Source organism: Rhinopithecus roxellana, chromosome 6, assembly GCF_007565055.1.
Source record: "Rhinopithecus roxellana isolate Shanxi Qingling chromosome 6, ASM756505v1, whole genome shotgun sequence".
NCBI classification, from domain to species: Eukaryota; Metazoa; Chordata; class Mammalia; order Primates; family Cercopithecidae; genus Rhinopithecus; species Rhinopithecus roxellana.
Window position 1 is genome coordinate 64,642,927 of NC_044554.1, and position 64,613 is coordinate 64,707,539.

Here is a 64,613-nt window from a genome sequence, read left to right on the forward strand (position 1 = left end):
ATGTGTAGTTCTCAGAGTGTTCTCTTGCTTGCGGTGTCCACCAACCCTTCCTTATGATGAATTGCTTCCTTGTCTAGTTTTGTTTCTTCTCAGCTGAACCTGTGGCTAGAATCACCCCAAAAGCAGGAATTCCACAAGGGAGTGCCCCAAACTGTTCTGAAACGGGGCTGGTTGAGATTCCAAAAACACCAAGCGGTAAACATCAGGGGATTGGTCCAAAGCATTTATTAGAGGAATGTACATACGAAGTGAGCTGCTGTGGATCCTCAAGGCAGAGAAAACATATAGGGAAAAACATTTCAGCTGGCTGGGTCACAGAGCACTTAAAGCATTCTGTATCTCTCTGGACAGAAGGAAAAGCAGGGAAAGTTTATAATATTTAATATTATACACATCCATAATTTTTATTGTGAGCTCTTCTTCAGCACATTTTGGGTTTTTGTAATTTTTTTTTTTTTTTTTTTTTTTTGAGGCGGAGTCTCGCTCTGTCGCCCAGGCTGGAGTGCAGTGGCCTGATCTCGGCTCACTGCAAGCTCCGCCTCCCGGGTTCACGCCATTCTCCTGCCTCAGCCTCCTGAGTAGCTGGGACTACAGGCGCCCGCCACCTCGCCCGGCTAGTTTTTTGTATTTTTAGTAGAGACGGGGTTTCACCATGTTAGCCAGGATGGTCTCGATCTCCTGACCTCGTGATCCGCCCGTCTCGGCCTCCCAAAGTGCTGGGATTACAGGCTTGAGCCACCGTGCCCGGCCGGGTTTTTGTAATTTTGTTGGGTTGGTTGGTTGGCTGGTTTTGGTGGGAGTCCTATATGCCCTGGTTATATGAAAATAGTCTTATAGAACTCTTTTTGCTTCTGTGTGGCTGTGTGGTATTCCTAAGGATTTCAAGGGTCATAAACCAAGTTTATATTTAATTTCTTGCTTGGATTCAGCACCATGAAAACATAAATCCAGATACAATACTTGGTCAGACTTAGAACATCAATTTCCCAGGGTTGACTTGTATTTCCACCCCTTTTCTCTGCTTCCTTGATGGTTTTTAGTCCACTTTTCTTTTCTTTTTCTTTCTTTTCAGAGACAGGGTCTGGCTGTGTTGCCCAGGCTGCAGTGCGGTGATGTGATCATGGCTTATTGTGTCCTCAACCTCCCAGGTTCAAGTGATGCTCCCACCTCAGCCTCTGAAGTAGCTGGGACTGCAGTGCACACCACTACACCTGGCTAATTTTTTAAATTTATTTTTTGTAGAGAAGGGGTTTTGCTGTGTTGCCCAGGCTAGTATCAAACTCGTAGGCTCAAGTGAGCACCCCACCTCAGCCTCCCAAAATGTTGGGATAGCAGGTGTGAGCCACTGTGCTCAGCCTTTAATCTTTTCACGAACAAGATGGATCTTTTATATTCTGAGCTTTATGAAGGGGGTTCGGCTTTGGCTCCCTGCCTCTGGCAGGTGAGGCCACATATCCTACAGCTGGAAGCATTGAGACAGAGCTCCAGATCTTGGGTGTCTATCTTATCTGTGTGTGACATCAACAATAGGCCATTGTGACATCCTTCTCCCCCGGCCCCCATTTTTTTTTTGGCCTGCCCGCCCTTCCTTCCTTCCTTCCTTTGTTTCTTCTTTCTTTCTCTTTCTTTCTTTCCTTCCTTCCTTCCTTCCTTCCTTCCTCCCTCCCTCCCTCCCCCCTCCCCCCTCCCTCCTTCCTTCCTTCCTTCCTTCATTCCTTTCCTTCCTCCCTCCCTCCCTCCCTCCCTCCCTCCCTCCCTCCTCCTCCTTCCTTCCTTCCTTCCTCCCTCCCTCCCTCCCTCCCTCCCTCTCTCTCTCTCTCTCTCTCTTTCTTTCTTCTTTCTTTCTTTCGATGGAGTCCCGCTCTGTTACCCAGGCTGGAGTGCAATGGTGCCATCTTGGCTCACTGCAACCTCTGCCTCCTGGGTTCAAGCGATTCTCCTTCCTCAGCCTCGCAAGTAGCTGGGATTACAGATGCATACCACCATGCCCAGCTGATTTTTGTATTTTTAGTAGAGATTGGGTTTTGCCTTGTTTGTCATGCTGGTCTCGAACTCCTGACCTCAGGTGATCCACCCGCCTCGGCCTCCCAAAGTGCTGGGATTACAGGCATGAGCCACTGGCCCGGCTTTTTTTGTTTTTTGTTTTTTACATTCCTTCTTTAATCCTGATAGCTGATAATTTCCTTTATTAAAAAAAAAGTTGGGATTGTACCATTTTAATTTTTGAATTCCATTTTATCCAACATCCCTGTGTGTGTTTGGGGGCACTAGATGAAGGGATAGCTACCTTAGTCCAGTCTTTCATGTTGCCAGAAGTTCCCCTTTAGATTCTCCTTATCTGTAACATGATTCCTAGCAATCTCTACATCTCTAGGGTGCATTACAGTTTCTGATTTCATCCTCCCAACAACTCTGAGAAGTAAGTTTCGAGACTCAGAACTGTAACTGTCGTCCTAGCTTTTGGACTTTGAGTCCAGTGCATTTCATAGCTTGGGTTTTATGTTGAGAGCTTGCCTGATCCTGACCTCCAGCTCCGGCCCAGCCCGCTCCTTGTCCTGATCTCTCTGACAGGCTGTCTTTCTGCCAAATAAAATGCAGGCCAGCCAGATGCTCTGCCAGTTCCCTCCTGCTCAGTTTGGCCCCAGTGGAAATAATGGGGTAAGTATAGGTCATGGCAATGGGGTGACTGACTGCCAGCTTGTCCTCAGGGTCCTTTAGCCACACACGATGAGGCTATCTCTTTGCTTCCACCCTAGAAGGGGTAGGCGGTGTATATGTATGTGGCAGCGGAGAACGGACATAAAAAGCAGGGCTCGTCCGGGATTTGAACCCGGGACCTCTCGCACCCTAAGCGAGAATCATACCCCTAGACCAACGAGCCACGAGCAGTTAGCTCTTGCCAAATGTGCTCTCCCCGCCACATCAGCAGCAGCCACAGCAGCAGTCTGTAGTTCTTAGAATGGGCCTCTCTCCTCCCCCTTCCAGGCTGGCTCCAGGCCCAGGCCGCTGCGCTCCAGCAGGCGTTGCTCCTGAGTTCTCTCCTGCTCCTCCCTAGCTCGTTGCAGAGCCACACAGATGCTCCTCTGCCTGGGCCTACAGGCAGGGTCCATTCTTCCCCGTGACCTGCCAGTTACCCCGCCAGGACTCCCAAGCAGAGTTCATGGAGGTCCTGCTGGGGAAGAAGCCAGGCTCCAGCAACCACTACTTCCCTGAGGACCCTCAGGGCTGGTGAGCCCATCTGGGGTCTCTTGCACTCAGTTGAGAGCTACTCTTCTTTCTTACCTCATGATCAGACCACCAGAAAAGCATTCTCCAAACCCATTAGACTCCCAGGTGAGGACCCAGAAGATTGTCCCAGCTTGCTCTTGACTAGGTGATGTTTGCTAAAACCCGCAGTGTCTTCATCTGCTGGTTGGGGAAGGTAACACCTACCCTGTCTACCTTACAGGGTGAGGATCGCATGAGACAATGTATATGAAAGCACCTTGCGAACTGTAAAGCACTGTCAAAGGAAACAGGTTGTGATGGCAACACAAGGGGGAGAGAAATACATAGTAGGAAAGCTGTCATTGAATGCTAGTTGTGGGCCAGGCAGGGTGCTCTCTGCTTTACAGATCTTACTTAACCTTCCAGCAACCTTGTGAGAGCAGTATCACCTCAGTGTAAGATAAACAACTGCCTGAATTCAGCTTATACTTCATGTTTATCAGAATGCTTTAACTTGCCTAAATTCAGCTTATTTACATTTATCTGAATCCTAAGACTGTTTTAAATGCAGTACACACTGCTACCCAGACTTTCTAAAAAACCAGAAATGGGGACTATATCCTGTCAATACCCATACTCCCTCCCCCACAGTAGCCTGCCCTGCACATCCTACCCAGGGAAGCTGCCCAGGAAGGAGCTGCTGGCAGCCTAAGGGTGGCCTAGGTTGGGACGTTCCCAAAGAGAGTGAGGGGGGGTGATCACACCTCAGAAACTGGGGAGTCGTAGGAGACCCTGATGGGCTTGGTTGGGCTCTTTGTCTTTTGTGCTTCCACCATCCCTGTACACATCCATCGCATCCTGTACACCATCCCTGTACACATCCATCGCATCCTGGATTCTTGCTCACTTCCAGAGGGGGGTCTTTTGTGAGCTGAGAGCTCCACAGGGGCAGATACGTGTTCTATTGGTCTTTTGGGTCTCCCCCAGTGTCTGACCCTTGGCAGTACTGCTGACAATACAGGCTATTCCCAGGCATTTCTGTGTGCCCAGCCTTGTGTAAGCACTTTACCAGATTAATCCCACTTAATCCTCATAGCGCAACTGTTGTCACAGTCATCGCTTAGCACATGTCTGTGGAATGAACGAATGAGTGAAAAAAGAAAATCCTAGGAGTGTGCACAAAAAAATCACTAGTGGCAACAGATACGCAGGTGAGTCCTCACCACTTGGCTTGAAGTAGAAATGGTAACCCTGGATAAATCTTCCACACTCCATCCTTTTTTTTTTTTTTTTTTAAGACAAGAGTCTCACTCTGTCACCCAGGCTGGAGTGCAGTGGCACGATCTCAGCTCACTGAAACCTCTGCCTCCTGGGTTCAAGTGATTCTCCCACCTCAGCCTCCCAAGTAGCTAAGATTATGGGTGTGAGCCACTGTGCCCAGTCCACACTCCATCCTTTCAAGCAGGATTCCTACTGAACCAATCCCTCCCTTGGATAGGTGGGAAGAATGGCCCTCACTTTAGAGAATACACTGGCCAGCATTCTTTTGTACTCAGGGGATAAAGTTGCATGATTGCCATCAAAGTGTCTGAGCCAGACAACTGGCTCTGCTAACTAATCCAGCCAGAGAGGAAGGCAACAGCTCATCTATTCTCAAACCAAATAGACTTTTTTGGGTTGCTGTTCCCCAGCTTTAAACTGACTTATAAATAAAAGCGCACGCAACATGTCCTTCCATTACCTCAGCACACATTCCCCAAATTGTTCCTCTTGGTGAATGTGCCAGAGAGTGATGTTGCTCAAAGCTAGGGCTCCTAAGGGGACTTCGCTGAAGATGTTTCAGAGCTGAGACCAGGGTTGGGTCCTAGCCAGTGCTTCTCTCAGAGGTGCTGTTGGAATTTGGGGCAGGATCATTCTTCTTTGTGTGGCTGATCTGGAACTGCATCCTGTCCACTGAATACCAGTAATCCCTTCTCCACTGTTGTGATAGCCATGAAACACCCTGCACGCTTCCAAAAGCCTCCTAGATGGTGGAGTCGGCGGAGAGGAGCATGGCCCTGGTGGAAATCCACTGGCACATACCTTGAATTTGCTTCCAGGCTAAAATCACTGTGGCCTTCATCCTTGCAGCAGGACTTCAGGCCGTCAGTTGCTCCTTTGTCTCTTAGGGAGAATCATGGCCCTCCCTCCAGGAGCTTCCTCACTCTCCTCCTAGGTGTGAGGATGACTTTTAGGCAGATCCTGTGTCCCCATTTTCACAAGAGCATGTCAGTTCTTCCCTTATCACTTCTCTGGAGAGCCTTATGGGTCAGTATTTAACAGACAACGGTCACACACATCATCTCAATCACCGTCACTTCCTATATATATAAAGAACAGCAAGAAGCTACCACTGGTTGCCTCTGAGAAGGGTAACTGAGTAGTTGGGAGGCTGGGTGGGAAAGAAACTTCTTTTTCTCTGAATTCCTCTTTTTTTTTTTTTTTTTTTTTTTTTTTAGATAGAGTCTCACTCTGTCTGCCAGGCTGCAGTGCAGTGGCAAGATCTCAGCTCACTGCAAACTCTGTCTCCCAGGCTCAAGCAATTCTCCTGCCTCAGCCTCTCAGTAGCTGGGATTATAGGCATGTGTCATCACACCTGGCTAATTTTTGTATTTTTAGTAGAGATGGGGTTTCACTACGTTGGCCAGGCTGGTCTTGAATTCCTGACTTCAGGTAATCCACCTGCCTCAGCCTCCCAAAGTGCTGGGATTACAGGCGTGAGCCACCACGCCTGGCCATATGTATATAATTTTTTTTTTTTTTTTTTTTGAGGAGTGTTTTGCTGTTTCCCAAGCTGGAGTACAGTGGCACAATCTCAGCTCACTGCCACCTCTGCTGGGTTCAAGTGATTCTTATGACTTAGCCTCCCCAATAGCTGGGATTATAGGTGCATGCCACCACACCCAGCTAATTTTTGTATTTTTAGGGGAGACAGGGTTTCGCCGTGTTGGCCAGGCTGGTCTCGAACTCCTGACCTCAAGTGATCTGCCTGCATCAGCCTCCTGAAGTGCTGGGATCACAGGTGTGAGCTACCATGCCCGGCCTGTATATTCTTTTGTACTTTTTGAATTTTGAGCTCAATGCATATGCATATGTATGTACACATACTCCATTCAAACCAGAAATTAAATTATTAAAAACTGAACAGAGAGAAGCAATAAGTAGGATAGGGAGAAATGCATTTTGAGCCTCCAGAGAGCCAAAATTTCCTCTAGATCAGAGCAGCCCAGCAGTACTTGGACCTCGCCCTAATGGTTTCGAATTGTCCTTTGTGCTGTGTTGAATCCATACTGAGGGATCAGTACTAGACCCAATCCTGTGCAACTGGTTGTCCTGTCTACTCAAAGATGTTGTTGAGGACAATGTTTCCTTTGTGAAGTCCCCAGGGAGGCATTCTTGTCTGTCATAACTCCAAGAACAGTTGGTTTGCATTTTTTCTCTGGACAATTATGTAAATGAGTGGCTGCTAGAAAGCATGAGGCTGAGTGTGTCGCCCATCGGTAGCAAGTTCACAGGGTCATTAAATGTCAGTATAATTCCTGACTCTTTAACTCCCCACTGTTGTTTCTCTTTCTTCTGCTTCTACATTTGATTCATTACTTCTTGTTGTGTCCTATATATTCTTGCAAGTCTCCCTTAAACTACTTTAGGAAAACAAAGGTGTATAAATAAATACACTTCTAATAAGAATAAAAATTTTAAAACCCCTAGCTGGGTACAATGGCTCACACCTGTAATCCCAGCATAGGAGGCTGAGCAGGGAGGATTGCTTGAGGCTGGGAGTTGAAGACCAGCCTGGGCAACGTAGTGAGATCTTGTCAGAAGGGAGAAAGGAAGGAGAAGGGAAGGAAGGAAGGAGAAGGGAAGGAAGGAAAGAAGGAAGGAAGGAAAGAAGGAAGGAAGGAAGGAAAGAAGGAAGGAAGGAAGGAAGGAAAAGAGACAGAAAGAGAAAGAGAGAAAGAAAGAAAAAGGAAAGAGAGAAAGAAAAAGAAAGAGAGAAAGGAAAAAAGAAAGAAAGGAAAGAAGGAAGTAAGGAAGAAAGAAAAGAAAGAAAAGAAGAAAGAAAGAAAGAAAGAAAGAAAAGAAAAGAAAAGAAAAGAAAAGAAAGAAAGAAAGAAAGAGAAAGAAAGAAGGGAAGGAAGGGCAGGCATGGTGGCTCACGCCTGTAATCCCAGCACTTTGGGAGGCCGAGGTGGGCAGATCACGAGGTCAGGAGATCGAGACCATCCTGGCTAACACAGTGAAACCCCATCTCTACTAAACAATACAAAAAATTAGCCGGGTGTGGTGGCACACGCCTGTAGTCCCAGCTACTTGGGAGGCTGAGGCAGGAGAATGGGGTGAACCCAGGAGGCGGAGCTTGCAGTGAGCTGAGATCGCACCACTGCACTCCAGCCCGGGTGACAGAGCAAAACTCTGTCTCAGAAAAAAAAAAAGAAAAAAAAGAAAGGAAAGGGAGAGAAAGAAAGAAAGAAGGAGAGAGGAAGGAAGGAAGGAAGGAGGAAAGAGAAAGGGAGGGAGGGAAAGAAACAGAGGGAGAGAGGGAGGGAGGGAGGGAGGGAAAGAAAGAAAGAACAAAAGAAAGAAAGACCTCCTGAAACTATTCAGAAAATATCCACTTTGGTAGGACTCTCCTTTTTCTGGACAATCGTAACAAATGGAAAAACAGATTTTCACTTGATTGTATTATATTGGGTTCTGAACATTTGTAAGTCTAAATCTAAATCAATGGTTGAATCTCAGCTGGAGGGGAAGGGAATGAGGAAGGAAGGGTTTTGTCTCTCATTTGGCAATGTCAGGAGACATTTTTGGTTATCATGACTGGGCTGGTAGTCTTAATTTTGGCATCTAGAGGAGAGGGATGCTGTTCAACATCCTACAATGCACAGGACAGCCCCCACGACAAAGAATTATCTGCGATGTCAGTAGTGCCGATGTTGAGAAATACTGGTCTAAGTGTATTTCACGTGATCTTCTGTAAAGCCTTAGTGTATTAACATGTTCTAAATTGATAAGGTGATTTTCAGCCTGGGAAGAGCACTGTATATACTAAATGCACCTAAAACACCTCTAGTTTTTATTTTTTATTTTATTTTGGTGTTTTGTGTTGAAACACGGTCTTGCTCTGTTGCCCAGGCTGGAGGGCAGTGGCGCGATCTCAGCTCACAGCAACCTCTGCCTCCTGGGTTCGAGCAATTCTCCTACCTCAGCCTCCCAAGTAGCTGGGACTATGCAACAGCGTGCCACCTTGCCCAGCAAATTTTTGTATTTTTTGGTAGAGACGGGGTTTCACCATGTTGGCCAGGTTGGTGAACTCCTGACCTCAAGTGATCCGCCCACCTTGGCCTCCCAAAGTGCTGGGATTACAGGCGTGAGCCACCGTGCCCAGCCTGCCTCCAGTTTTTATATTTCCTCTTCGTCCTTTACCCCATGCCCCTTCCTCAGAAGCTTGCCTCCTTCTACTCCATAGCTTCCATGACTTGGGAGAATTTTTGTCCGTGGCTTGAGCACCGGTAAGACTTTGTGCTTGGGTGAGGCTCTTTTTGGTCTGAGCTCCTTGGGGATTGGGTTGCCTCCAGCTTGGGCCCATTGTCTCCCTCTGCTGTTGGGGGAACAGGGTGGGAGGCACTGTCTGGGAAGGTGTGAGGACAGTATTAGGCAGGGCCAAAGACGTGGCCACCTAGCCTTGTACACTGGGTGAAAAAGGGCCCGGGGTGTCTTGCACCCTCACCATTTAGCCTCCCTTCAGAAACGTTTGCAGAGGTGGGTACCTCAGCAGAGCCCAGCAGACAGTGGAGGCTGGTTTGTTCCACTCAGGCCAGGCTCACACACAATCCATATGCCCTGCTCAGGGATAGGCACCTTAGTCCTGAAGTCCTGCCCAGGGTAAGGGATGAGCAGCTCTGCTCATCCTGGCTCTGCTGAGGTGCCCACCTCTGCAAACGTTTCTGATGGGAGGCTAAATGGCAAGGGTGCAAGATACCCCGGACCCTTTTACACCCAGTGTACAAGGCTAGGTAGCTACATCTTTGGCCCCTCCTAATACTCTCCTCACATCTTCCCAGACAGTGCCCTCCCACCCTGTTCCCCCCAAAACTCTGTCTCAAAAAAAAAAAAAAAAGAAATGAAGCCTCCATAAAACCCCAAAAAAGAACAAGGTTCAGGGAGCTTCTGGATAGCTGAACACATGGAAGTTCCTGGAAGCTGACACCTGGAGAGGGCACGGAATCTTCATGCTCCTTCCCACATGCATGCCTCTCCTTATGCATCTCTTCATCTGTATCCTTTATAATACCTGTTAGAATAAACTGGTAAGTGTTAAGTGTTTCCCTGAGTTCTGTGAGCTACTTTAGCAAATTAATTGAACCCACGGAGGGTGTTGTGAGATCCCCTATTTGTAGTCATTCGGTTGGAAGCATAGGTAACAAAACCCAGGGGCTTGTGATTGGAAGCTGAAGGTGAGAGGTGGGAGTGGAGTCGCGGGGAGGGGTGGGTGGCCGAGCAATGGCAGTCTTGGGGACTGAGCCCTCAACCTGCAAGATCTGATGCTATCTCCAGGTAGTGCCAGAATAGAACTAAATTACAGGACACCCAGCTGGTGTCTGCTGCAGAACTGATTGCTTGCTTGTTGGTGAGAAATCCCCACACATGTGGTCACAGAAGTCTTCTGTGTTGCTGATCGCTGTGGTGTGACAGCAGAGGAAAATCAGTCTGGGTATTTTCCTAACTCAGCTTGCCTCTCTTGTGCTATCTGGGAATCTTCAAAATGATGATACTGAGCAAGTTCCTATCATGAGGGGGTTGGAAAATCCATAACTATTGGCTCAGATCCTACTGAGGAGATGCTGGAGACAGGAGAGAACTATGTTGTTTTGTGTCAGGTTTCATTGATTTTTCTCCATTCTTTATTCATTTTAAATTTCATTGTTTTATGCTCTGCTTTTTAGTATCTCCCCCTATTTATTTTAGATTTGATTCACTCTTTCAGCTTCTCAAGGCGAAAGTTTAAATTTTAAACATTTATTTTCTAGTATAAATACTTAAAGCTATAAATTTTTCTCTAAGTACTGCTTTAGCTGCCTCCTTCAATTTCCAATACTTTCTTTTTATTGTTATTCAGCTCAAATTCTTTCAAATTTTCCTTATGATTTCTCTTTTGACTCACAAGGTATTTAGATGTATATTGCTTATTCATAAGCATTTGGGGATTTTCCAGGTATCTTTTTGTTATTGATCTATCTGTAAGTTCACTGATCCTTTCTTCTGCTGTCCAATCTGCTGTTCAGCCATCCAGTGAATTCTTCATTGGACATGTTGTAGTTTTCAGTTCTGGAATTTCCATTTGGTTATTTTTATTTTTCCCATTCTTCTGTTGAGATCCATTAACTCATGATGATCATCTTTTTCCTTTCAGTTCTTGAATATATTTATATCGCTGTTTAAAGATTTTTTGGCTGGTGCCAATTTCTTGGGTCATCTCAGGTTCTGTTTCTACTGACTGCTTTTTCTTTTGGCTATGAGTCATATTTTCCTCTGGGTTTTTTTTTTTTTCTTTCACATGCCTTATAATTTTTCATTGTTGTGAACTTTAGAGAGTGGATTATCTTCCATTGAGGAGTGTTGATTTTTGTTCTAATAAGTAGTTAACTTACTAGTTGATCACCTTGAACCTGCTGAGGCTTGGTTTTATCTTTTGCTAGTATGAGTTAGCTTTGGCTTTGCCCTTACTCTCAGAACAAATATTTAGTCCTGGGATATAGATTTTAGCTCTATGGTGTGCCTTTTGGGAGTTTTAAGTGGAAAGCCCTAAGTGTTTACCCAGACCCTCTGACTTGGGATTCAAATTCAAACTCTACAGTCAAAATCTGTGTAGCTCTTTCAGACCTCCAGTGGTTGCCTTTTACTGGGCTCTTGGAAATTCCTCCATCCAGTTTAGCAGTCAGCCTGTGATTTGAGGGGAGTTTATATGCAGATTTAAAGACTTCGCCTTCTGTGGCTTCCTTCATTCCAGGAAATCCACCTTCAGGTGTTCTGGAGCCCCAAACTGTCTTCTGTCCTCTGACTCTAAAGTCAGAGGCTTTTGCTAAAGCCAAAAAAGGCTGGGGCTTTCTGCTCAAGTTCTAGCTATCCTGTGCCATTTATACTCGGGAGTACACTCAGGGAAAACAAAAACAAAAACAAAAAAACCCAAAAAACAATGTAGACATTTCTTTTCATTGAAGAGTTGAGTTCCTTTCAGTTTCTGCCTGCTTTGGATACTTTAGGTGTTTTCAAAAAGTTGTTTTCATATTGTGTCCAGTTAAAATGCCTAAGGGTGCATTCATCTAATAAACCTTTCTGCCATTACTGGACCATCCTTTCACTTTTTAACTTATTTATACCTAAAGTATGTCACTTTTAACTCATCTATATATTTATGATCTGCTGAGGTGGAAAAGATTCATTCATAAAGCCTAAAGTGTAGTGCCTAGTACAAGTGCAGGTGGAACTTGTCACTGGGGTGGGCTGCACAGAAGAGGTCTTTGTGAGGTAGACTGTGAGGGCTAGGTAAGACTTCAATGAACAGACAGGAGGAAGACTGGTGACTTGTTGAGCTGAGGGTAGGGGTAGGCATGAACATGGCGTGAGGACAATGAACAGACCCGCCCCCCTGGCTGGAGGTCTAAGTAGGAAAAGCACACTCTTTGAGTAGATTCAACACAAAGAAATGGAGGCAGCCTGGCTCAGGGATGCCCTAGACCTCTAGGCATTGTCAAGTTGCCTAAGTCCTGTTCCATCAAGGCTGTTTACTGATGTGCTTCCAGGGCACTCCCCACTCGAGCCCTTTCCTCCAGCCCAAGGCTGGTTCCCAGCCTCTCAGGAGAATTAAGATGGGCACCTTCCACAAAGGGGCAGATAAGCTGAGGAAAACTTAACCGATACCGTTGTGCCAGAAGCCAAAACAAGAGGCGTGCCCTTTCTATAGCCCCATTAAAAGAACAGCAAAAAGGTGGAAGCATCTTCAGTGAATATGGGTCAGCACCTCCCAGACCTCAGGGAGGTCACTTCTATTCATCTCAGCACCCAGCATTGCATATCCAGATTACTTGAGCCCAATCTTTTATCCTCTGAAGAACACAATCGGCTTTGGGGCCACAAAAGGTTTAGGTAGTGGTTTAGCTATTTCTAATCTCAAACTTTGTCCTTGGGAGGTTTAGGATTAGTATTGATCATTCACAGAGGCCAAGTGTTTTTAGAGGAGGGGTTTTCTGGGGTGGGAGGATCACCTATAAGAGGACTCAGAGGGGGGTGTGGGGCATCCATGAGAAAGATGTCAGAGGAAGAGGAGTTTTATCTGTTCAAAAATATCTCTTCAGTGGGGCCGTGGGATGGGCCTCAGTACCACATTGCCCCTGTCTGGGCCTTCTACCTCCAGGCAGCTTTCATGGGCACTGTCTTCCTTGTAGGGTTACCACTCAATGCCATGGTGCTGGTGGCCACAGTGCGCTACAAAAAGTTGCGGCAGCCCCTCAACTACATTCTGGTCAACGTGTCCTTGGGAGGCTTCCTCCTCTGCATCTTCTCTGTCTTCCCTGTCTTTGTCGCCAGCTGTAAAGGATACTTCGTCTTTGGTCGCCATGTTTGTGCTTTGGAGTCCTTCCTGGGCACTGTAGCAGGTACTGCAGGGGAAAAGGGGTTAGGGGAAGGCAAAGGTTGCTACTCCACTGGAGGGGGTCCTTAAGGAGGAGCCTGGGGGAAATGAGTCTGGTGCTTTTTAAAATACTGGGGTACAAAGCAACCCAGACTACAAGTTTGGCCAAAATAGGATGTTTGTGTCTTCACTCCAAATGTCAGTCCAGTCCTGTCTCTGTGCTTGCTCCACCCAATCTGTCTGCCACTGTGCCAGCCAGGCTGGGTGGGGCCCTGTCTACCCCATTATCCTCACATTTCACCACAGGTCTGGTGACAGGCTGGTCACTGGCCTTCCTGGCCTTTGAGCGCTACATTGTCATCTGTAAGCCCTTCGGCAACTTCCGCTTCAGCTCCAAGCATGCACTGACGGTGGTCCTGGCTACCTGGACCATTGGTATTGGCGTCTCCATCCCACCCTTCTTTGGCTGGAGCCGGTGAGAGTGCAGGGCAGCGGTGCTGACTTAATTAGCTCAGGTTGATGTGGGTGGAAAGAGAGCTTGGGTGTAACTATTTAATCTTTGACCTCTACTTTTTAAAGAGTTGCAGTACGAGGCCAAAGGGCAGTGGGAGACGAGTGCTAACATTTACTCTGCAGTTGGAATTGCTGTAGCTTCTCCCAGTCAGGACAGAAAACCCCCCTGCTTGAAGCCTTTGGGCAGTCTCTGGGTTCTAAGTGGAGAACGGCATCTCAGCTCCCACTGCACTAACTCTTGTGGAGAGTCCAGTGAGCAAGTGTTTGGTCCTTTGCAGGTTCATCCCTGAGGGCCTGCAGTGTTCCTGTGGCCCTGACTGGTACACCGTGGGCACCAAATACCGCAGCGAGTCCTATACGTGGTTCCTCTTCATCTTCTGCTTCATTGTGCCTCTCTCCCTCATCTGCTTCTCCTACACTCAGCTGCTGAGGGCCCTGAAAGCTGTGAGTGGCATTTGACAGTCAGGGAGGAATGGGTTCGGGGCTCCACATGAGAAGGAATAGTGCTCTGGAACATAAGACGCCTGGAAGTGTCCATAGCCAGAGAGGGTATCTAAAAGCAGCAAAGGAAGTGGGAGGAGGGAGAATGATGGAGATCCAAAGGAACTAGGCCAGGAGATGGGGCAGAAAAGAGGCATTCAGAGTGGACGCCCCCTCCCCCATCCCATAGAAAAGTATCCAGAGGCTGGGCACAGTGACTAATACCTATCATCCCAGCACTTTTGGAGGCCGAGGCAGGCGGATCACCTGAGGTCAATAGTTCCAGACCAGCCTGGCCTACATCGTAAAACGCCAAAATGCAAAAATTAGCTGGGCGTGGCGGCATGTGCTTGTAACCCCAGCTACTCAGGAGGCTCAGACAAAAGAATCACTCGAACCTGGGTGGTGGAGGTTCCGTGAGCCGAGATTGTACCACTGCAACTCCAGCCTGGACAACAGAGCGAGACGCCAGTCTCAAAAAAAAAAAAAAATTAATTAATTAATTAATTAAAAAATTAAAAAAAAAAAAAAAAAAAAAGCATCCAGAGGGCCAGGAAAAAGAGGGATGTGATGCTCTCTGTCTCCACCCCAGGTTGCAGCTCAGCAGCAGGAGTCAGCTACAACCCAGAAGGCTGAACGGGAGGTGAGCCGCATGGTGGTTGTGATGGTAGGATCCTTCTGTGTCTGCTACGTGCCCTATGCAGCCTTCGCCATGTACATGGTCAACAACCGTAACCATGGGCTGGATTTACGGCTTGTCACCATTCCTTCATTCTTCTCCAAGAGTTCTTGCATCTACAATCCCATCATCTACTGCTTCATGAATAAGCAGGTAAAGCTCTCTATTCACATTCCTATGGTCCAGAAGACCCTGGTTCTTCTTGACTTTTAACTCGGAGCACCCTGGACTCTACTCAGGTTTCTAGGAGTAGACGAGGGAAGCCACAAAACCCCCGAGGAGTTTGGGAAGCCCTTGGTAAGAACAGGGAGGAAGGCATGGTTATCAAGACGAGAAAATAGAACCCCGGAGGAAATAATCTGAGTCAGGAAAATGAAGTTGCTCCAAAGAACAGGATGAGCGAAAGCACTTTATTGAAAAACGCGTGCAGCAAACCACCATGGCACGTTTACCTATGTAACAAACCTGCACATCCTGCACATATATCCTAGAACTTAAAAAAAAAAGATTCCTCTGAATTTCCAGTCCTTTCATTTAATAAGTTCTTAATCATTTCCCTTCCAACTTTTAGCTTGCACGAGCATGTGTGAAGCACAGAAATCGTACCACATGCATAAATCTCTAAAATATCTTATCATCTGAAGGTACTGGGGGATTTCCTATCCCCTATCCTGAAATCTGAGCTAATAAACACCAAACCCTAAGTGGCAAAAACCCTACTTTCAGATGGTATTGTTTCCTCAATCACAGAGGTAGACTCAAAAATAATTCGGAAAAAATAAAAAATAAAAAAAATAATTTGAAACCTCCCTGGATAGAACAGAATTGGCAGTCCTTTCCAGCTGGGAGCACCTGCTAGTAACAGAGGGGCCTCTGTTGGCAGTGCTTTTATGAAGCAGGATGGTTTGTGAATTTACCAACAGTGAGGTCTCAGACTTGACCAGAATGTTTAGGATTACCCTAGACCCTGGAGTTGTTCAAGACTGGAATCTAGATAGTTTTCAGGATCGGGAAGATAAGATTCAGAACCACCTAAGGGCATTCTGGGTACAAAGCATCGTGCAAGGCTTTGGTGATACACAGAATGAGGTCTTTTTTCCCATACTTCCTCATCTGCCAAGGCTATCTCCAATTGTGCCTTTCTCTCCAGTTCCAAGCTTGCATCATGAAGATGGTGTGTGGGAAAGCCATGACAGACGAATCCGACATAAGCAGCTCCCAGAAAACAGAAGTTTCTACTGTCTCGTCTAGCCAAGTTGGCCCCAACTGAGGACCCAATATTGGCCTGTTTGCAACAACTAGAATTAAATTTTAAGTAAGTTTCTATTGTCTCCGTCAGAAACCACACTACTAAAAACACAAAAAAGATGGTAAGAGGAGTGATGGCAGTTTGGGGAGTCAATTTTTCATTTTCTTACTATTGCCTTCTTGCCCACAAAGCTACTGTTTCCACTGGGTCTATTTCAGACCACCCAAAGGCCATTTCAACAATCATCAGTTTCTACTCCTAAGTGGCACCATTCACAGCACTTGGAGAACTGATTTCTACATACAAGGCAACTAAAAAGGAATATGGCTTTAAGTTTTCAGTATATGGATACTTTCCTTTTTAGTAACTTTTTTTTTTTTTTTCCTGCTGGGGATCCATTCTGAGATGATATATGCTGAATTAGAACAAACTTAAGAAAACACCTTAGAAATGGGAAAGACATAAAGAAAACCCCCCCCCAAAAAAACCTTAGTGGTCCCAAATATGTTTGAAAGAACTTCTGGATAACTGCTACTGCTACAGCTTTGGCAGGAACAGCCATGTCCACAAGCCCCTGAGCAAGCACAAATTATTCCAGGTGCTTCCTCCCCATTGCATTTGGCTAAACCTTTGTATTTGTCTTAAACTGTGTGTTTACTGAAGTTAATAGTTTAATTCTCTTGAGGTTCTCAAAATGAATTTGCATGTCTTAGTACTATTTGTAAACAACACCATAATGTTAAATAAAATTGTTTTACCTTATGCTCTATACTCTCCCTCCAGGCCCCCCAAAAAGAGCCTTTTTGAAATAAAAATCAAGATAAACGTGTGTGTACATTCAGAATCGCTTGTGTTTGGTATCAGATAATTATATAATGAGCAGCAGGTCTCTCCAGTTATACGGCCTAATGGAAGTAAAGAAAGGTTATGGCTGTGGTGAGAAGGATGCTAGAAAATACCAGAAAATAGGGAGAAAAGAATAACCATTTAGAAGGCAGTGCTGTCTCTGAGTTTGGGAGAACTTCAAGGAGAGTTCCCATTCTGACATTTTACAGCATCCATACTCCTAAGCTAGAGTTCTATTTCTTAGAAAATGAAGGTCATACATACCCCATAATGAATGTAAACAGTTTTATTTAGAAACAGATAGGTACCTGTTCACATTGCAGAATATAAAACTTGGTTTACACTCTATAAAAAATAACCAATATCCAAATTCAAGAGAGCTAGCATTCACAGAACACACAATATGGGTGTGTAGCTACTGTTCACCAGCCTCAGGCTTGATTTAAACCAAAAAAAAAAAATCCAAAGGGATCATTCAAGATTACCATACAATGCCTGCTGCTGTCTTAGGAGATTAAGGTTTGCTTTTCAAGTGCGTGATTTTAACATAAGGTCTGGGCTCTCTGCACCTAGTGAGGTGTGAGGCTCTCTTGCCACACAGTTCACACTCTCACTTAACTAAGCCAGAGTTGGTGGATTATTAAATTATCACTGGTCTTCTTAACAGTAAAAATAGGGAATCCAAAGGGCAGGAAATTTCCATTACCCTATATTGGGGCTAAATTGAAAAGAGTATATCCATTATCAAGAGCTCAGTACAAAGGCTGGGGTGAAGTTACATGATACCTGGCTTTTTAACCAGACCAGGGAGCCCACCTCAACATGACTGTGGAAGACCAAAGGATATACCTAGGTTCAGATTATAATAAATCACCCAGCACCACCTGAATGTATTATCCACAAAGATATAGCAATAATAAAGGTTATATATACATATATTTATCTTGGTAACCTGAGGGCTAAAAACGTAGAATACGATAATTCTTCTCAAGAGGTCCATCTGTAAGAAAGGGACCCAAAAGGACAGTGTTTGTGTTGCATAAAATATGGGTGAAGTAGAGTCAGGAACAGAGGGTGGTTTCTTTAGCTCTTTCCACATCTCTCTCTCTGATAAGGACTGAAAACCTGTTGATTCATGATAAACTTTTCCTTTTTTTTTTTTTTGGCAGTGGGGAGAGGGAAAGAGGAGAAAATGGGGTATGATGGGTCAAAGGCAGGAAAGGTGAGCCATGGTCCTCAAACCAAAGAGCCCTCTCTGTAGGTCCTCTCATCTTTGAGTGTGAGCTCAAGCTCTCCAGCGGACACAGAAAGAGGCCTGGTAGTAAGTGGTTTGCATTGTGAGGTATGAGGATCCCTGGTAAATTCAGCAGCATGTGGTTTTTGGAAATCAGCCCACAAGATAAGAACACTGCAACCAAACTCATAACTAATACTGCTAATTTAACTATTGTCCAAAAGAGAAAGGGAAGAAGAAAAAAATCCCCACTATATTGGGAGGTTCTAGGCTTTCCTCTAAGTTATCCAAATAGTCTTTTTTTAATCTTAGGGTTTCGTAAGAGAATTCCCATTCAGTGACCACTTCTTTCGTTAAAGGCACTTTCAATTACATGATTGGAAAGGAGTGAATTTTAATTGTGGTGAAACCAAGATTAATTCCTTGGCACACCCGGGAAGAGGAGGAACTGGATTGGGGCATTTACAGTGATTTCAACAGGCAAATAATTAAGTCGTGAGCATTTCAACAGATGCACACTGAGAAAAAATGTTTGCCCTGAAAACACTTGTATTTTTCCTTTAGTTTTACAGCTGTTTCTATCTATAGCTCTGTAAAGAGATCACATCCACTACTTGATTGATTTTCAAGACACTGGCCCTAACTCTTCCCACCACAGCTGTGCTTGACAAAATTAGCCAACAGTCAGTATTACAAGGGGAAAAAGAAGAAAATCAATTTAGGCCAAGCCTTCTTAGAGCAAAGGGATCTTTCCTCGCCCAGGTAATGGCAGGTTCAGTTGCTGGACGTGTAGCAACTGAATGTAGTATGTGGCCCCTACTACCTATGAAATGTTGGACTTTTTGATAGGCAAAACTAAGTGTTCTCTCTCTAAATATAAATTGTGGAGTATATATTTTTTTCCTTTCCTCTCTTCTGCACATTTCTTATTGATCTCAGGCTTACAAAATTAGTTAAGTGAGAATTATTAAAATCATATAAGGGGTTGAGAAAGAGTAAAGAGCTAATGTTTGTCTACATGTGTGAGTTGAGGATCTTGATCCTTCATATCATACTCCCAACCAGAGAACAAATACAAAAATAAACACGCCATGTTATACATAATACAAAGTGTAAATCTACAAACACAAGTGTACTAATTAGAGTTGTTCCTCAGAAGCACGGCTTCCCTCCAGTCCCTCAGAGAGGAGGAGGAATGGGGACGGGATGGTTTTCATTACGCCTTTTCATGTCTTAAAAAGTTTGTAATAACAGTCTCAGTAGCGCAAACAATTTCATGTGAAACCAGAAGCTGTAAAAATAAATTACTTTTGAGGAAATGAGGGTTCCTCCGCAGCTCAGAACTCATCATGCCGTACTAAGGCCTCCCCAAAATCTGTGGCCTGGCTGCCAACAAATAAATCATACTTGTCAACGATCTCCTCCTTGGTAAGCTTGCCATCCTGAAATTAGAGATAGCAATGAATTGAAGCAGAACATATTTCCCATTAAAAATTCAGAAACACGGCCGGGCGAGGTGGCTCAAGCCTGTAATCCCAGCACTTTGGGAGGCCGAGAGGGGCGGATCACGAGGTCAGGAGATCGAGACCATCCTGGCTAACACGGTGAAACCCCGTCTCTACTAAAAAATACAAAAAACTAGCCGGGCGAGGTGGCGCGTGCCTGTAGTCCCAGCTACTCGGGAGGCTGAGGCAGGAGAATGGCGTAAACCCGGGAGGCGGAGCTTGCAGTGAGCTGAGATCCGGCCACTGCACTCCAGCCTGGGCGACAGAGCCAGACTCCGTCTCAAAAAAAAAAAAAAAAAAAAAAAAAAAAAATTCAGAAACACTGTTATAGAAGAATCGGGGTTAATCAGGAGTTTTTTTATTTTTATTTTTATTTTTTTTAATTTTTTTTATTTTTTTTTTATTTTTTTGAGACGGAGTCTCGCTCTGTCACCCAAGCTGGAGCGCACTGGCCAGATCTCAGCTCACTGCAAGCTCCGCCTCCCGGGTTCACGCCATTCTCCTGCCTCAGCCTCCCGAGTAGCTGGGACTACAGGCGCCCGCCACCTCGCCCGGCTAGTTTTTTGTATTTTTTAGTAGAGACGGGGTTTCACCGTGTTAGCCAGGATGGTCTTGATCTCCTGACCTTGTGATCTGCCCGCCTTGGCCTCCCAAAGTGCTGGGATTACAGGCTTGAGCCACCGCGCCCGGCCAATCAGGAGTTAAGATTCTTACTTCTACTAAATTAAGTGTGAACTCAGCCCTCATTCCCCCCACATACATACAAAGAGGGAAGAAAACAGCAATTACACATCCCCTTTTCTTTTTTTTGAGACTGAGTTTCGCTCTTGTTGCCTAGGCTGGAGTGCAATGGCGCAATCTCAGCTCACCGGAACCTCCGCCTTCCGCGTTCAAGTGATTTTCCTGCCTCAGCCTCCCGAGTAGCTGGGATTACAGGCGTGCGCCACCATGCCCAGCTAATTTTGTATTTTTAGTAGAGACGGGGTTTCTCCATGTTTGTCAGACTGGTCTCGAACTCCCAACCTCAGGTGATCCACCCGCTTCGGCCTCCCAAAGTGCTGGGATTACAGGCGTGGGCCATCGTGCCAGGCCCATTAAACATTTCTTTTATCAAGAAAGTTAAAAGTGGAAGGGTGGAAAGAATATAACACAACAACTCAATGCTAGAAATAAAGGCTTCATGAGGAGAAAACTCTCCCTTTAGAGGAAAATATGGAACCTCTCCTAGATGGGGATGACTACATGCATTTCCTTTTCTCATACATCTCAGGACACAACACCTGGCTACTAAAGTGACTTTGAGCAAGAACTTAAAGCAGATCAACACTTAAAAAGGCTCTAAGATAAAAAACTGAATTTGAAATTGAAGACTAGCCTAGACAAAAGTATACTCAGAACACTAAAAATCTCCATCTTTAGACTGATTTTCAGCTTACTCCAAGCAGGGCATTCAATTCTCTGACACAGGTGATTGGGCTTAGGGAAACAACAATACTTTGAACAAAATACCTCAGATAACTAATTGATCAAGGACAATTTGAACAGGCTCCAAAGAAAAGCTGATTTATAGCCTACACAAAGGACCCAATTTAAAAAAAGCATATTTTATTTAAGAAGGAAACAACCAGCTTTCAGTAGACAGAATGGGCCTGTGACAGGTAAAGGAACAAATGAAGTAACAAAGCAAAAAAAAAAAAAAAAAAATTCCTGGGGATCTAAAAATACGTGATGATGCATGCTGGGCACAGGCTACACACAAAGGCTCTTTTCTGAAGCCAAATTTCCTACAATGCTATCAGCACTGGGCAAAGGGATTTCTAAAATGAGATCAGATAGCTAGTGCTGCCCTGAAAGGTTTTAATCGCCAGATTCAGATACTTGGCTAACTCAGACTAATTAAGACCCTAAATGCTCTTTGCACCTTAACATAAACTGTTTAGGTGATCCCCTAGAAGCATACTTCAATCAAGGATAGATTGTGTGGGCCTGGCCGGACTTACCTTGTTTTGGTCCGATTCATAGACCAGGTGCCTGGCTTCTGCCTCTGCATGATCATAGTCTGAGGGAAGGATCCAGTCTTTGGTCTCTTCCTTGTCCATCTTTCCATCACGGTTCTTATCCCGAAACTCAACAAACTGCTCTCGCTCTGTCTTTACCCATTCTGGCTCATCAGTATTCCCATCATGGCTGTACATGTCACCTGGGCACACAGACATACATACAAAAGAAGGTTTGTCTTTTCCCAAAAACTGCCTCATGCTAATCTGGCCTAACCCTTTTTCTTCATCCATTTGTTTGGAACCCAACAGCAGCTGCGAGGGTATTTTAGGCCAGAGAGACCTTAGAAAGCAAGGTATTTTCCCGAGGCTTAATTACTTATCTTGCAACAAGAATATTTCCAGCTGCTGATTTTAAGTCACATGAGAGCAAGGAGTCCTTATACCTTAATAAATGCAGAAATAAGAGGAGAGAACTACCATCAAGAAAGATTTAGACTCGTTCCCTACATTTCATTTCACCCTAAGGTAGCTAATTAAACTGGACCACTTGTTTTAGAAAGGTGTAGCCCAATTACTACAAAGAGTCCATTATACCAGTGGCCTTCAGTTGGGACAAGCATGCCCCTGGGGAAACAGGAACACTGTCAAGGAGTACACTGAGAAAGGTCAGTCAAGAGAGAATCAAATTCCAGATACTCAGTTCCACATATAGTTTTTTCCAAAAATTGATCTTCATAAGAATGTACCTCTGGCCATCAAGGTTTTTTCCCCATCTCCCCCCTTTCACAACTGCCCTTGTCCCACTTTATAAAAGAAAGGCATATTTTCATCCATTTTGAAACTACAGTGTAAAAAGCTCCAAGATAATGAAAAAGAAACAAATAGAAATACTAGTGTCTTGCCGGGCATGATGGCTCACACCTGTAATCCCAGCATTTTGGGAGGCCGAGGCAGGTAGATCACCTGAGGTCAGGAGTTTGAGACCAGCCTGGCCAAAACGGCAAAAACCTCATCTCTACTAAAAATACAAAAATTAGCTGAGCATGGTGGTGCATGCCTGTAATCCCAGCTACTCGAGAGGCTGAGGCAGGAGAATCACTTGAACCCAGGAGGCAGAGGTTACAGAGAGTCAAGATCATATCACTGCATTCTAGCCTGGGCGACAGAGCAAGACTCCGTCTCAAAAAAAAAAAGAAAAGAAAAAGAAAAAGAAATACTAGTGTCAGTCTTGAGAATGTAAATGTCTGAAAAAAATAAATAAATTCTTCTGCATGTCAAAAGGTTTTAAATTATTTGCTAAAAAAAAAAACAAAACAAAAAAACCTTGAAAAATGGCCTGAGTTTTAGCTAAGGGATCATTAAACATAATTTTTGGGCCGGATGCAGTGGCTCACGCCTGTAATCCCAGCACTTCGGGAGGCTAAGGCAGGTGGATCACTTGAGATCAGGAGTTTGAGACCAGCATGGCCAACATGGTGAAACCCCATCCCTACTAAAAATAAAAAATAAAATTAGCTGGGTGTGGTGGCCCATGCCTGTAATCCCCAGCTACCGGGGAGGCTGAGGCAGGAGAATCGCTTGAACCTGGGAGGCAGAGGTTGCAGTGAGCCGAGATCATGCCTCTGCACTCCAGCCTGGGTGACAGAGCGAGACTCCACCGTAAAACAAAAAAAAAACCCATAATTTTTGATGATAGATTACATGATTTCTGGCATGTAACTCAAAAGGAGTTCCAAGAACTAAGCGACATTGCTGTGACAAAACTTCCATTTGCATCAACTTATTTACTAATGTAAACAAGGTCTGTTAGTACTTCCTCTAAAAATAAAAATTAGGAATTGGTGCTGAATCCCATTTCACTCTAGCGATAAGTAATTGTCACCCATGGATATGAAACTATTTGAAAAAAGAAGTGTGAAAGAAATGCATTTAAAAAATATGTAAACATAAAACGTTTGCAATACATGTTATTTTGTTCAATTGTGTATTAATAATTGTAATAGTAACTTAACCCAGAAGACTCTAAAAACACTTAACAGCCATATCTCAGAAAACCATTTTCCATATTTCAATTTACATACACAATACTCTTGCAAATAAGAATGTTAAAATGACTAAGGCTTTCAAGATAAAATATGTCAGAATATAATTCTGTTGAGGAAGTAAACTGCAAATGTATCTAACAGAAGGCTGACTCGTGAGCCTGAGATCAGCCTGGGCAACACGGCAAAACACCTACAAGAAATACAAAAATTAGCCAGGCATGGCAGCACACACCTACAGTCCCAGCTACTCAGGAGGCTGAGGCAGGAGGATGGCTTGAGCCTGGGAGGTCGAGGCTGCAGTGAACCATGATCACGCCACTGCACTCCAGCTTAGGCGACAGAGCAAGACCCTGTCTCAAAAAGAAAAAGAAAAAAAAGAAGTAGGAGGCCAGGTGGCTGACATGTATAATCCCTGCACTTTGGGAGGCCAAGGCAGGTAGAGCTCTTGAGCCTAGGATTTCTAGACCAGCCTGGGCAACGTAGGGAGACCCATGTCCACAATAATAATAATAACAAAAATTAGCTGAGTGTGGTGATGCTCTTCTGTGGTCCCAACTGAGGTGAGAGGATCACTTGATCTCCCCACTTTGGAGATCGAGGCTGCTGTGATTGTGCCACTGCACACCAACATGGGCAACAGAATGAGACTCTTGTCTTTAAAAAAGTAGAAGAAATAGGAAGAGTGTAAAATGTCTAAGTTGGTGAGCAGTTTATTCATTTATTTTTTCAAGACAATACCATGCGGTGACTGGTAAGTAGTATAAATATCCCCAAATCCCTATAAACTTAAACAAAAAAAAGGGCAATTAAGTGATGGTCACATTGCTAACCAAATATCATAACTTAAAAAAAAAAAAAAAAAGTACCAAAGAAACATTTCCTTTTTAACTATTAAGAAATATAGGCCGCGCGCTGTAGCTCAAGCCTGTAACCCCAGCACTTTGGGAGGCCGAGACGGGTGGATCACGAGGTCACGAGATCGAGAGCATCCTGGCTAACACGGTGAAACCCCGTCTCTACTGAAAAAAAAACAAAAAACTAGCTGGGTGAGGTGGCGGGCGCCTGGAGTCCCAACTACTCGGGAGGCTGAGGCAGGAGAATGGCGTAAACCCGGGAGGCGGAGCTTGCAGTGAGCTGAGATCTGGCCACTGCACTCCAGCCCGGGCGACAGAGAGAGACTCCGTCTCAAAAAAAAAAAAAAAAAAAAAAAAAAAAAAAAAAAAAAGAAATGTAAAAAATTGGCACTTTGGGAGGTCGAGACGGGCGGACCACGAGGTCAGGAGATCAAGACCATCCTGGCTAACATGGCGAAACCCTGTCTCTACTAAAAAATACAAAAAACTAGCTGGGCGTGGTGGCATGTGCCTGCAGTCCCAGCTACTTGGGAGGCTGAGGCAGGAGAATGGCATAAACCCAGGAGGCGGAGCTTGCAGTGAGCTGAGATCCGGCCACTGCACCACTCCAGCCTGGGCCACAGACTGAGACTCCGTCTCAAAAAAAAAAAAGAAAATAAATGTAAAAAATTACGGATATTTTCTTATATACCCACAATGCCACTTTCATGTTTTACAAAATCAATTCCTTGGTATCATCTAATACCCAGACTGAATTTAAATTTCCTGATTATCTTTTTAAAGTTGGTGTGTCCAAATTATAGAAGTTGCTATGGTATTTTGTATTTAAATTTTATAGATTTCTTTCAGAATTACTTTCAAAATGTCAATGCTTACCACTAACAGAGATTATTCTTTTTCTCTTTTGAGACAGGGTCTTGCTCTGTGCCCAGGCTGGAGTGCACTGGTGCAATAACGGTGCACTGCAACCTCAAACCCTCAGGCTCAAGTGATCCTCCTGAGTTGCTGGGACTACAGGCACATGCCACCATGTCCGGCTTTTTTTTTTGTATTTTTTAGAGAGAGGGTTGCGCCATGTTGTCCAGGCTGGTCTCAAACTCCTGGGCTCAGGTGATTCACCTGCCTCAGCCTCCCAAAGTTCTCGGATTATAGGAATGAGCTACGGCATCCGGCCCAACAGAGCCTATTCTTTATAACTGTTTAAATTTCTTAATTAAATATTTCAGACGCCAGCTTTAAAACACAAAGGGAATGCTGTTGGTCAAATTCTTTCAGGAGTTATGTAAGTGAACAAGTCTGAAAACGCTTGAGTTATACGACATCTAAGTTAAGTGTAACTGCATTGCATGTAAGGTATGGGAAAACACCTAAAGAGAAGTCTAAACAGTTCCTGCAAGTTCTAAGCAAAGGTATTTAGTCAGTGCTGCCACTTTCCTGACCTTGAGTGTTAAGGGTAGAAGTACTCCTCTGTCTTAACCTCACAAGAGAAGTTCCTCAAGGCGGGACTTGCCAATTTTTCCCAAGGCTACAGCACATTCAGAAAATGTAGTATTTGTATGGTCTACTGGACCAGGTCCCTGCCCGAGCTGTCCTGAAGGCCAAGAAAACTTATTCACAGGATACAGATTGGAAAGTTCTGAATTAGGAAATAGATACATGCTTAAAAGATATGGTTTTAAAGGAAGTTAGAATACACAACACACTACAATGTAAGTGCATTTTAAAGCTAGGTGACTAAAGACAAACTATTTTAATTTCTATTTTTATTTATTTTATTTTATTTTTTGAGACAGAGTCTTGCTCTGTGGCCCAGGCTGGAGTGCACTGGAGCGATTTTGGCTCACCGCAACCTCCGCCTCCTGGGTTTAAGCCATTCTCCTGCCTCAGCCTCCTGAGTAGCTGGGATTACAGGCACGTGCCACCACACCTGGTTAATTTTTATATTATTAGTAGAGACAGGGTTTCACCATGTTGGTCAGGCTGGTCTCTAACTCCTGACCTTGTGATCTGCCCACCTCAGCTTCTCAAAGTGTTAGGATTACAGGCATGAGCCACCATGCTTGGCCGAATTTCTATTTTTAAAAGATTCAATCTATTTGATGATTTGAAGGGACTATTAATTTTCTTGGGTTGACATTACCTTTAAAAAAATGTTTTTAGAAACACATATACATTTTAGACATATATACCTAAATGTTTACAGATGAAATGACATAATGATTGGGATTTACTTCAAAGTAAGAAGGAAGCAAGGAAGTGGATGTGGCTAAGAAAAAAACTGGCTGTAAGTTGATTGTTGTTGAGGTTAGGCATGGGTACATGGGGATTCATTATACTATTCTAATTTTGGGGCAGGTGTGGTGGCTCACATTTGTAATCCCAGCACTTTGGGAGGCTGAGGCGGTCAGATCACTTGAGGCCAGGAGTTCAAGATCACCCTGGCCAACACGGTGAAACCCCGCCTCTATTAAAAATACAAAAATTAGCCAAGTGTGCTGGTGCACGCCTGTAATCCCAACTACTCAGGAGGCTGAGGCATAAGAATCACCTGAACCTGGGAGGCAGAGGTTGTAGTGAGTGGAGATCATGCCACACCACTGCACTCCAGCCGGGGCGACACAGCAAGACTGTCTCAAGAAAAAAAAAAAAAGTCGTGTATGTCTGCAATGCTCTATAATAGATTTTAAAAATAAAAATAATTATCAGCATAACTTTGGGAGTTTTGTTTTGTTTTTTCTTCTTTCCCTATGTTTCCACAGGCACTGATGGGGGCTTCTTTTCAATGCTAAATTTATGAGGCGAAGAACTTTGTTTCTTCATGATCTCCTTCAACAGGGCACTAGAAGTTGAAAGATACTGTTTGGGAGAATTTTAGGTTTACAAAGCCCAGCACCCCAGATGTAAAAGTATTTGCATTAGTTACTGACTTGTAAAAAAAAAAAAAAAAAAAAGCACACACGCACAAGGTAGCTTTGGTAGCTTCAAAATATAACTCCTCTGTCCATGAATCTATATGATACACAGGGAGACAGAAATATCTCCTTATTTGGCCTCAATGCTTGATAAGTGATGTAGTTAACAGTTATACAAATTCTTCTCCTTGGGAGGTTCAAAAGAGTTCCTCAGTTTCAGCAATGGCAATAAAATGGCAAAAGCCAAGAATAAAAAGATAAATCATTTAAAAGTAGAAAACCCTATAAACATCAACCTGGGCTCAGTAAATGCACCTAGGCATTTATCCACTGTCCTGATAAAACTTCTCCAAAAAAAAAAAAAAAAAAAAAAAAAAACCATTTAGGGAAACACCCTATCCTATCTTCCATTGCTCATCCTTCTTTAAGAAAAGTTCAAAGTACATCACTGAACCTAAGAAAAGGAAGGTCAACGGTCAAGGAGTAATTCAATTGGAATAACTGACTTGCTCCACACAGTTTAATGAAAGGTGACAGAGGTAAGGATTAAGTCTTCCTTTGAGGCTTAAAATAAACATCTCAGATAACTATCAGAGGTCTAAAAACAAACGGGTTTATCTGAAACACAAAACCAATGGTGTGCTAGAATAAGTTATTCCCAATAAGTATGTGAAACATTAAAATATCTAATATCGTTCTAAACAAAGTATTTGTAACAATGACATTTGTAGTAACAGTCTTACTTTCCATCTTTACTCACTTTTTTAAAGAGATGGAGTCTCGCTATGTTGTTCAGGCTAGAGTACAGTTGCTATCTACAGGCACAACCTCATTACTAATTAGCACAGTTCTGACCTGCTCTGATTCTATCCTGGGCTGGTTCACCCGTTCTTAGGCAACCTGGTGATCCCCTGCTCCCAGGAGGTCACCATATTGATGATGAACTTGTGACTACAGTCCAGAACTCTTGGACTCAAGTGATCCTCCTGCCTCAGCCTCCCAAGTAACTGGGTATGCCACCACACCCAGCTCCTTTACTCATTTTAATTTCTGTCACAATAATTGGGAAACAATTTGCTCAACTACTTGGTAAGAAAGACAGCTTTTTTTTTCTTTTTAAGCAATGAGAGTATCTTAAAATTAGTCTGACGATAATAAAACAGAGCTTTACTTGGGAGAAATTAGCCTTGAAGGTGTGACATCCAAAACAATTTTTTAAAAAAAAATTAGACACTAAAAAGGGAAATGTCAAAAGGGAAAAACTTAAAAAACAAAAGTAAAGTAGTCAGAGAATCAGACAGAAAATATGAACGGAACACAGTAAAAAGGAATGTCTACCAAGAGGGATCAGCAACTCCCCATCATTTATTTATCCATCTCTTAATCCATTCTCTATCTCCTTTCCCTGGTTTTTCCTATGTCAGTCTGGGCTCCCTGCAACTCTTTACCATCAGTTCCACTGAGCATGCAGGATACGCTATATCTGTGCTGTTGAGGATGGTAGCCACAGGTGCTTACTGAGCACTTGAAATGTGGCTGGGATGTGCTATAAGTATTAAAAAACCCTCAATAATTTATATTAAGTGGAAATTACAGTATTTTAGAATTTCAACACACTGTTGAAATTTCATCTGTTTCTTTTCACTTTTTAATGTGGCTATTAGAAAAGTTAAAATTACATATGGGGCTCACATTTATATGTTGATTGGGCAGTGTGGCTATGGATACTTTATCACAACCCACTATCACACTGGTCTGGTTAATGATCTGGTGACAGCTAATCAGCTAGTGAGAATTGACCTTTGGGGTAAATTGTTTCTATGGGCAAATACACCTTTCTTTTTTTTTTGAGACAGAGTTTCACTCTTGTCACCCAGGCTGAGTGCAACTGGTGTGTTCTCGGCTCACTACCACCTCTGCCTCTTGGGTTCAAGCAATTCTTCTGCCTCAGCCTCCTGAGTAGCTGAAATTACAGGTGCCTGCCACCACACCCAGCTAATTTTTTTGTATTTTTAGTAGAGACGGGGTTTCACCATGTTGACCAGGCTGGACTTGAACTCCACGGCCTCCCAAAGTGTTGGGATTACAGGCGTGAGCGACTGCGCCTGGCCAGCAAATACATCTTCCAAAGCTTCTCAGCTTTTCTAAGAAAAACACTAGAAGCAGAGACTTACCAATATACTCTTCTAGATCAATGAAACCATCAGCATTCTTATCTATATCTTCCATTGTTTCCTAAACAGGAAAGAATAAGAAGAGACTATTAAGTTAGTCTCCGAATTTGCCAGAAGAAAGTAAAGTATCTAGTTTAGGCAAACATTTATCATTCATTAAACATACACATACATGTATGTATGTATGTAGGTACGTATGTGTGTCTGTATGGTTAAAACCATTTCTAGCCAGGAAATGGTAAAACATGAGCAATTTCTTACGCTTCAATCTAAAAGAACTGAGTCTTCCTGGCAGAACACTGACACTGCTTAATGACAAACTATCCCATCCCGCCTATGATGATCTACCTGGTCGCCTTAGTCATGCGAAAGTCACACTAACAGGAGATGTGACCAGTGATTATGTGTACAGCTATAGATAGTCTATGTTATTAGTAACTGCCTTCTGTGAGAGTTCTTTAGTATCACTGTTATTACTCGATGTCTGACTATTGGTCATGGGATATTTTAAATAATAGGATTTCACCCCATTTTTACAATATGAAGCTACCAATGAAATGGCAAAATATATTACATGATAGAGGTATTATCATACTAAACAGAATGCCCAAGGCACCTTGATCAAGGTCACAGAAAAACAGTGACAGACCTTGGATTCTGAATCTGGCCAGTACTTACATAGCATATCACTCTGCCAAATACACAGGAAAGGCTAAAGGGGAAAGACAGAATAAACCACAAAAAGAGAAACTGAGTCCCTGTTCAGAATCCTTGTTCTCACCCACCTGCACTACTATATCTTTCATGTAGTCATACTCCTCAGGGTGCAGGAAAGCTGTGAACTCCTCCTTTGTGGCAATGAGGTCTCCATCCTTGTCTGCCATTTTAAACCTCCGCTCATCTCTAACCATCATCTGTTTATAGTTAAATCCATCATCAGGGTCTGGATCATCTAGAAAACAAAAATTTAGGTCAAATCTTAAAAGGCTTTCAGAAAACATGAAAATGTGTGGGGTGGGAAATCAACTTCAAATAAAGATAAACCATGCAATGAAGAAATAACTGATTACACAGGTAAAACTGCAGCAGTACAAAGACATTTAGTCTTGGGCTACAGCTCCAGTACTGGGATGTCAGAGTCAGCTTCAAGTTCACATGGAACTCTGGCTCCTGAACTATGTAACTCACTGTTATGCTTCACTATTGGTACTAAGGCTGCTAGAAGGCTTGAATTTTCTAGTTACATCTGGAAGGCAGTGGTGGCTCTCAAGTCCTACACTGCCTGAGTTTTAACTCTATCATTTTCTAGCTGTTTGGCCTGTGCCTTTGTCTTTTTTATCTGTAAAATGGAGATAGCAATGGTGCCAGCTTCACAAGATTGTTGTAAGGTTTAAATGAGAAAATATATCTAAGTGCTTAGAAACAATGCCTGGCACATAGTTGGCTTTCAATAAATGTCAGTTATTGCTATTTTTATTAAACATTAGGATCCCATTAAGAAGACAGAAACCAAAGGCCTTCTACCTCATATAATGGACACTTGGATTCAAGCAATAGAATGCCACCACTTTGAAGGTCACATTCTTTTTCTTTCAGTCAACGCAGAAATCTACCAAGAGTTACAGGTATTGTTCATCCCCATTTATGTGAAATTCCAGAAAATGCAAACTAATTTAGTCACAGAAAACAGATGAGTGATTGCCTATGGACAGGGGAATGGGGAGGATGAGAAGGATTACCAAAGGACGTGAGGAAATGTTGGGGGGGATAATGGATATGCTCATTATCGTGATTGCAGTGGTGGTTTCACTGGTAAACACATACGTCAAAACTCATCAATTGTGCACTTAAATACATACAGTTCACTTTATGTCAATAATGACAAAGGCATACAAAAAAAAAAAAACACCCTTAGATTAGAACCAAATTGAATTTGGAACTACCCATCTGTTATGATATTGAGCTACACAAGCAGCAGTTATCTAGTCTCTATATAAGAATATGGAAAAGTGAAATTTTGTTTTTTTTTTTTTTTTTTTTTGAGACAGAGTCTTGCTCTGTCGCCCACGTTGGAGAGCAGTGGTGCAAACTTGGCTCACTGCAAGCTCCGCCTTCCGGGTTCACACCATTCTCCTGCCTGAGCCTCCTGAGTAGCTGGGATTACAGGCACCCGCCACCACGCCTGGCTATTTTTTTGTATTTTTAGTAGAGACGGGGTTTCACTGTGCTAGCCAGGATGGTCTCGATCTCCTGACCTTGTGATCCACCCGCCTCAACCTCCCAAAGTGCTGGGATTACAGGCATGAGCCACTGCGCCTGGCCGAAATTTAGCTTTTTAAGCTGAAAGGATGTGGAGTTAACTGCAGGAAAGTAATAAATTTTTTTTCCAATCTGAGTTCCTGTATAAACCGAATTAAGATAACAGACATGAAAATTTTTTGGTGAAGATATTTTAAAAAGTAAAAGACACCCACATTAATGTTAAGAAATTATTGTTCCTGCAACATTGATTATATAAAAAGGATATGACACTGGTTTTATAAAAAAGACCCACAGGGCCCCTTTAAGAATAACATCATTACTGCTGACCTTTGAGACTGTTCAATCTTTCCACACTTTAAGTACAGTTTAAAGAAACAAAAACAAAACTACTGTATTATTTTGAGAGTTGAGCATTTTGAAGCTTCATTCTTTATTGAGTGTCAAAAATTCAGAAAGACAGCTTAATGAATCATAAGGCTTTGGGATCCTGTACGTACGTACGTACACACACACACACACTCTCTCTCTCTCTCTCTCTCAAAGCCGTAATAGGTTGAGATGGAGAACGTAAGGCAAACAAGCCTTTCTCAGATGCTAAGGTGTCTCTTCTGAACAAAGTTTCAGTACGATGTAACATAAATAAGAAACATAACAAGACAACTTATACTTTAAGACTAAATTCTTACATAAGTGCTCTCTTCCCTTGGGGTAAAACATGTTGACTGGACTCAAATAGCCTAATAGCAACATGCACATACATACATAAGGATGGAAATAGGAAGATACATTTTTTTTTTTTTTTTTCTAATTTATAGAGTCAGGGCCTTGTTCTGTGGCCCAGGCTGGAGTGCAGTGCAGTCATAGCTCAATGCAGTCTTGGACTCCTGGGCTCAAGCAATCCTCCTGCTTCGGCCTCCCAAGTAGCTAGGACTACTGACAAGTACTACCACTCCTGGTTACCTTTTGATATATTTTTTTTTGTAAAGATGGGGCCTAGCTTTGTTGCCCTGGCTGGCCTCGAATTCCTGGACTCAAGCAACCTTTCTGCCTTGGCCTCCCAAAGTGCTAGGATTATAGGCATAAGCTGCTATGCCTGGCCAAAACTTTAACAACAAAACCTATATTCCTATAGCTCTGCTTGGAATGCCATATTTATCCTAAGCACCAGTTCTTGCCCTAGCTGGCCTGTATACAGCTTTAGGTAGGCTCTTGATCTAGTTTTGCTATAGGCAGGGTAGATCTCAGTATTTCATATTTTACTTGTGGCAGAGACGGTGTTAACCTTTCTCTCATGGATAGCGGATTCATTGAGACAGATTTTTAACTAAGAGCTATGATGATTTATACCTGAACTCCAAATTGAATCAAGAACACTCAGTAACAAATACTCCTCCTCACTTCTCTAAGCCAACTCATGACCCCCTCAGTGCTGTCCACCCTCACGCCTCTGGGGAAAGATGCCTTATAAAGACATTGCTTCTCCAGTCAGTGCTTCAGCTTATGCAGTCTCAGGCAGCAGAAATACCCATTACGTTGAATCATTTGCCCTGTGAGGCAACAGAGCTCTCAACAGATTTTTATGCACATAATCATGCACAGCGCTGAAGAATCATTCTGGGCAACAAGTGAGTGCCTAGGTCAGAGCTGAGATTTATTTACACACCATTTTGTTTAGGTCACCAATAGCCTACTCTTTGCTTTATATTTATCATTAATTCCAAATAAATCAGGAAGGTGTTGGGTCTCAGCCAGAGCAAGAAGCAGGATGCCTCTCCATCTGTGCTGACTGTTTAATACATGTGTTCTTAATTGGGTGAAGGATATGTTTGGTTCTTGGCTAAGTGTCAAGCATTGAGAGAGAGTGCCACTTTAGTCTTAGGAAAGAGAACAAGCCTGACACAGAAATAAAAGTCTCTTCACCAGAAATGCATGCAGTCCTGTAATTAATGCAGACAGCTGGCTATCTGTGGGGAAACAGATCCATTATACACTCACTGTTAGTCAGTGGAGGAGAACGCTTGCTTTAACCCAGAAGGTTGCCTAATTTCCAGGATTAAAATGGAGAAAGTACCATTTATATTAATACATTCTTGTCTTAAACTATAACCATGTACAACAGAGGAGTTTCACGAATAAAAACACCCTGGGTCATCAACTCAGTAAGACTCACTGCCTAGTATTCAGCAGCAGGCAAGTGTTACAAGTAAAAGAAAATTACTAACAGGTGGCCCAAGCGTACAAGCTATCAAATCAACAAAAAGCAATCAAATTAACATTTATTTGCCTTGAAGCATTTGCAAAGCAGGCTGATAAACTCATGTGCCAGAGAAAACAAATGGGAAATTTTCATTTCCAAACTTCAGTAAGCAGACATACTGAAATAGTTGAATTTTATCAAGGAAAGCTATTTTATTAAAGAAAGACTTCTCACCAGTTATAAAGAAATCTAATTTGGTTTGAATTTTAGGTACAACACTTTATTGGGACCATGTCAAGAGACATCTCAAAGCCCCTTGCTTTGCACTGTTGGAACTATGTAGCCTTATAGCCTTTTTTTTTTTTTTTTTTTGACAAGTCTTGCTCTGTCCCCAAGGCTGGAGTGCAGCAGTGCAATCATGGCTTGCAGCTGCCTCAACCTCCTGGGCTTAAGTGATCCTCCCACCTCAGCCTCCTGAGTATCTAGGACAGGCATGTGCCACCATGCTTGGCTAATTTAAATTTAAATTTTTTTTTTGGTAGACACAGGGTCTCCCTATGCTGCCCAGACTGGTCTCAAACTCCTGGGCCCAGGCAATCGTCCTGCCCCAGCATCCCAAAGTGCTTACAGGCGTGAGCTATCGGCACCAGGCCCAATGTATTCTTTCAAATGAATCTACTTCAAAAATTGTCTCTATGAGGGATGACATAAAGAAAAAATGGTAAAATATATGTAAAATGCTAAAAATGTAGAAGATAACAGACTTCAGAAAATGACAATTAAACATATTAAAAAAACATAATATACAAATTTAAAATTAATAAAGGGAATCAGTTTAGCACTGAATTGAACTATTTAAGATAAGCTTCCCTTCCTTTACTGCGTGACCCATTTGTTTCTTTGACTCAAGACCACGGTCTCTGCCAGGCTGACATCTTGCCCCTTACCCAGGTAAGTGCCATAAGTCACGTTTCTGTACTCATCCCAGGAGATTAAGCCGTCTTGGTTCATATCAAACTCCTGCCACTGGTTTTCAACATTGTCATATATGTATTTCTTCTGGGCGTGCTTAATCCAGGATTTCAGCTCCCCCTCCGTCACAAACCCATCTTTATCCGCGTCTATTTTATCTACAATCATTCTACAAGACAAAACAGTTACGTTTCAAGGTGCCAGCTCCACAAGGCTTTTTCCCCCAGATAGTAGGGACCTACCTAAAACGTAGCCGTAGGTGGCATTTTTATACTCCTCCCAGGAAACGAGGCCGTCCTCATTGAGGTCATGCCCCTTCCACTGTCGCTCTACATCCTCGTAAATCCAGCGCTTTTGTGCAAATTTAATCCAGTCTTTGAGCTCATCCACAGTGACAAACCCGTCCTTGTCGCCATCTATTTTACTTACAATCTTTCTGTAGAAAATGCAGAGAAATCCAGCAAAAAGGTTAAAAAGACACAGAACTCTGGACTTAGCCAGGTGTGTGCCCAGGGCTAATGCACAGAAATAAAAAATTGTCTCCAAAACAAAACTGCCAGGCCAGCAACTGAAAAAAATGGTCCATTACTGGTCCGTAACAAGCCACAGTGAATAAGGTCAACATAGTCAAGGCTGGTGCACTTGGATCCAAAAGCAAACTCAGCCTATCTCTTTAGAGGTAGATTTCAGTCTATGGTTAGAATTCAGGAGTGAATATCCACTCCTATCCAAGTTCTCCACTCTTTGTATCAAACAACATGTAAAACTTTGTTTTTCCTTTTTTTCATTTTTATTTTCTCTAGTGAAGATGTGGCTGAACTTTATTTTTCTTTATTGCTTACAGAAGAGAAACTCCAATTCTTGGTAAATAATCATGGTTTTCTAAAAATTCATAATATTTACATCCGACTTTAAAAATGTAGCTGCTTTTAGAAAAAGTAACACTTTTGATAAAAATACGAAGATATCAAAAAAGTTCTGGGATCATTTATATCTCAAGGCAAGATTATTTTTAAAAAACAGATAAAAAGACAGGAAGATGCGTATCTAAAAAATGGCTAGCAGCTTTTAAATACTATGTTGAACTGGATTTTTACATGAAAACAGAGAACTCTGAGGAAATGATGTGGTAAGAATGTATATCTGATTATGAGAATGTTAATAAGCTGAGAGAGTTAGTATGTAGATCATAAAGCAAAACCACAAAGCTAAAGGATCAGTAGCTTTATGAAGCTTTATAAGTGTCTTTCTTCCAGATCTATCATCTTATGGATTTAAAAATATGGGCATGATATGAAAACTTCTGTTTAAAGGTGCAATCACTTAACTACAGAGGCAAGATCATCCTATGTAATGTTACCCAAGTAAGCAGCCCAGTTTGGAATACGAAGTTCAAGTCAAAACTTCCAACAGAAGCGAAATCTTGGTATACTCCTATGCTCTATTATTTGCAGGACTGAAAAGATCGTCACTTGGTAGCAAATAATGTCTTTCCCCAGTCTGTGTTCATTTCATGAATACAACATAGGAAAGTGATCAGAATTGAAGAGCACTAGTGACACTATGAAAAGAGACTCATCTTGATACAGATAGGGTGTTAGATACAACTATTACTTAAATCCTATAAGTAACTACCTATAAGGATTGAAAAGATTGTCACTTGGTAGCAAATGTCTTTCCCCAGTTTATTTCATGAAAAAACATAGGAAAGTGATCAGAATTGAAGAGCACTAGTGACACTATGAAAAGAGACTCATCTTGATACAGATACGGTATTAGATACAACTATTACTTAAATCCTATAAGTAACTAGCATTTTCCTTCAGAGAATGTGTAATCTTGCTCCAAAATGTTAACAGGAAAGGTAAACCAGTAAGAAGTCATCTCTGGACTGGTACAGTGGCTCACGCCTGTAATCTCAGCACTTTGGGAAGCCAAGGTGGACAGATCACATGGCAGGAGGTGACGAATTCGAGACCAGCCTGGCCAACATGGTGAAACCCAGTCTCTACTAAAAACAAAACACAAAAATTAGCTGGGCATGGTGGCGCATGCCTATAATCTCAGCTATTCAGGAGGCTGAAGCAGGAGAATCTCTTGAACCTGGGAGGCTGTGGTTGCAATGAGCTGAGATTGCGCCACTGCACTCCAGCCTGGGGGACAGAGCGAGACCCTGTCTCAATAAAAAAAAAAAAAAAAAAAAAAAAAAAAAAAAAAAAAAAGAAGTTATCTCTTAAATATCCTCTTCTATGTACATAGACATAAGGACAATTTTTGTTGTTGTAACTTTAGTCCTGTAGAATTTTAACACTATTCACAGATGAAGCTATACCAACATTAAAAAGTTCTACATTATTTATAATGGGATGCAGTTTGTGCTCGAATGATACTGGTTACTAATAGTGCCACTGTACAGTTCATAAATAAAGGGCAAGGAAAAAGGGCAACCAGAACCCCTCCTATCCCCAAAAGGTATTTTTAAACTATTATAAATAGCCTAAGAGAAGGATCGCCCAGATTAAAAAAGACATGACTGTTCAAGACGGGCTTTTCTTAATGAAGCTGGCTAAAGAACATTCTATTCAATGCAAACATCTCAAATGGTTTAACCTAGGGGTTGGCAAACTTAAGAAAAAAATTATATATTTTTTTACCTAAACAGAAAAATAGTTTACAAGGCAAACTTCTTTTTTAAAAAAGGGACAGATAGTAAATATTTTTGACTTTGTGGGCAACATATGGTATGGTGTGTGTGTGTGTTTTTTTCTTTTTAAACAAGCCTCTAAAAATGTAAAAGCCATTCTTGCTGATCATCAAGCCTGCAGGCAGTAAGTACACTGGAAGTGGGCACATCCTATTTTAGGCATAAGGCTCTAAACCATCATCTTTAAATGCCTGTGTAAATTTATAAAGCTGATGGTGTCATAGTCCTGTGACAGCGGAGAACCCTATGGATGCCACTAAATAAGCCTTTATTCTAGGACAGACACAATGCATTAGTGCACCTCATGTTATTTCTTTTAGGAGGTAGCACATACCTCTACATTTCAAGGAGCATAAAGCAAACTCTTCAGTTGTTTAAGAATTTGGATCAATAAATGGGCTCCAGAAAGGTGACCAATATTCCTGAAATTTTCAGTACACAAAATTTTCTTATTTTTATTGTTATTATTATTTTTTGAGACAGGGTCTTGCTCTGTCACCCAGGCTGGAGGGCAGTGGTACAATCACAGCTCACTGTAGCCTTGACCTCCCAGGCTGAAGGGATCCTCTCATCTCAACCTCCTCAGTGGCTGGGACTACAGGCACACGCCACCACGTCCAACTGATTTTTTAATTTGTTGTAGAGAGAGGGTCTCCCTATATTGCCCAGGATGGTCTCAAACTCCTGAGCTCAAGCAGTCCTCCTGCTTCAGCCTCTCAAAGTACTGGGATTACAGCTGTGAGCCATTGTGCCTGGCCCAAAATTGTATATATAAGCGTGCACTTTTCTGAGGAAAAGTCCTTAGCTTTCATTAGACTCCCAAAGGGCCTGGGCCTGTGATCCCCAAAAGGATAATGAACTGCTCTAGTTCACTTCTATAATACATATATCAAGGATTTCTTTTTTTTTGAGACGGAGTCTCTCTTTGTTGCCAGGCTGGAGTGCAGTGGCGTGATCTCGGCTCACTGTAACCTCTGCCTCCCGGATTCAAGCAATTCTCCTGCCTCAGTCTCCTGAGAAGCTGGTACTACAGGCTCGCGCCACCACGCCCAGCTAACGTTCGTATTTTTAGTAGAGACAGGATTTCACCATATGGGCCAGGATGGTCTCAATCTCTTTTTTTTTTTTTTTTTTTTTTTGAGACGGAGTCTTGCTCTGTCGCCCAGGCTGGAGTGCAGTGGCCGGATCTCAGCTCACTGCAACCTCCGCCTCCCGGGTTCACGCCATTCTCCCGCCTCAGCCTCCTGAGTAGCTGGGACCACAGGCGCCCGCCACCTCGCCCGGCTAATTTTTTGTATTTTTAGTAGAGACGGGGTTTCGCCGTGTTAGCCAGGATGGTCTCGATCTCCTGACCTCGTGATCCACCCGTCTCGGCCTCCCAAAGTGCTGGGATTACAGGCTTGAGCCACCGCGCCCGGCTGGTCTCAATCTCTTGACCTCATGATCTGCCTGCCTCGGCCTCCCAAAGTGTTGGGATTACAGGCGTGAGCCATTGTGCCCAGCCAGAAAACTTTTTAAATATTAAGAACCACTACCTCAAAACAAATCTTCATTTTAAGGATACATGAAATGGCCTATCTGTCAATATTCTTAATAAGAAAAAATACCTGAAACTTGTATATTGAATTGTTTTAAAATGCTTCCTGTGTTCTTTTAGCTATTATTGCAAATAAGGCATAAACAATGACTTACCTCTTAATAATTACATGTCTTATAGACAGATGGAAAAAAGGGGGAACCTGTTGTTCCCAGTTCTGGTATACATTACCCTACCAAAACAATGTCTGGAAATGCCACAGTAAATAAGTTTTTTAAAAGGTTCATGTGGGATTCTTGCTCCCAACAGTATGTTACTATATAAAGTAGGGATATTTGTCACTACCAACAAAATTTGGGAGAAGCAAACAGTCTATTCGTACATTCAATAAAAAACATGACTTTATCATCTTATTCTAATCAAATACAGAATCTGCATATGTGACGAACTTTTAATATTCACTGATCACAAAAAGGAGTACTTTCTACTGAAAACTGCCAGCAGAGCTTTATCCCTACCTGCAAGGAGCCAGAACATCCTCATTAAAGTACCATCTACACTAAATGACACCAAACCTAAGGGCCTTTCATTATTTAAGAGTAATTCTGTGAAAAAATATGTGCAGACCAAAATGTGAGTTGGACATGCACAATATTAATGGGCGTGACATGAAGAATTAGAATACCCTCTGCATTTCTATTTTCTTTTTTTTGAGACGGAGTCTCGCTCTGTTGCCCAGGCTGGAATGCAGTGGCACGATCTCAGCTCACTGCAAGCTCCACCTCCCGGGTTCATGCCATTCTCCTGCCTCAGCCTCCCGAGTAGCTGGGACTACAGGCAACCGCCACCACGCCCAGCTAAATTTTTTTTTGAGATGCAGTCTTGCTCTGTCGCCCAGGCTGGAGTGCAGTGGCCGGATCTCAGCTCACTGCAAGCTCCGCCTCTCGGGTTTACGCCATTCTCCTGCCTCAGTCTCTCGAGTAGCTGGTTCTACAGGTGCCTGCCACCTCGCCTGGCTAGTTTTTTTTTTTGTATTTTTTAGTGGAGATGGCGTTTCACTGTGTTAGCCAGGATGGTCTCAATCTCCTGACCTTGTGATCCACCCGCCTTGGCCTCCCAAAGTGCTGGGACTACAGGCGTGAGACACTGTGCCCGACCTGCATTTCTATTTTCAACCTGGGATGTTAGTACGGTTATTAGATTAAAACTGAAAGTGAGGATGGTCTCTCAAAGGAAAGCAATCTAATAGAACACTAACTCTGTGATGCATTTCTATCTATATCTACTTTCAAATGTTATGTGATAGTACTCATTCTACATAGCAAAATATTTTTATTTCTGTCACTGTTGAAGAATAAAACACTGTACCCTTCAGTCAGTAGATAACCCAACAAAAAAATAAATTTATTCTGCAGCATCTTCCAAAGCAAATCCTATAACAATGTCTTAGGATCAAAATGCTACCCAACAAGGCAAAATATTTTTAGAAATTGCTATGTGTGGCACAACTTTCCACACAAATCTCTTGAATACAGTTTAGAAAGTTGCACCAATAGTGCTCACTGAGAATAATATTTTTACAAAGTTGACCTGCATTTTCTTCAAAAGGAAGGCTTTGGAAGGACCAAAAAAAACAGATCCCCAATTAGAAATAATCAACTGGGATTCTACCAAATCAATTTTTCAGGTCAAAAGCTGTCTACCAAGAGAGCCAAAGAATCTGACTATGGCCCCGCTGTTACTGAAACAGTAACTCATACTCAGACATTAAGTTACAATTTTCTAAAAGACAAAGTTGATTTTATTTTTGTTTTTTAATGAAGCAAATATCTGAGAATGAAAATAAAGAGGGTGAAGGACACCCCGGGAAACCATAAACTTTATAGGGATCCAATGTGCAGTTTATTAGCCCATCAAAGACTTGGTTTGTGCCAGGTCAATAGGGCACAGTTTTTAAAAATTAAAAGCAGCAGAGATGAGAAGAGATGAGAAATCCCCCCATGCTATGCTCTTCTGGTAGCAAGATAATGCAGTTCAAGTTGGGTCCTGCAGTACTTGGTACTTTTATGCAAAAACGATGCTCTGTAGAACGAGGCACAGGCTGTTATTCAATTAAAAATGTATGAAATCAGGCACTTAATGAAATTTTAGAGGTAGTAATTCCATGATTAGCTTTCAGAAGATATATTAATAGTTCAATACAACTTTACTCATAACTGAGCCAGAAAAGAAGGAAAGAATTAGCCTTTATAAAGAATGTCATTACCCACACTAGAACCCTGAGAGCTGGCACCTTACCCAAGCCTTTCCTTGCTCTCTTCTGGTGTCAGCTGATCAAAGGTCTTTGCTTCTTCAGCACCCAAGAAGGCATCATGGTCATAATCAAAACTCTGAGCATCATTGTGAACCTTGTCACTGAGCTGAGGCTCATGATGTACACGGTCCTTCTTTTCTGTGGGCTTGCTCAAGGCAAAGGCTGTGCACAGGGACAGGCACATAAGAAACTGTCGCAGGTCCATGATAATTAGATCTTAAAGAAAATGAAAAGCAGTTAATTCAGGAGGCAGTACGCTTAATAACTAAATAAGAAATTAAAAGCTCACATCCCAAATTATTAATGTGATACACACATCTATGCAAGTCTTTTATATTATCCCAATTACTTAATCCATAAAATAAGTATGGTGGAATATCAGACTCTTCATTATGGTGAGAAATTTTTACCAGTTTCCTTCATCTGATTGTAGGCTGATAAGAAACTTATAGTTAAAATGTCCACTTTCTGTTTTCTTTCAAAAGATACCAAAGTACAACTTTAATCTTTTTGCCTAAATTCGTAAGAATTAAAAGTGAAAGAACCAAGATTTAAATGCTGATTCCAAATCCTGTACTTTTTGTACGCATTGGTGGTCTGGTCTTCAAATATGGCTGATTATTAGAATCATCTAGGAAGCTTTAAGTTTCCCCTATTGATTTAGATTCTCTGAAGCTGAATTCAGACATTTGCAGCTTTAAATGTTTTTCAGGTGATTCTGATGTTCATGAGATTAGGAACCAGTGAAACACTTGGCAGCTTCCTTGGTCTATAGCACCAAGTCTCCAACATCCAGGCTCAACCTTGAGTCACCTTCAAAGGCCAAATCATTAAAATGGTCTGGCCACAGGTAAGAACTTCTTTATCCTTCTGCACAGTTGTTTCCCATACTTGCCTAGGCATAAATACCACCTGTAGTACTGTTCAAAGTACAGATTTCCAGGCCCTGATTCAAACTTTCAGAATCTCTGTAGTCACAGGAGACTCTAATGAACAAGCACAAAGCTGGAACACTTGACTGAAAAAATGTGACAAAAAACCTGCAAAGAAGCTGCAGAGTAGAAATCTGTTTAGTACACTCTACTGATTCCCCACAGTACTATCCAGAGTGGTTAAAGTCTTAGAGGAAAAAAAAAAATTAAAAATCAAGAAGAAGGGTTTTCAGGATTTTACATTTTCTTTCATCACTGGGAAAGCAGCTCAGTGGGGGAGGGTGGGAGGTCCTGAAATGGCAGAGGACGTATCAGTGGAGAGTGGAAAGTGTTCTACAGTAAATATGACAATGCAGTAAGACAAACAGAAATGTACCTAAGGAGATAATGGGGGCGGGGGGGCAGGTGGGCAGTGCCCCAAGTCTCAAAAAAGGTACTGTTACCGATGATGTGAAGGTTAAGACTTATGACAATCCATCAGAAGAAGCAATGTGAAAGCAAGACCATGAAACCCACAGAGAAAGGGGTTGAAGATGGTACTTATCTTACTCTATTCCTATCAATGTTAGAACTTGGCTATGTTTCTCAACATTGTTTCATTCAACCCATCAAAATACCCACATTTACAGACAAAGATACTTAAGTAAGATGTTCAATGATGACAGTTCATAATGATTAAAAAATCGGAAAACAAATAAAAAGAGAATTGGCAAAATATATTAAATCTTTACTATGGAAAAATACACAAAGCTTAAAAAGAATGGGCCAACATTGGGAGGCCAAGGTGGGCGGATCACAAGGTCAGGAGATAGAGACCATCCTGGCTAACGGGATGCTGAAACCCCGCCTACTAAAAATACAAAATATTAGCCAGGCATGGAGGCGGGCACTTGTAGTCCCAGCTACTTGGGAGGCTGAGGCAGGAGAATGGTGTGAAGCTGGGAGGCAGAGCTTGCAGTCAGCCGAGATCGCACCACTGCACTCCAGCCTGGGCTACCGAGCGAGACTCAGTCTCAAAAAAAAGAACGACGTGAGGCCGGGTGTGGTGGCTCATGCCTGTAATCCCAACACTTTGGGAGGCTGATGCAGGTGGATCACTTGCATCCAGGAGTTTAAGACAAGCCTGGGTGACATGGTGAAACCCTGCCTCTACTAGAAATACAAAAATTAGCCTGGCATGGTGGCACGCACCTGTAGTCCCAGCTACTCAGGAGGCTGAAGTGGGAGGATAGCTTGAACCCACCGGGTGGAGGTTGCAGTGAGCTGAGATTGTGCCACAGAACTCCAACCTGGGTGACAGAGATCTTGTCTGGAAAAAAAAAAAAAAAAGAAGCCAGGCGTGGTGGCTCATGCCTGTAATCCCAGCACGTTGGGAGGCCGAGACGGGAAGATCACTTGAGGTTAGGAGTTCGAGACCAGCCTGAGAAACATGGTGAAACCCTGTCTCTACTAAAAATTCAAAACTTAGCTGGGTGTGGTGGCGCATGCCTGTAGTCCCAGCTACTCAGAAGGCTGAGGCATGAGAAGTGCTGGAACCCGGGAGGCGGAGACTGCAGTGAGCTGAGATCGCGCCACTGTACTTCAGCCTGGGTGACAGAGTGAGACCCTTTCTCAAAAAAAAAGAGTGTAAAAAAAAAAGAATGAGACGCATCTATCCACAGTGACATGGAGAACTCACCATGATATGTCAAGTGAACAAAAAAAGCAAGGTGCAAAACAATGTGAAGATCTCATTTACATAAAAAGCAAAACAAAATTAAACTATCTCCCCAGCTTGTTTTTATTTGTATAAAATACAACATGCACATAAATGGTGTGGAAAAATAAACACCCATGTGCAAACAGTGGTAACCTCAAAGTTCATGGAAGAGACAGGAATGGGGTGGGTTGGTAAGACTGGTGTGAAAGTGAATTTTAATACTGTATCCTGTTGTACTGTCTAATTTGTATGAACAGCACACTCTCATGTTTATTAGCTTTCTGTATGTATCACTTGTAAAATACTGCTCTGGGTGAATAACACCACTCTGGCTGACCCTCCAATAATTCAACTGATCAATCAAATCAGTTAAAGAGTAAACAGATAATTCAAGATTTAGTGGCTCTATAAATACAACATTAAAGTGAGCATGCCTTTACTTCAGGGCAAAATGAAACTTCTATCTCAAACTATAAACAAGTCTTATTTTGAGAGAGTGTCTTACTCTGTCACCCAGGTACTTGGAGTGGTGTGATGATAGCTCACTGCAGTCTGGACCTCCGGGGCTCAGACCGTCCTCCCACTTCAGTCTCCCAAGTAGCTGGGAATACAAGTGTGCACCACCATGCCCAGCTAATTAAAAAAAAAAAAAAGTTGTAGAGTCTCACTATGTTGCCCAGGCTGGTCTCAAGTGATCCTCCTGCCCTGGCCTCCCAAAGTGCTGGGATTACAGTCGTGAGCTACCATATCCAGCCTATAAACAAATAATTCTGTAGATAAACAAAACTTTGGAAACAAAAAACAGAATTATATGTTGTTGATGTTTTGGAATATATCCCAACAATATGAATAATGACAGAGGCTTGCAGAATCAAGTAAAATCAAGTCACTGCAACAAACGATTTTCCTTATGCCTAAGGGGACTTTATCTTTAGGAAAATTTTATAAATGATTACATTCTCAAAATAAAATATAGCACAATACCCTAACAATTCTTGCCAACCCCAAATATTACAATATGAATAAATGCTTATGCACTCTAACATTATCAGGGCCTGGAAAGGATACTATACCAAATTTTAAGACATGTAGCATACAGAAATGTAATATATTGGTTCACTTTGTGATTTAGAGGGAAAACTACATTTATGTTTCAGGCTTAATATCTTGATACAAGGATGCCAGAATTCCAAAGAGGAAAAGCCAAGCGATTTAGCTTTATCACTCACCTATTTCTCCTTCCTTCCCCTCTCTCGATTAAACTTCCAATCTCACCCTTAAACAGGCTCCTCCATTCTGTCAATCAATGCTTCTCAGGTCTCCACTACCCACAGTCTTTCCCAGACTGTGCTATTCCTTCAACCCTGTGCTTCCCTTTCCCTCACCCACACAGTTTCTACCCTGCTGCCTCTGCTTCCTCACCATCCAATGCTACCCTGAAATCTGGCTTCCTTACTATTGATGAAACTGCCTACAAGCGTCATCAAAGACCACCAGATGGACAAAGTCAATGGTCCATCTTTAACTTCTTTATCTTTCTGCAGGGAGGAATGAAAAATCTGCACTTTAAGTAAGTTCTACTTAAAAAAAAACAAAACATCCTTTGTGCCCACATATACCAACTCCTGGCTATTAGAAACTTTAACAGAAGGCCTCTTGTTTTATGAATACAGACACTAAAAACAAAAAACACCATCCATACCAAAAACTGTACTAGATTTATCTAAAACCATATGGTTTTTGGTATGGAGCGTGTGTGTATGTTCAAGCAGAAACAAAGGACATCTAAGACAAAGGATATTTTATGTGGGAAGATGTGAAAAGGAACAGTAAAAAAAATAACTTCATACACAGCATTTGAAAAACTACATTAGTGCACTTCATTTTCTTTTGTTGAGACTGAGTCTGTCTCTGTCGCCCAGGATGGAGTGCAGTAATGTGATCCTGGCTCACTGCAATCTCCACCTCCTGGGTTCAAGTGATTCTCCTGCCTCAGCCTCCTGAATAGCTGGGATTACAGGCATGCTCCACCACGCCCAAATAATTTTTGTATTTTTAGTAGATATGGGGTTTCACCATGTTGTCCAGGTAGGTCTCGAACTCCTAACCTCAAGTGATCCTCCCGTCTCGGTTTCGGCCTCCCAAAGTGTCGGGATTACAGGAGTGAGCTACCACGACCAGCTAGTGCACTTCATTTCTGAAGCATCTTTGTCTTTTCAATCAAATTGAAACCAAATGATACAAAGTTAATGGGCCTTCTCACCATTTTCCTCACCCACTTTAACACTTTATAAAAGTTTAGATTGGGCCAGCTATCTGGCAGTGGCTCACACCTGTAATCCCAGCACTTTGGGGGGCCGAGGTGGATGGAATGCTGGAGTTCAAGACCAGCTTAGGCAACCGCATCTCCACCAAAAATACAAAAAACTAGCTGGGTGTGGTGGTGCAGCTATAGTCCCAGCTACTCCGGAAGCTGAGGTGGGAGGATCGCCTGAGCCCCGGAGACATAAGGTTGCAGTGAGCCATGATCATGCCACCACACTCCAGCCTTGGTGAGGAAACAAGACTCTGTCTCAAAAAAAAAAAAAAAAGAAAAAAGAAAAAAGTTTAAGTTGGATACTGTCATCTAAAACGTAAAAAAGTTTAGAGGAATAGGTACAGATCACAGATCACTTCCAGGTGGAAAGATCTTTGTGCATCCATTGGGCCATATATATTGATCACAATACTGGTCCAGTGGATATACTACGGACATAACGGACAACATAATATTAGGAAAAATATGATACACGTAAACGAAAGACTTAGCTGTATGAGCTTTTATCATGAGATCTAGAAAGTAAACCAATGCTTGTGAAAACTGAATCTCCCCACCACCCATCTCTCAAAATTTGAGTTTCTCCTTCTAAAATTTTGTCTCTCTTCCACGAAAGGCAACATCTAGTATTTTTTTCTTGGGGGAAAAAAAAAATCTAGACCTGTACTGCCCAGTACAGTAGCCATTAGCCACATGTGACTACTAAGCACTTGAAATGTGGCTAGTGTGAACTGAGATTGGTATAAGTGTTACATTTCATATCTAAAGAATGGTATTTTATATGTATTAGATTAAATATTATTAAAATTACTTTCACCTGTTTTAGATTTTCACCTGAAATTTAAAATTACATATGTGACTTTTATTACATTTTTATTGGACAGCATGTTAGGCACAAACCAAAAGATTAGAAAAGATGTCCAGTAGCTATCATCCTTTTGTAGTATTAATGTCACTAATAATGATCTTCTATAAAGTTGTTTTCATGAATCGTTCCAGTAATTTTTAAAAAGAAAAGATTAACAGGGTTAAGTGTGATTTTAATAATAATGAGTCTTAAGAATTGGTTTCTTCAATCCATCCAAAAATGTCCTTAAAAGCCCTAACTTCTTACCACTCCTCCCTGACCCACCCTTCAGGTAAGAACTTAAGAGCTTTCAAGGAAATTTTTGTCCTTAGTGTCCATAGTGGACATCCATTGGACCAGTATTGCAATCGATATATGGCCCAAGCTTTCAATTTTGGTAAAGTGCCATTGGTCACAGAATACTTAAATTGTTTCAGGGAAATTTAGACGTTTAAATTCAACTTCACAAGAATGTTAACACTGAGTGATCCAACAGTTATTCTGGTTGACCAAAGACCCATTGCTCAATGTTAACAATTGGGATAAATGGGTGTGGTAGTAAAACTCCAGTTCTCTGAGCTGGATGGATATTCACCAGAAAAGGCATTTACTTCTCCATAATGCAGCAAAAGCAGGATCTCATTGTTTAACTGTCTACTTCAATTGGAGATTACAGGGAACAGCCTGATAGCAATTTAACTATACTAAGGCCCAGGTTATGAGATCTAGAAAATGAAGTTATCTGGTTATCTATCTGACATTCTTTACTTAAAAACTTTAGTACTATACCAATGGACCATCACATAAAAGTGATGGCATCCTTTATGATTTGATAAAAGTCATGACACCAACACATAATTTATTTAACGTCTCTCTAGTGATGAAGTTACATCGGTTCATCAATACATTCTAATTATATTGTGTGATGGAGGGAATACACAAGACAGCTAATAAAAGTACAAAATCTGGCTGCAGAAGAAAAACCCTGAGTATGTCTCAAACTATTACTCAAGCTTCATTAGTTCTATAATGAAAGCAACCAGCACAAACTTTAAATTTTTCTGGCTAGAGAATAAAACACTTTTTAAAGAAGGACAGGAGCCTTGGTTTCTAGCTGTAATTTTGCTGTGCATGTGTAACAAGCGTGACATTGTTGAATATTTGGTAGTTAATTTAGCTCAACCTTCCTTCAGTGCCAGTTGTCTACAAATAAATTTAAGATCCTAGAAGACCTACCTACTATGATCACTCTAGCTGGAAGTGATCTGTTATTTTTTTCTTTTTTGGACAAAAAGGGTATGATCCAATATAAACTTATATAAAACTCATTTGAACCACTCAATAACAATGACCATAGGCTACTTTAAGTTGTCTCCTTAGCTCCCCTTTAGAATCTGCATTTCTGGAAGAATGTCTGCATATCAGCCAGCACAAATTATTATCCCTATATTGTCCCTAATACAGTGTCTTGCACATTTTACTGGATTAATACATCCTACTGAATTAATTGGGCGGTACTTGGCAGCAATATGGTTCCTGCCTGCCTGTGTTCTCCAAGCTCCAATTCCGTTTACTGGATCTGGCAATTGGTCAGGAACAGGCAAGTGTTATTTCAGCTGTCTTAACTCTGATACATAAATTACAGCATCAGCAACATCCATACTTAAGAGTTCAGAGAGTGAGAATCTAGGGCCTTATGGTCTAGCTAGCATTTCCCATGGCTATCCTTGGCTACACCTCTGTCCTTCCAATATCCCCAGTACAACCACGTTACAGAAAATCTGTGTTAACACCAATGTACTAGGGTGTGGTGTTGCAGTCTCAGGCACGTGGGAGGCTGAGGCAGGAGGACGGCTTCAGCATGCGAGTTCAAAGCTCCACCTGGGAAACACAGCGAGACCCTCAACTCTAAAATAAATAAATTTTAAAAAATAACACCAATATATAGATCCCAATACTGCTTTAATGGATATAAAGTGCTATCAATAAGTATTTCTTGACACATCACTGGATGAATGAAAGCAAACAATGATTATATTGAGAGTGACAATGAGTTGGTTTCAAAGCTATATTGAGTACTATTCACTCAGGCATACTTAATATATTTTTGTGAGCTCATGGCTCTCCTACTTGTGATTCTCAAAAGAATCCTATTGGAACCCCCGTCCCCAACCCCCAATCACCGTAAAACCTCAGATCAGGCCTTGGGAAACTCATTTTCTTGACAAATACTTGTAAACACTTGACAAGTGTTAGTAGGTAGGTCTTCTAGGATCTTAAATTTAGAGGTTATATCTGGTTCCTCGTTTGGATTATACTATATAAATTCTTCAGTGATGACTCGTTTGGTATTTGGTTAATTAAATCTACTGAGTGAGGCCAAACTTGCATTTGTCTTGTGTCAAGTTCCATTTTATGGCAAAGACTAATTTTACAGAGATTCCAAGGTTCTCTGCCTCCAAGCTGAATAAGCTACTAGAACAAAAAAACAACTAGAAGCCACCTTATTCCCAATTCAGTTACGTTGACTTCATAGTTCATGCCAGAAAATGAATGCAATTCAATTCTCAAAGACACTATTCTAGAATTTTATACACTTAGGAATTCAGATCACAGGCTCAAAAGTTTTAGCAGGAGACCCAGGGAGCTTTTACCTTGATGCAAAAGCAGCTTTCGAAACTGCAAGCCACTCTACTATACGCTTAATCACGGCAGCTATAGGGAATTAAGTTTATTTCTGACCGCAGCATGCTAAAGATCAGTAGGATATGGGGCTAGAAGCAACAAAAAACGTAAAAAGAAAGATTAATTCCCCAACAAAGATTTAAAAACTATTTTCCGTCGCTAACTGAAATACGTAGCCAAACATGGAAGCTCTAAACATTCGGCTTTTCTTTAAAATTACAGATACCACCTAGTGTCTTCAGTCGTTCTTTCCCCCCTTGTTTCTGCACCCTTTAGGTGAGTGAACACGACCTTGGCAGATGCACCCTACTCTCGGGATGTGGCCTTGGGGCGGGGCTGGCAGATACAAGCAGGCTGGTGAGTGGGAGGCAGCAGGGAGCTGTTACAATAACACTATCCAAATGCCCTCCGACCTTCCGGAGGCAAAAAGTGACCCTCTGGTGCCAGGGACTCGGTGAGTGGCGTGACCCAGAGACGGAGGACCAGGACGCAGCAAACCAGGCACAGAACAGTACTCAATGGGACGGAGTTTGACCGGACCAGCCCCCTTCCAAGAGCGCGCGGGAAGACCGGCGGCGGCCTCCATCCCAGGTTGCACACCGAGGGCCCTGGGATCTCCAGCAGTCTCAGGCCTGGGACCCCGGCGCCAGCAGAGACAGGGGCCCCGAATGAGGCAGTCCCCTGCCGCGCCAAGAACAAGACCGGGGACAGAAAGAAAGCGGACAAAGATAAGGCAGTGGTGAAGGGGCTGGGCATCACCATACTTACCTTTCCTCGTAGCCCCCACAACACAGGATGCCGAGGCCGCCGCTCACCCACCGGCTCAGCTCACGCGCGCAAGCACCGCCCAACCGGAAGCGGCTCTCCGCCCCGCCCTCATCCGTCTCGCAGGCGGCCTTCCGACCAATCATCAGCAAACTCGCCGCTGACGCATAGCTTCCCCGAGCAGCCATTGGTCTAACAATCGCATAGCCGGGATTGGCTGGAAAGCGCCACGTCCCCGGGACCGCGCCGAGCTGCGTGGACCGGATTCCCGCCCAACTCTAGTCCCTGGGCTTGTTGGGACCGCGGGCCCCAGCCCCAGCCCAGCCCCGTACTGCGGGTGGCGTGGGCGCTGCCGTTTGGCTGCCACGTCCCCATTCACAGCTAATGACTCTGCTTCCACAGGGCTTCTTAGACTATCCTGCTAGTTATCTTCATTCCCACAAGGCCACCAGGGCGGAATTAATCCGACTGAATCAGTCACCAACTTTATTGAACAATCCCAACTTTTTCTTTCCCTTCAGCGCTGCGCCCTGTGCTATCTACAGGAGGCTCTTCAGTCTTTGGCACCAGCGTATCTTTCAGCTCCATCTCCCAACACTCCCCCTCATCTTGCGTTCTGGGCACCATCATCTGTGTTTCCTAACAGCCAGTCCTTTTTCATCTTCAAGATTTTTGATCAAGAGGCTTCCTCTGCCAGGATTAAGTGCGTTTTCCTGATTTTCTGCCTTGCCAATAGAAGTCCCAGTTCAGATGTTAGCTCTAGAAACTTTCCCTGACCCCACTAAGCATAATTCTTACCTTATTTACCATCATAGCTGTTTATAGCTTCAGTACACTTTGCCAAATTCTGCTATAAAATGTAGCTTATCCATCTGTCCTCTTCTGGAGTAAGCTCCTGGGTAGGTATCTGTCTAATCGTCTTTATATCTGCAGCTCTGAGCTTACTGCCCAGCTCAGTAATGTTAAGTGAAGGGAATGGGCCGAACCCATTGCGTGTCCCTGGTTTAAGAGGAACGCAGTAAATCATCCGTTTAGTCATTTCATGTCATAAAATTAAAACAAGTATCAAATAAAGGATACTATAGCTTCAACACAAATGGAATGTAAACCTGTGGCGTTCTTAGCACATAAAGCCTCTATAGTTTAAAATCAAATTGAGACAAGTAGTAAGCTCATGAAACAGTTAAGCTCATGAAAGCAAGCTAGTTAATGTCAACGTGAAAGTTTTACAACTAATGCTTACGGCATTCAGACAAAGGAGTGTCAGTGACCCTTGGTGGTAGTCAGAGAAGGCTTCAGAGGAAGATATGACTAAGTCTGGACTAAGGAAGTCCCAAATGGACTATTCAGCAAGAAGAGTAGTAGGAATAAGGACAAGTGGAGGGCAGAGTGGGGGATAAATTCTCAGGCCAGGTAGCAAATGAGGAAGGCAAAAAAAAAAAAGAGTGAGGGGGAAGCAATGAAAGGAAAGCATGGATGGTAAGTTTGGAGAGGTAATGGAAGATCTTGCCAATTTGAGGAGCCTGAACCAAAGGCAGTGGGAATTGTGGGTCTTCTTGGGAAGGTTTCTAAGCTTGTGCCTACAGGGAAACACATCTAATGGGCATTAACAATAAAACAGGCTGCCTCAGGAGGCATTATTTCAAAAACAGTTTTTAAAATACCTCCTTAAGGATCACTTGAGGCCAGGAGTTCGAGACCAGCATGGGCAACATAATGAGACCCTTCCTCCCCTCCTCTCTATGAAAAAAAATTTTAGAATTAGCTGGGCATGGTGGCACACACATGTAGTTCAAGCTAGTTGCTTGAGCCTGGGAGGTTGAGGCTGCAATGAGCTGTGATTGTGCCATTTCACTCCAGCCTGGGCAACACAGCAAGACCCTTTCTTTTAAAAAATAAAAATAACAAATAACAAATAACTCCTTAAAGTCAGGCACTGTGTTAGGTGCTAGTGAACCCAAAATAAATAGGACATCGTCCCTGTCCTCAACGAACTCAGCCTAATGGTGAGCCATCCATCCTGGAATTGTCCTAGTAAAGGCTAAACAGATAGTGAGAGTGCCAGAGATGGGACCCTCCAACCCTGAGGTTCCCTAATGGAGAAGGGCCTGGCCTAGCAAGGGCAAGGGAAATGGAAATGAACCCTTATATACAAGAGGTTTTTTGTTTGTTTATTTGTTTGTTTCTGAGACGGAGCTTTGCTTTTGTTACCCAGACTGGAGTGCAATGGTGCGAACTTGGCTCACTGCAACCTCCGTCTCCTAGGTTCAAGCGATTCTCCTGCCTCAGCCTCCCAAGTAGCTGGGATTACAGGTATGTGCCACCACGCCCCGGCTAATTTTTGTATTTTTAGTAGAGATAAGGTTTCACCATGTTGGTCAGGCCACTGTCGAACTCCTGACCTCTAGTGATCTGCCTGCCTCGGCCTCCCAAAGTGCTGGGATTATAGGCATGAGCCACTGTGCCCGGCCACAAGAGAGATTTTAAAAGTGGAAATAAGTCCTGAGCTTAGTGACCACTTGAACGAATGAAATGAAGAAGGAGCACTCAAAAATTAAAAGGTTTAATCATGGGAGATTGGGAGAATGAGCTAGATACATGGAATGAGGGAAGTCAATTGAGTTCAAGACATAGGAAGTCTGTGATGGCAGAACATCTAAAGAGAAAGAGCCAAAAGCCTGGAGGAGATACTTGGGAGGGGTTGTTGGCCAGGAGAGATGGCTGGTGGAGCCATGAGAACAGAGAAGAGACGAAAGCAGATTAGACCTCACAGGAGCCCCAGAGTTAGAAAGTGGGTGGAGGAAGGAAGAAAAGGACCTGAGGGACAACACGTAATAGAAATGCTGCCAATAGCTGCACCCAAGGCCATCGAGTGAGAGCAGCACTGAAGGACTGCTTGTGGCCGCATGATGGTGTCACCACAAAAGGCGGACATTCGTCTCCAAGCATCCCATCTCTGCTTATGGGTGCTACTGAACATTCAGTGTTTCCTGTGTGCAGACACTGTTCTAGGACTGGGGATACAGCAGTGAGCAAAATTAAGTCTGTCATGGTGCTTATATTCTGGTGTGTAGAGGTAAGTGAGACAGCCCAAAAACAAGAAAAAAGCAACATACATAGAATGAGAGGTGGTGACAGGTGCTGTTACCTGAAAAACCAGGGTTTGTTCTCTGATAGTAACAAACAATGCAAAACTCAGTTTTATTATCAATAGAAGTTTTATTACTTGGCATATGTAAGAAGGATACTGGGAATGTTCTCTAAAGCAGTGTCTCCCCAAGGGAAGTTGACAGGAGGGTTTTACGGGGTGATGGAGAGAGCAGAAGGTGCAAAATCACGTGTAGAGGGGGGTCCCAGTGGCACAGATGACTGGACGCATATTCATGACCAGCATAGGTGTGTTATGGCAATGAAGCTATAGCTCCTCCTAAGGTGGAGACTTTGACATGGTCAAGAGAAAAGTTGACACAGTTCATCTATAAGTTGCCAGGGTCTGCAAGGAGCTGGTTCAAACCAACAGGGTGACCATATTCCATGCAGGGTTTGGGGAAGAACAGGCCGCAGGGCAGAAGGCTGTGAAACAGGCTGATTGCTCAAGTTGACTGAATTCCTTTTATAAAACCTGGAGACCCTGATATGGGTTGGATCTGTGTCCCTGCCCTAATTTCATGTCAAATTGTAAACCCCAGTATTGGAGGAAGGGTCTGGTGGGGGGGTGATTGGATCATGGGGTGGAGTTCTCATGAATGGTTTAGCACCATCCTCGCTTGGTACTGTATAGTGAATGATTTCTCATGACATGTGTTCATTTAAAGTCTGTGGCATCTGCCCTGCCCCTTCCTCCTGCTCCAGCCATGCAAGACATATCTGCTTCCCCTTTGCCTTCCACCATAATTTCCCTGAGGCCTCCCAAGAAGCAGAAGCAGCTATGCTTCCTGTACAGCTGCAGAACTGTGAGCCAATTAAATCTCTTTTCTTTATACCCAGTCTCAGGTATTTCTTTATAGCAATACAAGAATGGACTAATACAGACCCTCTCTTGCTTACATAAGGAGAAAAATAAGGCAGGAAAGGAGAACAGTGAGTGTTGGGACTATCAGGAGTGGTGTTGCCATCTCAGAAAAGGTGGCCAGGGAAGCTCATGAGAGGGTGACATATGAGTGAACATCTAATGGTGGTGAACATTCCAGGAAAAGGGAACACCAAGGCAAGGCCCTGAGTTGGGAGTATGTTTGAAATGTTTGAGGAGCAACTGGAAGCCAGTGGGACTGGAGTACAGTAGCAAGGAGAGTAGAGGACATGAGGTCAGAGAGGGAGCAACAGGAATGGGGGAGGGAGAGAGGGACATCATGCAGGGCCTTTAGGCTATTGCAAGGACTTTAGCTTTCGCTATGATGAGTGAGAGGATATGGAAGACTGACTATTTGCTAAATTGTTTCTTCTTCTTTCTGTGAACCCAGCTAGACTACATTTCCCAGCCTCCCTTGCAGTATGGCCATATGACTGAACTTTGATGGAAGGAAGGAGGGTGGAGATGTTGTACACTACTTCCAGTACTGGCCATACAGACCTGCCATGTGTAATTCTCCAAGCTCATTCTCTTTCTGTGGCTAGAAGCTGTGTGTTTCAGATGGCAGAGCCACAAGATGGAAGGATCCTGTGAAACTGCCACTCAGTTTTTGAACTAGGAACACCATTTTTGGACTCTTTGTGAATGAGAAGTAGAACTTCTATTAGCTATTTTATGCCATTGATATATTAGGATTTATCTCTTTCAGAGCTAGCATTGCCTTAACTAATACAGAAGGGAAGCTATTGGAAGGTTTTGAGCAGAGAAGTAACATGATCTAGTATTTTAAAAGGATCACATTAGACTGAAAGGGAGTAAGGTTAGGAACCAAGTGCATTTAGGAATTGTTTGCAACAATCCAGGTGAGTGATGATGATGATGGTTTCGTCCAGGTTGGTAGCAGTGGAAGTAGTGAGAATATCAAATTCTGAATATATTTTGAAAGTAGTTTGAAAGGATTTCCTAATGGGTTGGAAATAGGGTGGAGAGAAAGAGAGGAGTTAAGGATGACTCCAAGGTTTTGAGCAAGTAGAAAAATGAGGCTTCCACTTATTAGGATGGAGAAGACTTTAGAGAGAACAAAGTTTTGAGGGATAATTTTTTTTTTTTTTTTGAGACAGAGTCTCGCTCTGTCACCCAGGCTGGAGTGCAGTGGTGTGATCTCAGCTCACTGCAACTTCCACCTCCTGAGTTCAAGTGATTCTCCTGCCTCATCCTCCTGAGTAGCTGGGATTACAGGCATGCACCACCACACCCAGCTAATTTGAGGGATAATATTGAGAGATTTGTTTTGGGCATATTAGACATTCAAGTAGAGATATCGACTAGGCAGTTGGATATGTATCTCTGGAGTACATAGTGGTCTGGACTAAAGATACAAGTTTAAGAGTATATTTGTAGCATGAAATCCATGTGTTTTGATTACAAGAGATTTATTATTGGACTGGCCTCCCGACCTGTGACCTGCTGCTCCTGCTCTTCCTCTATTCTCTTGCCTTCCTATCCTCTGCTCTCCTGCTCTCCGGATCTTTTCCTCTCTCTGACTCCAACATCCTGACTTGATGACCCCCCACCCTTCCCTGTTCCAACCCCACTGACTAATTCGCCCCCTTTCACCCCTCCTCTTTATTTCCTCTCTGCCATTTCCTCCTGTAGTGACTCCCTTCCCTGAACTCCTCCCTGGACTGCCTGCTGTCTGCCTCCTGCTCCCTTCCCCCTCTCCACTTGTTTACATTTCTTTCTTGACTCTCCTGATCTTCTATTTTGATTCCTCCTTATCTGTTCCTCTGACTGTCTGTCGGTCTCTCCCTGCTCTCCTCCTCTGCTTCCACCTGTTGTTAGCCTTTCTGACCTGTTAACTGCCTGCCCTGATCTCACCCGCCCTGCCACTCTCTCCCTGATCCTGCTGCTCCTCTGCCTCCTCTCCCCTCCTTCCTCTGACCTGCCTCTGGACCTGTCTGCTGACACCTTCTGTCCACTCTCTGCTTCTGACCTCGCTCCTTGTTGCTTCTCCCCTTCTTGACCTGCTGCTTCTCGCCCTCTCTGCTTTCTCTGCCCTTCTCCGTGATCTTCTCCCTTCCCTTCACTTTTCTCTCTGACTCGTGCTGACTGACCCTTTGCTGCTGCCCTGCTCTCCTGGACCTGTTGACTCTCTCTGTCTTCTCCTGTTGTCTGTGACTCTCTTCCTTTCCCCTCCTCTCGCTCTTGACTGCCTTCTTGCTTTTTTTTTTGGGTTTTTTTTTTGGGGGGGGGGGGACTTTCATGCCCTGCTCTGACCTCCCTCCTTTGCCTCGACCTGCTTGCTGCCTCCCCCTGACTCCTGAGACCTCTTTCTTTCTGCCTCTGCTTGCCTCCCTCTCCCTGACTCTGCATTTGTGTCCTCCCTGCCCTCTCTCCCCCTCTCACCTGACTCTTCCCTCTTCTCATGACCTCTGGCCTGCTCTGTTGCCCCCTCTGACCCCTGACTCTCCGACTGTTCTCTCTCTGTCCTTCTGTCCCAAATGCTGACTGACTGACCTTCTTGCCTCTCTTGACATTCTTCCCTCTGTCTCACTTGTCTCACCCTCCTCCCGGCTGCTGACTCCTCTGCTGACTCCTCTGCGCCTCTCTCTGACTTGACCTGCTCTCTCTCCTCGTTGCCTCTTCCCCTCTCTGCTGCCTCTGACTCTTGACTGATGAACTTGCTTCCTGCTCCCTGCTGCCACCCTCTGACCCCCTCCTGCTTTTCTTTGATCCCTGCCTGCTTTTTCTCTGCTTCCCCTCCTCGTTGACTCTTCCATGTGCTGCTGCCTTGCTTTTTTTATTTTTCTCTATCATGCCTGTTGGCGTGCCCTCTCTGACTTGTGACCCCCTTGACCTCTTTCCTGCCTGCTCTGAATTGCTGACTCGCTCTGACTCTGATCCTCCTCCCTTGACCTCTGCTTCTTCTTTGGGAAACTTATTTTTGGACTCTGTTTTTATATTTGCCCTCTGCTCTATTTTTCTCTTGCCTGCTTCTATACCCTATCCTACTTCTTTTCTGACTGCTGCCCTCCCCTGTCCCTGTACCCTGTCTGCTATTTCTCTTGTCCCCATCTCTGCCCTCTGCTCCCCTACCTTGTCTATCTGCTCCCTGCTGTGCCCCTGCTCCTCTGACTGGCCGCTCTTGACTTCCTGCGTCCCTGCTCCCTTGTCTGCTCTCTTCGGTCTTGAAATCTCTTCTCCTGCTCCTGCCTCTGTTACTCTTCGGCTTGCCTCTCTCTTCCCTTCTGCCCCTGCCCTCTGATACCTCTGACTCTCTTTGACTTCTTGCTGCTGCATTTCCTCTTGCTGCTGAACCCCTTGATTGCTACTCCTGCTGCTTTCTGTTTCCTTGCTCTCTCTGATTCCAACCCTCCATGTCTTGCTGCTCTGCTTGCTCCTTCCTCTGCTGCTCCTGCTGCTGCTCCTTGCTTTGTGCTCTCTCTGCTCTGCTGCCCTCTGACTGCCTTATTTTCCTTGATATTTTCTGTATCCATGCTATTTGTCTCTCCTCGCCTCTTCTGACCTTTCTCCTCTCTCTTTCCCGTGCTGCTGACTGAGTCTTTTCCCCTGGGTGCTGATCTCCCCTTCTTTCCATTTTTGTCCTGCCTCTGCTTTTTTCCCCTCCCCTGACGTCTCCCTCTCTGCTTTCTTTTGCTCCCTGCTTGCTGCTCCTTCTGCTTGACTCTTCTGACTGCTCTTGCCTCTTGCCTTTTCTCTGTTTTCCCTTCCTGCTGGCCTGTCTGAACTCTTGCTGCTGCTTCTTCCTCTTCTGTTCTTGACTGCTCTCCTCACCCCTTCTGCTATGACCTGATGCTGCTCACTCCTGCACCTCTCCTGCCCTCTGCATCTTGACTCTGCCTCTTGCTTTTCTTGCCTCTTTCTGCTCCCTCTGCCTCCTGCTGCTTGTCCTTGACATGCTCTGTCCTGACCGTGCGACCACCCCTGATGCGCTCTATGCTCTTGTGTGCTCTCTCTGACTCCTTGTGCCCCTCTCTTGCACTCCCTCCCTCTCTCCTGACTGACCCCTGCCCTCCCTTCTCCTGCTCCTCCCCTTTTCTGATCCCTGCTTGACTCTCTGACTGCACAGTCTGTTGCTGATGCCTGACCTTTTCTGACTCCTCTGGCTTCTCCTGTTTCTGTGACTCCTCTTCTCCTTGCCCCTCCCTTGAACTGCGATCCTGTGACTCTCCCTTCTCACCCTGTCATCCCCCCCCTTTGCTGCTGCTTCTGCTGCCTGCTCCTCCTTCTGCTGCTCGCCCTGCTGACCTCTGCTACTCTGCCTGACTTGCTATTCTCACTGATCTGCTCCTTCTGCTCGCCCCTCCATGTTGACTTCTGCTGCCCTCTGCTTCTTTGATTATGTTTTGCCTGCTTCTCCCTCTCTTGTTGCTGCATTGATTCCCTTTGAAGTGACCCTTAAATCCATGAGTATTTAAATGAACTGACATGCTCTTGACTGATTATCATACTGCCCCTTTTTCCTTTTTACTGACTCTTCTCTCTTTTCGTGCTCCTGCTGCTGCTCTGCCCCTGTCTCATGCTTCGTTTGTTTCCCTGATCACTGACCTACTCTCCCCTTTCATGCTCTGCATCTCTTTGTCCTGCTTGCCTTTTTTTCTAGTGACTTTGACTTGCTCTCTGGCCTGCTCCTGTCTTGTCTTCTCCTCTCTACTGACTTTTTTTCCCTTGCCTGGTGCCTGTCTCATCCACTTTTCTGCACGCCTCTCTCCTCCGAGTCTTCCTCCCCCCCCCAATTGCTCCTGACTCGCTTTGCTCCTCTGGCCTGCTCTCTCCTTCCTCCCTCCTTCCGTGCTGCATATAGCGATGCTCTGGTTCTTTTGACTTTTCTGACCACTGGCCTGCTTCTTGCTTACGTCTGGCTCTGCCTTCCTGCTGCCCTGCTCTGATCTCCCTGTCTTTTTGGGTATCTCGCTTGATCCTTTATCCCTTGTTTCCGCTGTGAATTGCCCCCTCTTTCTGTTTCTTCTTCCTGAAGTCCCTTTCCGACGAACTGCTGTCTTCTCCGTTTTTTTTGATTCTCTCTTGCTCCTGCTCTCATGCATGCTGCGGAACTTGATCCTCACATCGGATTTGCATCCGGCTATTTTCCCTATAATTTTAACTGCTCTCCTCTCTCTCTGCCATACTTGACTCTTGATTTTAATGAACGCTGCTGATTCTTTCGCGTACTACCCTTGACCTCTCCCCTCACTTCATCTTTCCCCATCTCTGCCTGCACCTTCCACTTCTACTCCTGTAATCTTGCTTCGCTTCCTCTACTTTCTTATACTGAACTTCTGCCCAGTGGATCCCTCCTCTCTTCAGCCATTCCTCCCCCTCGCCCTGTCTGCTGCCTCCCCTGATCTGATTCCTCTCTTGCTGGGATCTCATTCTGCTTCTGACTCCTATTGACTTCTTGGTCCTGACTACTTGCTCCTTGATCTGCCACACCCCTGATTGCCTACCCCTTGCATCTGCCTCTCTTCCCTGACCTGTTTCACTCCTTCCCTATCTTTCCTCGTATCTGCTGCTGCCTTCTGTCACGCCTGCCCCTCGCAATTGCACCCTTATTTGACCTCTCTCTGTCTTCCTCCTTCTGCCCCCCATCCCTCCTTCTGTCTTGACTACAGTGATGCCCCCGCTTTTGACCCCTTTTCTAATCCTTTCTCTCCTCCATTCCTCCCCTCCTGCTTTTATGCTACTTCTGCTCCCCTGACTTGTTTGTCTTCTCTCTGCTTGACCCTCTCTGCTCTCTCTTGCTCCCCTGACTGCTCTGCTCTTTTGCTTCCTTCTTATGTCTGCTCTCTCTCTACTCTTCTCCCTCTGACTGTGACCCCTTGCCGTCCCTCCTCTGTCCTCTTTCCCTCTGCCTCCTGTTGTCCTCCCTCCTCTGTCTCTTCCTTCTCCCTGATCTGCTCTGCTTGCCTGACTGCTGACTCAACCTTCCCATTGCGCTGTACTAGCCTGACCTCTTCTCTCATCCTCTGCTTTCTTCTCCCCGCTCTGCTTGCCTCTGCAATTTCCTCTTGCTGCTCCTCGCCCCCCACAGCCCCCTTTCCTTTTTGCCTGTTCCCATTTTTTTTTTTTTTCCCCCTTTTTCCTTTTTTTTTTTTTTCCCCTTTCTTTTTTTTTTCTTCTTCCCGCCCCCCAACCTGTTCTCCAGTCTTAAGCCTTCTCTACTGTATTCCTCTCTTTCCCCCCTCTCATGGCTTTGACTCTGCTTCCTCCGCTTCACCTGATTTCATGCTGATTTATTTTGGTCCACCAGCTTTTCCCTCTGATCTCTGGTGCCTGCACTCTCTCATATCTGCCTCTTCCTCCTGCTCCCTGCATGCCTCTTCTCTGCCCCACCTTGCCATCTCTCCTGTTACTGATCCTCCTCTCTTCTTGGCTGCTCTCTTGCTCACCCTTCCGGCCCCCCTCTGTGAACTCTATCTCACATCTCTCTGTCTCTCCTGCTGACTTCTCCTTCCTTCTCCTGCTGACTTGCCCTGTGCCCTCCTCTCTCTACTCTGCCCTGGCTCCCTTCTCTGATTCCCTCCTCCTTGACCTCTTCCTTTGCTCTTCCCCGGCCTCTCTGACTGCTCTCTGTCTGCTCTTTCTCTCCTCTGCTGCTGCTCCTCCCTCTCTTTCTCTCTCCCTCCCTTGCTGCTCTCTTTTCCTTCGTCTCCTCTCTTGACTGCTCCTGACTCTTGCTTCCTATATCTGACTCTTGCTCTGATTATCTCTTTCTCATGTCCTGTGCTTCCTTCTGCTCTTGCGTGTCTGGCCTCCTTTGCTCTCTCTCTGATCCATGATTTCTTGTCGCCCTCTCTGTTTCCTGCTGCTCTGACTCTTCCCATCTCACCTTCATCCCCCCTCTGGAACTTGCTCTGCTGTCTGGATCTGCTCGCCTGACCTCCTCTCCCTGACTGCCTCTCTCCTGTCGGCCCTCTCTAATCTTCCTGCTGCCCTGCTGGACCCTGCTCTGATGCCTCCTCCCTCCTGTTATAGGTGTTCTGCGAACTTGCTTCCTATCCACCTGACCTCTCTTATTTGTGACACTGCTTCTTTTTGTGAATGACTCTTTGTCATTTCTATACTCTGCTTGCCTATTTTATTTTATTTCCTATATCTTGCTATTGCTATCCCTGCCTTTCTCTCCCTGCTCTGTCTTTATGTCTCCTCCTGCTGCTTCCCTTGCACTCTGCCCTCTACTGACTGCTCCCCCTTGTCTGACTCTTCTCCTCTGCTCTCTCTGCTGAATTTCTCTCTTTATTGCACCTATGGCTATCCTTCTGCACTCTGCATCCCTTTGTCCTGCTCTCTGTCCATTCTCTTCTTTTGTTCTTGACTGTTACCTTTCCCCCTGGCTGCTGACTCCTCTCTCCTGCTCGGTTCCTCTTGTTACCCTTATCCTCTGTCCTCTTGCCTACTGTCTTCGTGGATTTCCTGCTGCTATCTTGACCTCTGATTCTCCGCTATTCTTAGGTTCCCTTCTATGCCTGAACCTCCCTACCTCATTGCTCTCACCTCTGGCATGCCTCCCCTTTTCCTAAGCATGATTTTTGTTCTCCTTTTAGTTTAGTGTGACTCCCCCCCCCTGTCCTCCTGCTCCTCTCCTCCTGCTCTTCCTGTCTGGCCTGCTCTCTTCTGCCTGACCTCGCTTCCCTTCTGCTGCTTCTCTCTCCCCTTGGCTACCTTTGTATGCCCTTGCTTCTCCTCTGTCCTCTGACCTTTGTACTGATTTCCTTGTCTTTGCCTTGCTCCTCTGAACTCTTGCTGACTTGACTCTGCTTCTGTTGTTTTGAATTTTCGCTCCTGTATCTTGCCTTCTGACCTGCCCTCTGCCCCTTCTTGTGACTATGCTTCCTTGTGCTGACTCCTGGTCACCTGCTCTTCTAACTTTTTTACCTCTCTCCTCGGTCTACTCTCCTCTCCGACTACGGCCTTTCCTCCGTCCTTTGCTTTTCCTATTTCTTCCATGCTCCTGTTGATCTGCTCTGCTGGGTCCTTCTGTTCAATCCTCCACCTTTTTTCTTCGTATCCTCTCCTTTACATTGTTTTGAACTTGTCTCTGATTCTGACTTTGTATTCTCCCCTGTCTGGAGCTGACATTTCTCTTTCCGCCTTTTATTTGTGTCCCCTGACTTTTTGCTTCTGTGTGCCTGTCTTCTCCTTTATTTTTTTTTTTCGTTGTACATCATATAGACTTCTCCTGTCCTACCCCTTTCTCTCCCTCTCCTTGCTGCTTTTGCTGCTGATTATGTCTTTGACTCTTCCTGACCTTCTGATTCTTTTTTCGATCTCTGACTGCCCGTTTCTTCTTGACTTTCTGCCCTCTGCTGTTTACCCTGCTGTTGACCTTCTTGTTCTCTTCTGCCGTCTTTCTCTCTCCCCCTGACTGACGGCATGCTCCCCATTAACTGGGACACTGACTTGCCTCTCTGACGTCTCTTTTTAACGGCCCTGCTGTGCCCCCTCTGCATAACCTCTGTCTATTCCTTGAATTTCCTGCTCTCTCTCTTCTGACTACCTCTGCCTGTCCATCTGCTGCTTTGTCTTCTGACCTGCCTTCCCTTGCGTGCCCCCTTCTCACTGCTTCCTCCTCTGTTCTGCTGCTGCTGATTCTGCATTTTTCTTTTTTTTTTTTTTTTTAACCCCTCCATTCGAATCTACTGATCTCTTATCCTAGCACTCATTGAATGCCTTGAATCTGATGATTGATTCTGCACTACCACCCCGTGCATCTGTCCGTATGTACACTGTTTTCTATCTGGTGATTTTTCTTGATTGCCCGCCCCCCCACCACCCCTTCCCATCCTGCCTGATACTCTTCTTTACATCTTAATCTCACCTGATCCTTCCTGTGTAACTCTCTCCTGCTGTGCCTTTTTTTTCTACACTGACCCCCCCACCCAGTTTTGTCACGCATTATTTCTGTCCTGTGGATTTGGATCTGTCTTGCTGCACGCTCTCTTTTTTTGCCTGTGTACCTGTTTGCACCCTCTCTGCCTGCCTGCTGCCTACACCCTGTTTGATTTTTCTGCCCTTCCTCCCGCTTCCTGTTTTTTCTGATTCCTTGCTCTGATTGACCTTCTCCTGCTCTCTGTGACTTGCCTCCCTGACTCCTCCCTTCCTCCTACTAGACTCCCCTCCTTCTTTTCCTTTCTTGCTTCTGACTTCCTGCCCATGCTTGCGGACTCTCACTGCCTTTGCTGACTTGTACCTTGCAGTATGCACCCTGCTTCCTTTTGCTCTTATCTCTCCCACTCCCCCCTTATGTGTCCTCTTCTACTTTTCTGACTCTCTGCTTGTGACCTGCTCTGCTCTTTGTCTGGCTGACTTGCTTCTGCCTGTCCTCCTGCTCTCCTCTCTGCTTTCCCCTCATGCTGTCTCTGGTTTTTCCTCCTCTCTCTCCCATGATTCTGACTTTTCTTTTTTCGATGCCGCCCCCTCTTTGTCTGTCTCTCATCTTTTCTCTGCCTCCCCCTTCTCCTGCTCTGACCTCTCTGAACCTCCTGATTCCCCCTGCTCTCTGGCCTCCTCCTCCTGATGTTCCCTTTGATGCTGCTTGACTCTGTCCTCCTCTTGCTCCTCACCTCCATCTGCTCTGTTCTTTCTCCGCTGCCTGGACTTCTCCTGACTTCTTGACATGTCAACTGTTTCTTTTCCCATTGTTCTGAACCCCTTCTTGACTGACTCCTGACTTTTCTCACCCTCGTCTTGTTCTCACTTGACTCTTTGCCTCGCTGATTCTTGTTTTGTCTTGCTTCTCTTCCCTCTGACTTTGATTTCTATGTGTTGACTTTGTACAACGTTGTATTTCTCTTATTGTTGATTTCTTGCTCTTACTGCCTGGATGCTTCCTTCTTTTTCTCTTTGCTGCTCTGCTCTCCTCTGGTCCCTGCTCCCTGCATTCTGTTTTTTTCTCTTTTTTTTTTTGACCCTTGATTCTCTGAC

At 43.9% G+C, this 64,613-nt stretch overlaps 2 protein-coding genes and 1 non-coding gene across 5 annotated transcripts; 1 reads left to right on the forward strand and 2 right to left on the reverse strand.

Moving 5' to 3' along the window:
• Positions 1 to 2,809: 2,809 nt before the first annotated feature.
• TRNAP-AGG lies at positions 2,810 to 2,881 on the reverse strand. Its single transcript has one exon. It is a non-coding gene; the product is annotated as a tRNA-Pro (tRNA).
• Positions 2,882 to 12,547: 9,666 nt separating this feature from the next.
• OPN1SW (opsin 1, short wave sensitive) lies at positions 12,548 to 16,554 on the forward strand. The gene is made up of 5 exons (XM_010378740.2): positions 12,548 to 12,902; positions 13,184 to 13,352; positions 13,669 to 13,834; positions 14,463 to 14,702; positions 15,700 to 16,554. The coding sequence occupies exons 1-5, from the start codon at positions 12,548 to 12,550 to the stop codon at positions 15,817 to 15,819; spliced, it is 1,050 nt and encodes a 349-aa protein (XP_010377042.1). The 3' UTR covers positions 15,820 to 16,554.
• A 360-nt stretch (positions 16,555 to 16,914) lies between these two features.
• On the reverse strand, positions 16,915 to 50,743 carry CALU (calumenin). 3 transcript variants are annotated; one of them, XM_010378741.2, is made up of 8 exons: positions 50,603 to 50,631; positions 41,765 to 42,577; positions 41,339 to 41,570; positions 35,042 to 35,235; positions 30,154 to 30,320; positions 29,369 to 29,429; positions 21,384 to 21,583; positions 16,915 to 19,320 (listed from the first exon to the last, which is right to left on the reverse strand). In XM_010378741.2, the coding sequence occupies exons 2-8, from the start codon at positions 41,775 to 41,777 to the stop codon at positions 19,216 to 19,218; spliced, it is 972 nt and encodes a 323-aa protein (XP_010377043.1). In that variant the 5' UTR covers positions 41,778 to 42,577; positions 50,603 to 50,631; the 3' UTR covers positions 16,915 to 19,215. The 3 variants fall into 3 exon arrangements, with proteins under 3 accessions (XP_010377043.1, XP_010377044.1, XP_010377045.1); XM_010378742.2 differs by lacking the exon at positions 41,765 to 42,577 and having other exon boundaries at positions 50,603 to 50,743; XM_010378743.2 differs by lacking the exons at positions 35,042 to 35,235; positions 41,765 to 42,577 and adding an exon at positions 34,775 to 34,968 and having other exon boundaries at positions 50,603 to 50,715.
• Positions 50,744 to 64,613: the final 13,870 nt, after the last annotated feature.

Coding starts and splice junctions, on each gene's coding strand:
- OPN1SW (XM_010378740.2), top strand. CDS start 12,548: ATGAGAAAGATGTCAGAGGAAGAGGAGTTTTATCTGTTCAAAAATATC. Junction 13,353..13,668: donor CCCTTCTTTGGCTGGAGCCG/GTGAGAGTGCAG, acceptor GGTCCTTTGCAG/GTTCATCCCTGAGGGCCTGC. Junction 14,703..15,699: donor ACTGCTTCATGAATAAGCAG/GTAAAGCTCTCT, acceptor CTTTCTCTCCAG/TTCCAAGCTTGCATCATGAA.
- CALU (XM_010378741.2), bottom strand. Junction 35,236..41,338: donor GAGAGCAAGGAAAGGCTTGG/GTAAGGTGCCAG, acceptor CATTTTCTACAG/AAAGATTGTAAGTAAAATAG. Junction 19,321..21,383: donor ATGAATCGGACCAAAACAAG/GTAAGTCCGGCC, acceptor CTCTAATTTCAG/GATGGCAAGCTTACCAAGGA.